This window comes from Leucopleurus acutus (assembly GCF_964270905.1).
Source record: "Leucopleurus acutus genome assembly, chromosome: 6".
Lineage (NCBI taxonomy): Eukaryota > Metazoa > Chordata > Mammalia > Artiodactyla > Delphinidae > Leucopleurus > Leucopleurus acutus.
This window is the reverse complement of record NC_139149.1, coordinates 57,500,313-57,572,401: the sequence shown is the minus strand read 5'-3', so window position 1 is coordinate 57,572,401 and position 72,089 is coordinate 57,500,313. Positions and strand designations below refer to the sequence as shown.

General features: G+C 44.0%; 1 protein-coding gene across 2 annotated transcripts; it reads right to left on the bottom strand.

Moving 5' to 3' along the window:
* Positions 1–31,974: 31,974 nt before the first annotated feature.
* GAD1 (glutamate decarboxylase 1) lies at positions 31,975–69,760 on the bottom strand (the record flags this gene model as incomplete). Of its 2 annotated transcripts, XM_082841408.1 has the most annotated exons (16): positions 31,975–32,148; positions 33,753–33,842; positions 35,535–35,642; positions 37,747–37,896; positions 39,032–39,110; positions 42,542–42,606; positions 43,808–43,924; positions 45,219–45,273; positions 45,498–45,577; positions 45,658–45,773; positions 46,916–47,028; positions 53,853–53,943; positions 58,886–59,128; positions 60,469–60,627; positions 66,248–66,310; positions 69,679–69,760. In XM_082841408.1, the coding sequence occupies 16 exons, from the start codon at positions 69,758–69,760 to the stop codon at positions 31,975–31,977; spliced, it is 1,785 nt and encodes a 594-aa protein (XP_082697534.1). The 2 variants fall into 2 exon arrangements, with proteins under 2 accessions (XP_082697534.1, XP_082697535.1); XM_082841409.1 differs by lacking the exons at positions 31,975–32,148; positions 33,753–33,842; positions 35,535–35,642; ... (6 more) ...; positions 45,658–45,773; positions 46,916–47,028 and adding an exon at positions 48,579–48,615.
* Positions 69,761–72,089: the final 2,329 nt, after the last annotated feature.

Genomic DNA, 72,089 nt, shown 5'->3' with positions numbered 1-72,089 from the left:
CTTCTAATCATGGGCTTGGTCTTTCTGGTAACCAGCCCTCATCCAGGAGCCTACCCAGAGCTGCCTGATTGCGGGGTGGGGGTGGGGGTGGGGGAGGCGGGGCAGAGACCAATATACATAGTTCTACTACACATCACAACCGCACAGGGGCAGAGTCAGAATCTGAACCCAGTGGCAGCTCATTGCTCTTTCTAAAGCGACATGGTATCTCTGAAGGGGGCCTGAGCACACGAGTGTTGCCAGGAGGGCTTGTGTGGCTTGTGTGTCTGTAGGCACAGCCACTCACTGGCTCTCAGTAGATCTTGAAAATGACCCAGACCACAGGCTGCTGAACAGCTGAAAGAAAGCTCTCAGAGCATGAAAAATGCTCCGCCAGTCTGCCTGACAAGCTGTATTTTCCCACTTGGCAGATGAAATCCTCTCCCGAAAAATGCTATATTATAAAGAACTCCTTTCTCTGAGGTGTCAATGACATCTTTCATAAGGAAGGCTCAAAGGTGATAAAGTGGATGGCAAGAATAATTAAGCCAGCCCCTCAGCCAGGAGGAGACTAAATGGACCAGCCTCCATTCAGTGCAGGTTGGATCACATGAACAGATCAGCTAAGATCAATAAAAGAAAAAGTAATTAGAGATTCTTACTGATGTGTGCCGCCCCTGCCATGAGGTTAGTTCTTCAGGTGACATCGAGGGGCCTCACTGATTCAGCTTTGGGATCTGGGTGACACTTTGAATTGATCCCTGCATCTTTACATCTATATAGGGGGCAATTAGCCTACATGTGGTGGAGCTCTTAGGCAGGGCACCCTCCCCTCATCCCTCCACCCAGCCTCCCCCTTCCTGTTACTCCCAGCCCCCTTAGGCTTCCTCCAGGGACTTGGACCAAAAATCCAGTAAGATTTAAAATCATCTTCCTCTGGTCAGGCAAAGAGCCATCTGAACACCTTTGCGCTGGTTAGAGGAATATTTTCAGCTCAATAACGATAAAACCTTCAGTTACTGAGTTGATCTGGCAGCTATATATTTTTCCTGAACTGGTCTTTTGTACTTTTTCCTTGAATTGATCGTTTCTCCTTGCTTTCCAGGGGACCTTGGGCTAGGAGGGCTCAAGGATGTCTGGGGAACTTATCCAAATGGTGAGCCCTGCTTGCATTAGTTTGGGTTAGGTTGGGCTGCATTTACAGAAGAATACACATACCTGCCTTAAATTGACAACAGTTTCTCATCAGCGGTTCTCCGTCCTGGCTGTATCTGAGTGTTACCTGGGGGGCTTAAAACTACGGATGCTCGTGCCTCAGCCACAGATTCTGATTCCATGGGCCCTGGGCACTAGATTAAAAGAAACCACTCTGTTCCATTGCTTTTAACCCTGGTGACACATTAGAATTAGCTGGGGGTGCTTAAAAAAGCAATGCCCTGCTGGGGCTCCACCCTGCGATGCTGATTCAATTGGCCTCTTGAGAGGTCCAAGTGCCGGTAGTTTTAAAGCTATCTCAGGTGACACTTATGTGCAGCCAGGGTTGAAATCCACTGACCTCGATGCTCTAAATTAGCTTGAATGACCTGACTCAGAGGAGTTCCAGAATATTGAAAACACTTGCTAATGAAATCACTGAACTCCATTGATCATCTTTAAGGAACTGTGAAGAATGTGTTGGAAGAATAGTAGGAGTGGTTTTGGAAAGCCTTGAGATGGGCAAATATGATCCCAATTTTCAAAGAGTCAAAAAAAAGAAGGTGCTCTCATCTGTAGCTCTGGCATTTTGGCATTAAGCCTCAGCAATATTTCTTTTTATTAAAATTATGGTTTAACAGCAGGGACCCAGATGTACTTGCACAGGTTCAGTAAGAAAAGGATGCACCAAACTAACTATATTCCTTATTGCAACAGGGTTGCCTGATTTTTAGATAAAGGGTGTGTGTGTATAAGTTCATTAAATTTCAGAAGACATACGGCAAAAGTGTGTATGTGTGTTTGTGTTAAGGTAAGGATCCTAGGTAAGGAAGATCCATGCTTCTCAAGCTTTATTGTGCAGTGAATCCCCTGAGGATCTTGTTAAAATGCAGATTCTGAAGGTCTGGAGTAGGGCCTGAGAGTCTGCATTTTCACAGGCTCCAGGTTGTTGCCCAAGTCCAGACTCCACACTTTGAATAGCAAGGGTGTAGACTGCACAACAGTACAATTCGTAGGTTAGTAAGCAATTAAACAGCTGTATCAAAAGATTGGTTGGAGAGGGTGTGGAGAAAAGGGAACCCTCTTGCACTGCTGGTGGGAATGTAAATTGATACAGCCACTATGGAGAACAGTATGGAGGTTTCTTAAAAAACTAAAAATAGAACCACCATATGACCCAGCAATCCCACTCCTGGGCATATACCCTGAGAAAACCATAATTTAAAAAGAGTCATGTACCACAATGTTCACTGCAGCTCTATTTACAATAGCCAGGACATGGAAACAATCTAAGTGTCCATCGACAGATGAATGGATAAAGAAGATGTGGCACATATATACAATGGAATATTACTCAGCCATAAAAAGAAACAAAATTTGAGTTATTTGTAGTGAGGTGGATGGACCTACAGTCTGTCATACAGAGTGAAGTAAGTCAGAAAGGGAAAAACAAATACTGTATGCTAACACATATATATGGAATCTAAAAAAAAAATGGTTATGAAGAACCTAGGGGCAGGACAGGAATAAAGATGCAGACGTACAGAATGGAGTTGAGGACATGCGGAGGGGGAAGGGTAAGCTGGGATGAAGTGAGAGAGTGGCACGGACATATATACACTACCAAACGTAAAATAGATAGCTAGTGGGAAGCAGCCACATAGCACAGGGAGATCAGCTCGGTGATTTGTGACCACCTAGAGGGGTGGGATAGGGAGGGTGGGAGGGAGACGCAAGAGGGAGGAGATATGGGGATATATGTATATGTATAGCTGATTCACTTTGTTGTACAGCAGAAACTAACACACCATTGTAAAGCAATTATACTCCAATAAAGATGTTAAAAAATAGGATAAAAGAATTTCATTAAAAAATGGGAAAAATGTCATTTTTTAAGGGAGCAGAAAAGAACAAAACAAACTTAATTCAGTGTTTGTAGACCCAAAGGTTAGAAATACAGTGGAAAATCTTGTGTCTGGATTACTATGTAGGTGTCAGGTTTGCTAGAAGAATCAAGAAAGAGCTCTAACACCGAAAAAGGAAAAAAAAAAAAAGATTGGTCAGTGGATCACTGTCATAATGGGGGGAGGTTTCTGTGGTTAGGATCTAGTGTTGTTTAAGAATATTAATAGTAGCTTAGACATTTATAGGATGCTATCAAATTTTCCAATGACATGGAATGGAGGAGAGAGCTAGTGACAGAATCAGCATCCAGGTAGCTTTCAACAGGGTTTTTTTCTCTGACCCAGAAGGATAGATGGCTCATGTCACAGTCTTTTAGAACCTGCTTTCTGATTGGCCATATAACTAACTAGATGAGTGGTCTTAGGCAAATCAGTTACTCTCTTGGACTCCCTGTCTCCTCTGTAAAATGAATGGGATTATTAGTTCGAATTCTGTTAGTTGCATGTGACAGAAAATCCAGCTCCAACTACAGTAGTCCCCCCCTGCTTATCTGTGAGGGACACATTCCAAGAACCCCAATGGATGCCTGAAACCACAGATAGTACTGAATCCTATATATACTATAGTTTTCTCTATATACACATACCTATGATAAAGTTTAATTTATAAATTAGGCACAGAAATGAATAACTATATAAAAAATAGAACAATAATAACATACTGTAATAAAGGCTATGTGAATGTGGTCTCTCTCAAAATATCTTATTGTATAAATTTAATGCCTTTTTCATCTTAACACTTATCACACACTGTGGCCGTAACTTTTGCAGTCTGAGGTGTGACAGCAAAACTTCACAAATTTTTTTTCTCCTTCATGATCTCATAAAGGTTCATTTTTACCTAAGATCTTAGTAACCTTAGCATGTAATTTTTCTTATTAAGTGGAGAACTTGCACCTTTTCACTTAAAGGAGGCACTTTGTAGCATCTCTTTGGCAGATCCGAAATGCTAGCATCACTACTCCTGTGCTTGGGGCCATTAGTAAGTAAAATAAGGGTGACTTGAATACAAGCATAGTGGTAAGGGAGATGGCTAAGTGAGTAAAGGGCAGGATATACTAGACAAAGGGAGGATTCACACCCCAGGCAGGACGGAGCAGGGCAGTGTAAGATTTCATCATGCTACTCAGGAAGGCACACAACTGAAAACTTATGAATTATTTCCTGAATTTTCCATTTAATATTTTCAGACCGAGGTTGACCACAGGTAACTGAAACCACAGAAAGCAAAACCGCAGATAAGGGGGGACTACTGTAGTTTAAGGGGGAAAAAAAGGAATGAATTGGCTTCTTTGGGCACAGTTGGATCCAGTAGGTCAAATTGTATTATTAAGGTTCTCCCTCCCTCTCTCTCTCTCCATCTCTGTGTTCTACAGGACTTTCCTTGTCTTCAGCCTGCCTGCAGGCTTTCTCACGTCATGGGGAAGAGGGCACCTGGCAGCCTCAGGGCTTGTTAGTTTAACAAAACACATCTATCAGAGAAAAGACTAAATGGTCCTATGGGGGTCCCATATCCACCTCTGTACCAATCACTGAGGCCAGGTTAGAACAGATTCAGCCTGGATCATGTGCTCACCACTGAGGATGGAAGGGACAGGACACCATAAGGGACGTTCCAGTCCAGCACACTGGGAAACGGGTGGTTTCCTCGAAGAAATGATGCTGAGTGACTCAATACATTCAGGCAGATATCAGCAAATCCTCACACCTAAACATCACAGAATGATGAGGGCACAATTCTTTGTAATACAATGCTGCTGAGTTGGCACGAGGTAAGTTTGCTATTCCTGGTCTCTAAAGTCCCATTTGGTAAGACCGTAAGCTGTGCTTGTGTAACATCCTCCAGTATCAGTATTTTTTCTGGAGAAAATTCCTTGAATTCCAAAGGTTGACAGAGTAGGTATTTAGGCTGTTGGGTGACCCTCAAATCACACTTTCCCTCCTAAGAGGCAGGTCTTGGTGGAGCAGTGGCATTTAAGGAGGCCTGCCCACACTGCACCCTTCTGGGAGAGTACCTGCCCACAGTCTGCCGAGGACCCTTCTGCCAGCCCCTGATGGCCTCTGACGCCTCCGTGCAGAGGTTAGCCACTGCCCTCGGATAGGCATAGCTTGGCCTGAAAAGATGATATGAATTCTCACAAGCTGTCTTGAAAATTAGAGCTGAAGGATACAGAGGGATACAGAGGATACAGATGTACACTTCATCTACAGTGACCTGTGGGATGAAGTAGGAATGAAGTACAGGGTGGGCTTTGTATAAATTAACAGAGGAAGTTGGTTGAGACTAAAAAAAAAAGGAAGAGTAGATGCACAGAGAGAAAGAGTGAGAGAGGGAGGATGAGACCAGGGGTCCTGGGAAAGGGGAGCAGGGGTACAGAGAGAGAGAAGATGAGGGATAGCTGTGGCTACCTATTCAGCCACATAAGCCATGGGTTTTGCCCAAGAAATGGCTACTCTTCAGGAGGTCACCTGTGTCCTCCTCGGGTTTAGGCCCTGCTTTGTATCCTGGCTCGTTGTGAGGAAAAATCACCTTAGCTGTGGGTGATCCTGGGGATGGGGGTCACTGAAGCTATAAATATTCTAAGAGGTAAATTAGAGACCTGAGATGGGAGTTACTGGGGCAGTTCTACTGGCACCACTGAGTCTGAGAACACGGTGGAGAGTGAGGCCCTTTGGGGAGGCACTGTGTGACCCGGCAGGGGGAGGCTGGAATGAGAGGGACGAGGGAAGAGCGCACTCCTGTGGACCCAGGGAGGACAGCAGGAGAGGGAAAAGCTTCTAGCGCTGAGAGGGCGGGGGTGGGGGGGGTGGCGGAGGAGAGAGAAAGGACATCAGGAACCCCACACCAGGTGCAGTGACAATGAAATCTTTCCAGCACTCTGGGATTAGGGTCAGACCTGCTGCTCTGAAAATGGCTGGAAAGCCAGGTACGCTGAAGCAGTGGGAGGACAGAGGGCTGTCAGAGCTGGCGCTGATTCTCAGTCAGTGGCCAGCCAGCTCATCCAAGGCTTTTTAACGGTTTGGCCTCTTACCGCTAACCCCCTGGGCTTGGGGGCCCTCTTCATTAGGTGAGTATCGACCTGTCCTACAGATACCTTGGAAGAGCTAAAAACACCCTGAAAAGGACATTTGGTTTATTGAAAACAAGGAAATAGAATCTGGGTCCCCTGGCCCAGTGTTCATCTGTTGGGCTATTAGTGAGGACTCCTTAGTCATAGCTAATGGGACCCACTTCATTTACAATATTTATTCCGCAAATACTACTGACAGTCTACTGTGTGCTTGGCCCTGGACTTACAGTGGAAAGACAAATATCAATAAGAAAACCCCAAATCAAATAAATATATAAGTTACAGTAAAATCTATGGAGACAAAAAACAGAATACTGTGAGAGAATGGGGTAGAAGGATAGTTTGGGTAAAGTCTTGGTAAGGTCTCTGGGAAGCACTGTCTTTTAAGCTAAGACCTAAAAGATGAGAAAGTGCTATTTGTGGGAAGAGGACTTCAGGTAATGGAAATATTAGGGTGAAGGCTGCAAGGAGGAAACTATGTAGTTACAGCATAAAAAGCAAGGAGAGCAGGGGTCAGAAATGAGGTTTGAAAGGGAGCCCAGACAGTGTGGGACCTTGAAGTCTGCCGCATACAAGTTACCCAAACTTAGTGGCTTAAGACAATAAACACTTGTTACCCTATGGTGTCTATGGGTGAAGGATTTGGGAGACGCTTAGCTGGATGGCTCTGGCTAGGAATTTAATGAGTTTTTTGTCAAAGTGTTGGCCAAGGCTTGATTGGGGCTGGAAGATCTGCTTTCAAAGTGGCTCACTTACATGGCGGGCAAGAAGAGCTGGTTGATGGTTGGGGGACCTCAGTGCCTTTCAACTTGAGTCTCTCCATAGGCTGCTTGAGTGCCCTCAAGACACAGCTACTGGAGTCTTCCAGAGTGGGCAAGACACAAGAGAGCAAGGTGGATGGCAATGCCCTTTACAACCTGGTTTTGAAGGTCACACACTGTCCATTCTACCCCATTCTCTTTGTTGGAAGTGAGTCACTAAATGCAGCCCACATTTCAGGGGAGGGAGTTTATCCTTCACCATGGGAACGGAGGAATGTCAAAGAATTTGTGGATGTATTTTAAAAGCATCACCTAGGCCATGATAAGAGACCAGTTGAAGCAGAACTTAGGGCTTTGCTATAAGGCTGCAGGGGGAGCTCATGGAACCCTAGGGAAGGCAGAAATGAAGATGAGCGTCAGCCAGGGCTGAGCCCAGGGGCTGGAACGCTCTCAAAACACTGCACCTTTATCTCTAGTTCTCTCCTGTTCACTTCATCCTCCTTTCTCTTCAGATTGGCTTTCTTGCTTCCCCTGTCCACAGGGTGGCAGGTAACATGCACCTCCCACCCCCAGCCCCTGCGCCTGAGATTGCAAAACATACACAGACCAACTAAGTTCTCAGTCTCAATTCCAAATTCCTGGGCCAGAGAACTGGATTAGCCCGACTTTGGTTAAAAGTTTCCCTCAGGTCCAAGCAGCTGTGACCAGGCAGTGGGGACTTGTAGCATAAACATGGCTCCCAGTGCCCAGCTCTGTGGAAGGGGATTCCTGAGAGAGGGAGAGCTGGGCGGCATCCCAGCAGTGTCTAAACGCAGCCTTTCTATCCATCTTGTCAGTCTGTCATTTCATCCCACACAGCCAGCAGATTTTCTACAGGCGGTAGTTCCATCAGTTGGAGCCTTCTAGAAGTAGATGAGTTTGATCACAAGAATTTTGAAAGTGTAGTAGGTCCTGCTCGTTAAAAAGGCCCCTAGAAAGGACACATGAGCATTTTATGGGGTACTTTTGGAGACTGTTAAATAAAATGGTTTAGTCATAAAACAGTTGGAGTTAATCAGTTGAATAAAAATATAAGAGGACTGTTTCAGTGAGTTAGCTAGTGTAAGTCTTATTAAAATTAGAAATGGGAGCCAATACCAGCAGCCAGACAGCACATGAACAAAGATCTTAATAGACATATTAAAGTGGTTCCCAGGGCAACCTCCCAGTGAAAGGCAAGAGCTTTTATTTTGGAATAGCTGCTGCAGAAAATGAGGGCACCAAAGACTCAATCTCAACGTCGTCACTGGGCTGTTTTCAGGCAGGGACTTCTATTCTTTCAGCAGGGAAGTTAGGATGGTGGGCAGTTTCACGGGCTACACACATATTAATAGTTGCAGGAAGGTAACTTGACATCAGATTTCAGAATTTCATGTGACCTCCCCCTGGTTGAAGTACTTTTAGATGGGGAAAGAATCTTTTATTCACTCCCTAGAGGTAAATGTACAGAGCAATTACCACGAATAAAGGTAGCACAGGGCCTGGCACCAGAGACTATTATAAAAGCAAGCCTTGCTCAGATGTGCACTGAACGTATAAAGTTGAGAGGAGGAGAAGGCAGAAAAGGAGTTTAATGGGACTGAAAGCAAACTTTAAATTCCTAACACCTTGGCCTGGGGTCAGTTTTGAATGAGAAGTGTGTTTCCTTGCATTAAAAAAATGTCTGGGGTTAAAATAGGTAAACAACAGGAACCTACTGTATAGCACAGGGAACTATATTCAATATCTTGTAATAACCTATAATGGAAAAGAATCTGAAAAAGAATATATATGTGTATATGTATAACTGAATCACTTTGCTGTATACCTGAAACATTGTAAATCAGCTATACTTCAATAAAAAATGGAAAAATATATACATAATAAAAACGTATGCAAATAAAAAATATCTGGGGAGAGTCTACTACGGCCTAGTTTAAAAGGGAAAAAAGTAGAGAAGAAATATTGTTTTTGAGTACTTAAAAGTTAGAACTCTTTTAATGGGCCTCATCTATAGAAAATATTTTCTGAGATGTGGGCCGTAGTAATACATTCTAGTCTGGGGTCAGACAGCTGAAACGAAATGGTGGTGGTAGGTGTGGGCACCATAGTCAAGGAACTTTGAAGGGAGGACAGGGCCAAGTTTGTTTTGGGTAAGGTAAGGGGAGCTGACTTAGTTTGAGTCATCTTTGTGGCCTCTTGTGCTTTCACACGATAAACACAATCTCAGAACTCTTCCCTTTAATTCCACTGATTGTTCATCTAATGTCATTCACGAGTCAAGGCAATCCATCTAAAGGTAAATGTACTTGTATAGGCAGGTGTTCCCATTAGAGAAATAAAAAACAATGGAAGAGTGTGTTAATTTTCACAGCCAACAATATTGGCCCACATTATTGGACTATTATTATAGTTAGTTTGCTATTTATGTGTTGGTTACTTTTTTTAAAAAATGATAGCATCGAGTATAATTATCAAGTAATCTTCAGGGCATAAAAAGGAGCTTCATCCAACTCCTCAGTAATAACACTCACTACTGTACTCTCTAAAAACAATTGGCTAGCTACTTGCAGCTTCCAAAAAGCTCCCAAATCTGGAAAGCTGCAAATTACATAGTAATGACTATTGAGGTTCTGTGGTAACTTCAGTCATAATTTCAATGTAACTGGTAGAGCACAAATGATTATGAATTATGTGATATATACAACCTATTTACAGGGAACTCACATAGTTATTTGTGGTATGAATAAAGCAAAGCTTAAACTGAGTGTTAATTTTAATAAAAATCACTTTTAAACTTCATTTTCATGGATACCATCTGTTTCAAGGTACTAGCACAGAGCAAAATAAAAATGAACTTCAAAAATACAATTATTTGTTGTTTCCCACCTTCTCAAATCTAATGCTGAAAGCTCATGAATGAAACAAGAGATGTTGATCCAGCATCACTTTCCAGGGCAGGGGATTATCAAAGACATCAATAGGCATTCATTAAGAATATTAGGACAACAAAAAAGCAAACAACCCAATCAAAAAATGGGCAGAAGCCCTTAATAGACATTTCTCCAAAGAAGACATATAGATGGCCAGTAGGCCCATGAAAAGATGCTCAACATCACTAATTATTAGAGAAATGCAAATCAAAACTATGATGAGATACCACCTCACACTGGTCAGAATGGCCATCATCAAAAAGTCAACAAAGAACAAATGCTGGAGAGGGTGTGGAGAAAAGGCAACCCTCCTACACTGTTGGTGGGAATGTAAGCTGGTGCAGCCACTATGGAAAACAGTGTGGAGGTTCCTCAGAAAACTAAAAATAGAATTACCATATGATCCAGCAATTCTACTCCTGGGCATATACCCAGAAAAAACATAATTCAAAAAGATACATGCACCCCTATGTTCACAGCAGCACTATTCACAATAGCCAAGACATGGAAACAACCTAAATGCCCAACGACAGATGAATGCATAAAGAAGATGTGGTACCTATATGCAATGGAATACTACTCAACCATAAAAAAGAACAAAATAATGCCATTTGCAGCAACGTGGATGCAACTAGAGATTATCATACTAAGTGAAGTCAGAAGGAGAAAGACAAATACCATATGATATCACTTATATGTGGAATCTAAAATATGACACAAATGAACTTATCTCTGAAACAGAAACAGCCTTACAGACATAGAGAACACACTGGTGGTTGCCAAGGGGGAGGGGTTCGGGGAGGGGGTCAAGGAAGGTGTGGAGTGAGAAGTTGGGGTTAGCAGATGCAAATGATTATACATGGAATGGATAAACAACAAGGTCCTACTGTATAGCACAGAGAAGTATATTCAGTATCCAATGATAAACCATATGGAAAATATCAATAATATAAAAAAGAATATATATATGTATAACTGAATCACTTTGCTGTACAGCAGAAATTAACACAATATTATAAATCAACTATACTTCAATTTAAAAAATTAGAAAAAAAAGAATATCAGGACTTTTTCCTAAGCTTACTAAGTAAGAAAGCTCTTGAATTCCAGTTTAAGTTTTCAGATTTTCAGTCATTGTTTAGCTTTAGAATCATCTGAGCAAACTCGAGACTGAGGTTTGATCACAAGTAGTTTTCTTGTGAGGCAACTCCAGGAAACACCAGTGAGGGGCATGAGGTCAGGAGGGCAAGGAAGTGGGCAATTGGGGGTTGGTGCCGCTGAGGCATCTGGAGATGACAAGGAAGGAACCTCAAAGTTGTCCCAAACAGGGGGCAAGGAAGTTGGGGTATTTATTCACTAACACCTTATCTGGACGTGTCTAAGGGATGCTTCCAAGGGCTTTAACTCTCCAGGCTTGCCTTGTGTAGAAGAGGACAAGCTGGCGAGATTGCTTCCTCAGACAGAGGATCCCATTCTCCAAAGCACCCCTAAACTGCATGTTGTTCATATGCAGCAGACTTTTTACTAACATTTTGGTGTAACAGAGGGGATTTATACCTAAATGAACATATTTATTCTAAATACACAGAACATTACAGTGAATATTAAATACTGCTATTCTTAAAGGTCCTTGTCATCCGTCCCCAGAGAATTTCTCACCAGCCATCCTTTTCCTTACCATTTGTTATATGTTGAATTGTGTCCCCCCCAAAAAAAAGACATGTTGGTGTCCTAATCCCCAGTACCTCAGAATGTAACCTTACTTGGAGATAATGTCTTTACAGAGTAAATCAAGTTGAGGTCATTGGGGTGGGTCCTAATCCAATATGTCTGGGTGCTTATAAGAAGGGGACATTTGGACACAGAGACAGAGGCACATAGAGAGAAGATGATAAGAAGAGACACAGGCAGAAGATGACCATCTACAAGCTAAGGAGATAAGCCTGGAACGGACCCTTCCCTCAGAGCCCTCAGGAGGGACCAACACTGCCAGTGCCTTGATTTTGGACTTCAAGTCTCTAGAGCTGTGAGACAATAAATTGTTGTTTAAGCCACTCAGTTTATGGTACTTTGTTAAGGCAGCCCTAGGAAACCAACACACCATGGTACCCAGATCCACCCTCTACCAAGACTGTTCTCTTTCTCTCCTATATTCCTGCAACCTTGCTCTTTTGCACAACACAGGAAGATTCTAATTTTCTCTGATTTTACTGTGAAAAGCAACTGAATTCTCTTTAACTAACTCTTTCCCATCTAGGTTAACCTGCAAGGAGCCTACTTGTTCATAACCAATTCCATCCATCAGGCTGTTTTTGTAAAACAAAAGAGTAGTTCTCTTCCTACCAGTCAACTTCTGGCCTACCAGAATAAAGACTTCTCTTTGCACCTAGATTTGGCCATATAACTATGCTCTGCCCAGTGGAATATAGACAGAAGTGTCCTCTGGTAGCTTCCAGGAACTTTTCAAGGAAAATGACAGGAGGTATGAGCCCTCTCCCCTCTTCTTTGTCCTGTCTTCCTTCTTATTAGTTAGATTATAGACTTTGGCTGGACATGGAATTGTCATTGAGGACCAGGAGGAAACCATTCCTTGGGAATGGAGGCCATGCCTTCTAAAACAAGATCGAAGGAGCCTGGATCCCCGAGGACTTTATGGAGCAGAGCCTGGACTGCTCATTTGGGGACTTTTACATATGAGAAATAAACTTTTTTTTTAAGTTGCTATATACCCACCCCCCTCCCCGCCATTCACAACTCAACCCAATCCCAACTGATACATTCCTTTAGCTACAGCTCTATCACAAATTAGAAAATTATTTAGTGTTCGCCAGTTGGAATTTCTTAGAGAAAGATAGATCTGTCTAGCCCCCTCTTTTAATGCTTGCAGCAGAGGTGACTGGCTTCCACCAGAGATTTTGTTCCCTTTCCACTGTGTAGAGTTGTGGTTGGGAAGAAGCTGTACAGTCTGGACTACGTTTCCTAGTCTACCTTGCATGTAAGTGAAGCTGTGTGTGTCACTTATGAACCAAAGCTCTTAGGAAGCACCTGTTCTCACTTCTGCATTCTTTCTTCCCCTGTGAACCAGACAGAAGAGAACTCAGGCCACCGGAGAGGGTAATTAAATGGGAGGAGACTGGTATCCTGAGTTACCATGTAGAAAGCTGCCTGCCAAATATCACATAGAATTGTAATATGTAAGAGAAATAATTAACACAAAATTGCAATCAACAATAAAATTTAAAAAGAAAAAGGAAGAGAAATAAGCATTCTTTGGGTTAAGCAAGTGAAATTGAGAGGTTTATCTGTTACAGCAGTTAGCGTTACCCTACCACAGTGCAAATCTGTACATCAGGGTCCCCCTTCCTGACTATGATTGGCTGCCTGTGGTAGACTATATCACTGTTTAGCAATATCTGGTTTCCTTCCCTAAGGAAGGATTATACTTCCCACCCTCTTGATTCCAGGCTTGGCCATGTGACCTGCTTTGGTCAATGAAATGTGAATAGAACTGATATGCTTAATATCCAGATGGAAACCTTTTTAAGCGTCAAAGCATGATTCATCACCAGAAAAGAAAAGATTAGCAGCTGGCCTGCAACCCATTCTCTTTCTCCTGGGGATACCAACAGGTAGTAGGGGGGATTCAAAGACAGAAACTATTCCTTGTAAATGTGCTAAGCACACCTCCTGATGGCAGATAATGGAGCGTCTTCCCCTATAGAATGTTATTAGCAGGAGGGACTTGGTCTGCTTGGTTGCTTACGGTCAACAAATCTGGAATTTATGCATTCACGGGTCATGGCCCACTGGGAAACTCTCAGTCAGCTATGTCATGACTAGAGTATAAACTGGAGATATTTCCTAGCTGAAAGCCTCCCTTTTTCCAAGTGATGCCCTTCTTAAAACCTAGATTTAGATTTTAAATCTAAACAAGAATATTTTCTAATCCAGAAAGAAAGGGGGAAATGCAGTGACAGTCCCAAATTTCTCCATGTTCACTTGTAACTGCCTATATCTATTTCTTTTTGAATTTTATTTTATTTATTTTTTATACAGCAGCTTCTTATTAGTTACCTATTTTACACATATTAGTGTATATATGTCAATCCCAATCTCCTAGTTCATCACACCACCACACCCCGCACCACTTTCCCCCCTTAGTGTCCATACGTTTGTTCTCTACAACTGTGTCTCAATTTCTACCCTGCAAACTGGTTCATCTGTACCAGTTTTCTAGGTTCCACACATATGTGTTAATATACGATACTTGCTTTTCTCTTTCTGACTTACTTCACTCTGTATGACAGTCTCTAGATCCATCCACATCTCTACAAATGACCCAATTTCATTCCTATTTATGGCTGAGTAATATTCCATTGTATATATATACCACATCTTCTTTATCCATTCATCCGTTGATGGGTATTTAGGTTGCTTCCATGACCTGGCTATTGTAAACAGTGCTGCAATGAACATTGGGGTGCATGTGTCTTTTTGAATTATGGTTTGCGGTACACAGGCCTCTCACTGCTGTGGCCTCTCCCATCGTGGAGCACAGGCTCCAGATGCGCAGGCTCAGTGGCCATGGCTCACGGGCCTAGTCGCTCCGCGGCATGTGGGATCTTCCCGGACCGGGGCACGAACCCATGTCCCCTGCATCGGCAGGCGGACTCTCAACCACTGTGCCACCAGGGAAGCCCTGTTGGAAGATTTTTAATCACAGTTTCTATTTCATTACTTGTGATTAGTCTGTTCATATTTTCTATTTCTTCCTGGTTCAGTCTTGGAAGGTTATACCTTTCTAAGAATTTGTCCATTTCTTCCAGGCTGTCCATTTTATTGGCATAGAGTTGCTTGTAGTAGTCCCTTAGGATGCTTTGTATTTCTGTGGTGTCCGTTGTAACTTCTCCTTTTTCATTTCTAATTTTATTGATTTGAGTCCTCTTCCTCTTTTTCTTGATGAGTCTGGCTAAAGGTTTATCAATTTTGTTTATCTTCTCAAAGAACCAGCTTTTAGTTTTATTGATCTTTGATATTCTTTTCTTTGTTTCTATTTCATTTATTTCTGCTCTGATCTTTATGATTTCTTTCCTTCTACTAACTTTGGGTTTTGTTTGTTCTTCTTTCTCTAGTTTCTTTAGGTGTAAGGTTAGATTGAGATTTTTCTTGTTTCTTGAGGTAGCTTGTATTGCTATAAAGTTCCCTCTTAGAACTGCTTTTGCTGCATCCCATAGGTTTTGGATCATCGTGTTTTCGTTGTAATTTGTCTCTAGGTATTTTTTGATTTCCTCTTTGATTTCTTCAGTGGTCTCTTGGTTATTTAGTAACGTATTGTTTAGCCTCCATGTGTTTGTGTTTTTTGTTTTTTTTCCCTGTAATTGATTTCTAATCTCATACCACTGTGGTTGGAAAAGATGCTTGATATGATTTCAATTTTCTTAAATTTACTGAGGCTTGATTTGTGACTCAAGATGTGATCTATCCTGCAGAATGTTCCGTGTGCACTTGAGAAGAAAGTATAATCTGCTGTTTTCGGATGGAATGTCCTATAAGTATCAACTAAACCTATCTGGCCTATTGTGTCATTTAGAGCTTGTGTATCCCTATTAATTTTCTGTCTGGATGATCTGTCCATTGGTGTAAGTGAGGTGTTAAAGTCCCCCACTATTATTGTGTTACTGTCGACTTCCTCTTTTACAGCTGTTAGCAGTTGCCTTATGTATTCAGGTGCTCCTATGTTGGGTGCATATATATTTATAATTATTATACCTTCTTCTTGGATTGATCCCTTGATCATTATGTAGTGTCCTTCCTTGTCTCTTGTAACATTCTTTATTTTAAAGTCAATTTTATCTGATATGAGTATTGCTACTCCAGCTTTCTTTTGATTTCCATTTGCATGGAATTTCTTTTTCCATCCCCTCACTTTCAGTCTCTGTGTGTACCTAGGTCTGAAGTGGGTCTCTTGTAGACAGCATATATATATGTCTTGTTTTTGTATCCATTCAGCGAGCCTGTGTCTTTTGGTTGGAGCATTTAATCCATTCACGTTTAAGGTAATTATTGATATGTGTGTTCCTATTACCATTTTCTTAATTGTTATGGGGTTTTTTTTGTAGGTCCTTTTCTTCTCTTGTGTTTCCCACTTAGAGAAGTGCCTTTAGCATTTGTTGTAGAGCTGGTTTGGTGGTGCTGAATTCTCTTAGCTTTTGCTTATCTGTAAAGCTTTTGATTTCTCTGTCAAATCTGAATGAGATCCTTGCCTGGTAGAGTAATCTTGGTTGTAGGTTCTTCCCTTTCATCACTTTAAATATATCATGCCACTCCCTTCTGGCTTGTAGAGTTTCTGCTGAGAAATCAGCTGTTAATGTTATGGGAGTTCCCTTGTATGTTATTTTTCCCTTGTTGCTTTCAGTAATTTTTGTCTTTAACTTTTGTCAGTTTGATTACTATGTGTCTCAGCGTGTTTCTCCTTGGGTTTATCCTGCCTGGGACTCTCTGCGTTTCCTGGACTTGGGTGGCTATTTCCTTTCCCATGTTAGGGAAGTTTTCAACTATAATCTCTTCAAATATTTTCTTGGGTCCTTTCTCTCCCTCTTCTCCTTCTGGGAGCCCTATAATACAAATGTTGTTGCGTTTAATGTTGCCCCAGAGGTCTCTTAGACTGTCTTCATTTCTTTTCATTCTTTTTTCTTTATTCTGTTCTGTGGCGGTGAATTCCACCATTCTGTCTTCCAGGTCACTTATCCGGTCTTCTGTCTCAGTTATTCTGCTATTGATTCCTTCTACTGTATTTTTCATTTCAGTTATTGTATTGTTCATCTGTTTGTTTGTTCTTTAATTCTTCTAGTTGTTCATTCTTTAATTCTTCTAGGTCTTTGTTAAACATTTCTTGCATCTTCTCGATCTTTGCCTCCATTCCTTTTCCGAGGTCCTAGATCATCTTCACTATCATTATTCTGAATTCTTTTTCTGGAAGGTTGCCTATCTCCACTTCATTTAGTTGTTTTTCTTGGGTTTTATCTTGTTCCTTCATCTGGTACATTGCCCTCTGCCTTTTCATCTTGTCTTTCTGTGAATGTGATTTTTGTTCCACAGGTTGCAGGATTGTAGTTCTTCTTGCTTCTGCTGTCTACCCTCTGGATGAGGCTATCTAAGCGGCTTGTGTAAGCTTACTGATGGGAGGGACTGGTGGTGCGTAGAGCTGGGTGTTGCTCTGATGGGCAGAGCTCAGTAAGACTTTAATCCGCTTGTCTGCTGATGGGTGGGGCTGGGTTCCCTCCCTGTTGATTGTTTCGCCTGAGGCGACGCAGCACTGGATCCTACCCAGCTCTTTGGTGGGGCTAATGGTGGACTCTGGGAAGGCTCACGCCAGGGAGTACTTCCCAGAACTTCTGCTGCCAGTGTCCTTGCCCCCACGGTGAGTCACAGCCACCCACCGCCTCTGCAGGGGACCCTCCAACACTAGCAGGTAGGCCTGGTTCACTCTCCTATGGGGTCACTGCTCCTTCCCCCTGAGTCCCGATGTGCACACTACTTTGTGTGTGCCCTCCAAGAGTGGAGTCTCTGTTTCCCCCAGTGCTGTCGAAGTCCTACAGTCAAATCTCGCTAGCCTTCAAAGTCTGATTCTCTAAGAATTCCTCCTCCCTTTTCCAGACCCCCAGGTTGGGAAGCCTGATGTGGGGCTCAGAACCTTCACTCCAGTGGGTGGACTTCTGTGGTATAAGTGTTCTCCAGATTGTGAATCACCCACCCAGCAGTTACAGGATTTGATTTTATTGTGATTGCGCCCCTCCTACCATCTCACTGTGGCTTCTCCTTTGTCTTTGGACGTGGGGTATCTTTTTTGTTGAGTTCCAGTGTCTTCCTGTTGATGACTGTTCAGCAGTTAGTTGTGATTCCAGTGCTCTCGCAAGAGGGAGTGAGGGCACGTCCTTCTACTCTGCCATCTTGAACCCATCTTGGAATTACCTATATCTTTTGAATTATTAATACATTTTAGTATCAGGTAGGATCTATAATCCCTGCGTGTTTGGTCTGACATTCAACCCCTTGTATTATCTCAGTCATTTTCTTGTTTTTGTTTTTTTGGTTTTTGTTTTGTAGTGACCAGCAATGCTCCAGTAGGTGGTTGTCCCTTCAACCTCTCCTGGATTGAGGACAATCTGGAGAGGAACCCCCACCTGACATGTTATGGGCAGGGAGTATGATCCGGAAATAAGCCTATATTCTTCTCCCGTCCCATGTTCTTTTAAGCCACTAATAACGTGGGTGTTGTTTCTTAAGGTAGCATAACCTAAACTATCTAGACTGTCCTGGCGTCAAGCACCTGCCCCTGGCCAAGTGCTGGGTTGGAATAACATGCTTAGGCCCATACCTTCATCGAGATTGTCTAGGCAGGACAGTCCCAGAGAAGGGGATGTGGGCAGGTAAGTATAGGTCATGTTTACTGCCTTACTGCCACTTTATTTCTGACCACTGGCACTCTCCAAAGTCTTCTGCAATAGGACTGAGCAGATGTATTAGTCAGAATTTTTTTGATTGTGAGTGTCATAAATTCAATTCAAATGAAACTGGACCACTATCTTACACCACACACAAAAATTAACTCAAAATGGATTAAATACTAATACATTAAATAATGTAAGAAACCATAAAACTCCTGGATGAAAATATGGGTGGTAAGCTCTCTGACATTGGTCTTGATGAGGATTTTTCGTATCTGACACCAAAAGCAAAGGCAACAAAAGCAAACATAAACAAATGGGACTATATCAAACTAAAAAGCTTCTGCACAGCAAAGGAAACCATCAACAAAATGAAAAAGCACCCTACTGAGTGGGAGAAAATATTTGCAAATCGTGTATCTGATAGGGAATTAATATCCAAAGAAGTATAAAGAAGGTGTACAACTCAACAGCAGAAAAGCAAGCAATTTGATTAAAAAATGGACAGAAGATCTGAATAGACATTTTTCCAAAGAAGATACACAGATGACTAACAGACACATGAAAAGATGCTCAACAACACTCTTCGTCAGGGAAATGCAAATCAAAACCACAATGAGATATCACCTCATACCTGTGAGAACAGCTTTCATCAAAAAGATAAGAAGTAACAAGTGTTGGTGAGGATATGGCAAAAAGGGAACCTTTGTGCACTGTTGGTGGAAATGTAAATAGGTGCAGTCACTGTGGAGAGCAGTATGGAGGTTCCTCAAAAATTTAAAAATACAACTACCGTATGATCCAGCAATTCCACTTCTGGGTACTTATCTGAAGAAAAGAAAACTAACTCAGAAAGATAAATACTCCCCCATGTTCACTGCAGCATTACAATAGTCAAGACATGGAAGCAACTTATACGTCCATTGATGGATGAATGGATAAAGAAAATGTGATATATATATGACTATTATTTAGCAATAAAAAGGAAGGAAATCTTTACATTTGCAACAAGGATGGACATTATGCAACATGAGGGCATTATGCTAAGTGAAGTCAGCCAGAGATAAGTCAGAGAAAGACAAATGCCACAGTATCTCACTTATATGTGGAGTCTCAAAAACAAAAACAAAAAAATCCCTAAGCTCATAGATGCAGAGGACAGATTGGGGGTTGCCAGAGCTGGGGGTTGGGGAGTGGGAAAAATGGGGAAAGGAGGTCAAATGTACAAACTTCTAAAATAAATAAGTCATGTGGATGTAATGTACAACATGGCAACTATAGTTAATACTACTGTATTGCCTATTGGCAAGTTGCTAAGAGAGTAGACCTTAAAAGTCCTCATCACAAGAAAAAACATTTTTTTGTAACTACATATGGTGATGCACCTTAACTAAACTTATTGCAGTGATCATTTCACAATATATCCAAATACGGCATTATTACGTTGTACACCTGAAACTAATATGTCAACGATACCTCAGGAAAAAAACACCTCAGTTCACACCAGCTGAAACACTCCTTATACCCACACTCCTATGGGCCCCAGAAGTTTTGGCCAGGCCCAGAATGTGCATGCAGTGTATAAAATACAGAACGGGTCAGAGGACTGATGGTCCCTGGCTAGAATGAATATACTGTATTTCTGCTGGCTGGTGCCACAGCCTTGAATACTAATGACCTTCTAAATGTCAGATCTCTGTCTTGAGGACCAATGAGTTCCAACCTGCCTCATCAGGCACCCCAGATTCCAGACCCTCAGCGTGTTGCTGACCACAGCTACGTGTAAGCCCCCGTCAGCCCGCAGCTTCTCTGGTTCCCAGCTCCTGCCCTGAGTCGGGCAGCCACGGAGTCCCCTTTGTGTACCCCAGCTCTCGCGGCTCTCTGGCTCTCCTGGGCCACTCTCTGCCAGCCCGAATCACCTGCTGCCTCCACCGCAATGTGAGGGGCAGCTTTTGAGAGGCTGAAACACCGTTTACACCCCTGCGCCTGGTAGGTGAAGCAAGGAAATAGGAAATCAAACCTGGGCTGGCCACGGAAGCCGGCTGAGTGTGAGTCCGCCGTTTGCCCACTAGGTGACGTCTATTGAGCCTGAGGATAGAAGGAGAGCTTTTCTGTTAAAACAGCACAAAGGAAGCGTTCTGCTGCTTTTCTTTTTCTTTTCTATTTTTTTCCACCCACCACGATCGCCACCGCCACCACCTCCAACCCTAAAAATAACATGAAAACAAGGCACCTTTCTACTTCTCCCTCCCGGGAGGATTCCAGCTTCTCTGACTGCCCGGACTAAAGTTAAGGCAAGAAGGCTGTTCTTTTCATCAAGTCCGAAACGACAGCCCAGTGAGTTTCGTGTGCTGTTAGGTTGTAATTGGAGCCCGCTGAGAACCTGTAACCCTCACCCCATTCCATTCCTTCCTTTCACCTGATTTTCTCCAAGGCTCACAACTAAGTTTAGCCACAGGTGTTATTTTTCTTTTCTCTCTTCTCTCCTCTCCGCTCCCCTCCCCACCTCCCCTTTCTTCTCGTCCCTTCTCTCCAGGTGTTTTGTATTTTGTTGTTTTCCTTCTAGGAAAGGGTAGGGCAGCTTGCCTACTATCAGGAGAAAAGAAGATTCTTGGTGCTTATTCTGCCATTACTGTAAATTCGTTGTAAAGACTTCTAATAACCCTAACTCTGGGGGGGTAAAACATGAACCTGTTCTATTCGTCTTCCAATCTGTAGCCCCAGATGTTGAAACTTCCTTTCTCACTGTGTAGGGGGTCCCTTGGCAATAGCTTAGATTCCATAACTTACTTTTCACTCTTGATTATTAAAAGACAGTCCAGCTTTTCAAAGCTGTCCACTCCCCCATCCGTACAGGCTGGCGGCTCACCGACCTGACTGGGAGGGGCAGGGCCGCGAACTGCTGGTCCTTCTTCCTTCTGCCCTCACCTCATCAGGGAAGGGCTTGTATCTCCTCTGGGAGGCCGCCCGCCCTTCAACCTCCAGGCTCCAGCTGCTCCAGGGTGTTGGGTCTCAGCTCACAACCCTGACAAATCCCTCCTCTCCCGTCTGGAAAGGTGGTGGGCTTGGAGGGCCGGTCAGCAGCTACGGCTGCTGTTAGAAGGACCAGTTCTACCACCTCCCAGTAAGCTCTGGGCAAGGTGAGCGACCTGGCGGTGGTTTAGCATGTGAAGTACTTACGGCTTTTTCTCTCTCCAGTTGGATCCTAAGTACCAATTTTGGGGCAAAGAGAAAAATCCCACTTGTTAACCTGCCACAAAGTACAGAACCATCGTTCACACCCGCTTCCCTCCCCCTTCCACATGCTACGAGGACCAGCAACACAGGCGGACTCTGAAACAGCTCACCAAGCCACACCCTCCTGCCATTTGTTCACGCCCGCTGGAGTGGCCTGAGTAGCGCAATGATGACCAGGTTGTCCTGGTGTTGGAGCAGAAGCATCCGGAGCCCTGGCAGCAGGATACCTTTGTCCTTTTTCAGCCTTTTCTCGGAGGCCTATGAAATGTACGTATGAGTGCGGAAAGTACCCTCAAAAGTTAACCACTCTGAAGCCATGTCATGGGAGTCTTTGCTCTAGCCAAACTTCACCCAGTAACTTGAGGTCCAGGCAGAAGGCATAGCCCTTCCCACAGAGCCACTGGACTCTAGTCCCCAAACACCCCCATGGGGGTTCCACTCTGCTATGTGGACACAGCTATGCCAGCTTGTGTTCTAAATTTCTCAGTTTGTAGTGAAATGAATTCTTTTCTTACCACCTCCTCTTCACAGATTTCTGGTATCAGTTCTTAGGAATAACGCAAGGTCTCCCTCTCCGAAAAACTAATCTCAGTAAGACATTCCCTGATGAACCTAACAGATTCCTTGTCGCACCAACTCATTGTCCTTGGACCATTAGCTGTCTCTTTTCCTCAGATGAGGATTTTGTCAGGAGGTACCTTGGCCCCAGTGTACATTTAACTCATGGTGGATCTTACCCATAGGCCCCCCCAAATCTTCACATCCTTATCCCTGGAATCTATGAATGTGTTACATGGTTAAAGGGAGTTTACAGGTGTGATTAAGTTATGGATCTTACAATAGGGAGATTCCCTTGGATTTTTTAAGTGGTCCCAATATATTCACAAGGGTCCTTATCATGGAAGGAGGGAGGCAGGTGAGTCAAAGACGGAGATGTGAAGTAGAGTCATGAGCCGAGGAACTCAGACAGCCTCTAGAAACTAGAAAAGGCAAGGGAACAGCTTTTCCCCTAGAGCCCCCAGAAAGAATGCAGCTCTACCTTCAGAACTGCAAAAAAATTAATTTATGTTGTTTTTTAAGTCACTAAATTTGTGTTAATTAATTACAGTACCAATAGGAAACGAATACAGCCCTCCAGACAAGTTCAGCCATTATTAAAGAATCTTGGATAAACCTAGTCTAGGCTTTCAAGATGGGGCCTCTGTTCCATCTGTTGTGTCAAGGCCAAGATTGCTAAGGCTTCTCACATGTTGCTTTGCTCATTAAGTCCTTATTGACTAGGGCTTCATCACCTCACCTGTCAGCCTGTCCAGGGTTAAGAGTTCATCCCTGCAGCCCAGGGGATGGAATACCCTGATTGGCCACACTTGAGTCAGATGACCAGCTCTGGAATCAGAGGGTGGGCTCATTCCTCCAATTACATGGAGCAAGAATGAAGAAAGGATATCCTCTCAAAGGCAAATTAGAGTGTTACGATCAGAAAAAAAGAGAATAGATGTCGGGCAGGCATAACACACAGATGTCCACTATGGAGACTGAGGGAATCAGGAGACGGAGTTCTGAAGTGGTTTTACTGGAATATTAAAGCAACCTTGTATTATGAAAAATTCCATTCTTCAACCAAAATAAAGTGAGATTCCCTTTATTAAACTGCTTTACATCATTTGGTCAGATTAAAGGATTTTAAGATTCTTGCAGGTAAATTTGATGCACGTATCTAGTTTCTTTTATCTGTAAGAGAGAACAGGATCCTCATAAAGCTTAGAAGCAGGGCCCCTTGATGTGACTGGAACATCTTTTCTTTAACAAAGTCTGCCTTACCTAAGAGTTACCTTTTCCAGCTTCAAGGCAGCAAATCGCCTGAATCCCTATGCTTTCAAACCAGCCTCACAAACGATGCCCAGGAAGCAATGTTAGAGAGCCCATCCTCAGAGAGGGGTTATTAATAAGCTTCAATAGAGAAAAGTTCAAACACATGCAGATCAAGGAAAAAGAAAATGACCCAAATGGAAGGTCTGAGATGTAAAAAGGAATCATGCACAAGGGAGTGGTAAATATGTGGGTATATCTAAGCAATAATCAATTGAATAAAACTACTAATAATGTATAAATTATAGGGTTAAAAAAGAGATACCTGAAATACTGGATAACAACGGCGTATATATTGGGAGGAGGATGATCAAAGCAAAAGAATTCTAAGGTTCTTTTGTGATTCATGAGGAGAGTAAAATTAACTTTTGAAATGGTAAAGTATTCACGCTAATATCTTTAGGGTAGACATAAAGGGTATCATTTATCAGCAATTATACCCTCATAAGTTAAAACTGAAAAGCAAGAGAAACAAAACACAAACCTCAATTAATCCAGATCTTTTACAAGAAAGAAGGAAAAAAAGAACAGAAAAGGTGGAACAAATGGATAGCACAAAATAAGATGGTAGAATTAAATCCAAATATATCAGTAATCACAATAAACGAAATTCTTCAGTTAAAATACAAAGATGGTCAGATGGAAAAGATGATAAAATCCAGTTATTTATACGTGACACACCTAAAGCATAAGGATACAGAAACATTATAGTTCAAGGAAGAGAAAATATATATTAGGCAAATTATATTTGCCTGTCAGACAAAATAGACAAGAAGGCAAAAAAAAGTGGGTCACCACATAATGATAAAAGTTTTAGATCACCAGAAAAATATGACAATTATAAGCTTGTTTATACCCAATAAAGAGCAAAAATTAAACTACAAGGAAAAATAGACAAACATCATATTTAGAATTGAATGATAATAAATTATTGTGTGTCAAAACTTGTAATATACAGCTAAAGGAATGCTTGTAGGGAAATATATATCCTTAGATGCTTCCATTAGAAAAGAAGATATGTTCAAAATTAATGACCTAAGCACAGAACTTGAGAAGTTAGAAAAAGGATTAGCAGATAAGCCTCAAAAACTTAGAAGGAAATAATAAACATAGAAGCAGAAATTAATCAGGTAAAAAGCAATCATATGATTGAGACTATTGACCAAGACAAATATTTTCTGAACAGCTTAATGAAACTGACAAACTTCTGCTAAGGTTAATCAATAAAAAAAGAAAGAAGACACAAATTACCTCTATTAGGGGAAAAATGGAGAATATAAGTACAGATGCAACAGATTAAAAAAAAGAATATTGTGGACAACTTCATAATAACCTGAAAACTTCAAAATATGTATACATTCCTGGAAAAATGCAACTTGCAAAAACAGACTCAAGAAGACATGGAAAACTTAAATTGTTTATGTATAATACAACATTAATTAAACATTCATATATTAGAGACACTCTTAGCAAACTAGGAATAAAAGGAAACTTCTTTAACTCAATAAAGTATATCTGCAAAAAAAAAGAAACCCTAAAGGAAACATAAAACTTCATGGTGTCTGGTGAAAACATTCCCTCTAACATCAGAAATAAGGCAAGATGCCTACTACCAACACTTCATTTCCTCATCATACTGGTTATCCTGGCCAGTGCAGTATATCAAGGAAAAGGGGAAAAAAGGTATAAGGAGCACGGAGCAACTAAGCCCGTGCGCCACAACTACTGAGCCCGTGTGCCACAACTACTGAAGCCTGTGGGCCTAGAGCCCGTGCTCCGCAACAAAAGAAGCCACCGCAATGAGAAGCCTGCGCTGTAACGAAGAGTAGCCCCTGCTTGCCTCAACTAGAGAACGCCCGCGTGCAGCAACGAAGACCCAACGCAGCCAAAAATAAATAAATAAATCAAATAAATAAATAAATAATAAAAATAAAGAGTAAAACAGAAAACAAAACACACACACACACACACACAAAGGTATAAGGATCAGAAAGGAATAAACAAAGCTGTCATTATCCATAGACGGTATATTTCTCTATTTGGAAAACACTGAAGAACCGAAATTATTTGAGTTTTAGCAAGTTTTCAGGATACGAAATCATTCCTGAAGGAAGGCAGTTACATTTCTATTTATTAGCAACCATCAGTTAGAAAATTTACTTTAAAAAAGATGTCATTTAAAATAACAACAATATAAAGCACATAGGAATAAGTCTATCAAAAGCTGTGCATGTCCATTATGGAACTTTACTGAAAGACGTTAAAGATGACCCAGTTAAATGGAGATATAAACTTTGTTTAAGGTTATGATATTCAATATTGAAAATGTTAATATTCTTCAGATTGATTCACAGATTCAGTGAAACTCCAACAAAAATTCCAACAGGATCTTTTGGTGGAACTTGATGAGTTAATTCTAAAATTTATATGGAAGACTAAAGGGCTAATAATAGCCCTTTCATTCTTGAAGAAGGACCAAACACAAACATCAATTCCAGGTGGATTAAGGACTTACATGTGAAAGGTATAAAACCATAAAACTTAGAAGCCAATATGAATATGAGAATATATTTATGACTTTGGGATAGGGAAGAATTTCTTAAAGAAGGCACACAAAAAACCAAAAACTGTAAAGAAATATGTTGATAAATTCTATTACATTAAATTTAAGAAATTATATTTTCACAAAAAGACCATTAGTTAAATGTAAAGTCAAGCCCCAAATTAGGAGAAGATATTTATCAAACATACACTCAAAAGGAATTTATACTTGGAATATATAGAGAACTTCTAAAAACTATAAAAAGGCAAACAACTAAGTTTAAAATTGGACAAAGGGTATGAATTAGGTGTTTCAAAGAAGAGAGAAAACAAATGGTTCATAAAATGTGAAAAGATACTCAATCTCATTTGTAATCAGGGAAAGACAAATTAAAACCACAAGGAGATACTCTTTTGTATCCACCAGAGTGGCAAAAATTTGGGGCCAAGTGATGGTGAGGTTATGGAAAACGTGCATTGCTGGTTGATGTGCAACTTGGTTTGACCACTCTGCTTTACTCAGTCAAGTTCAACAAGTACTCTAAGACCCAGCAATTTCACTTCTAAGTATTAAACCTTAGAAAAACTTTTGCACATGAGCACCAGGAAACAAGTGCAAAGAATGCTCATAGTGGAAAACAGTATGGAGGGTCCTCAAAAAACTAAAAATAGAGTTGCCATATGATCTTGCAATCCCACTCCTGGGCATATATATGGAGGAAACTATAATTCAAAAAGATACACACACCCCAATGTTCATAGCAGCACTATTCACAATAGCCAAGACATGGAACCAACCTAAATGTCCATTGATAGATGAATGGATAAAGATGTGGTATATATATATACAATGGAATGCTACTCAGCCACAAAAAGGAATGAAATAATGCCATTTGCAGCAACATGGATGGACCTAGAGATTATCATAGTAAGCAAAGAAAGTCAGACAAACACCATATGATATCACTTATATGTGGGATCTAAAATATGAATGAACTTCAAATATAAACTTCAAATATGAATGACACAAATGAACTTATCTCCGAAACAGAAACAGACTCACAGACGTAGAGAACAGACTTGTGGTTGCCAGGGGGGAGGGGGTTGAGGGAGGGATGGAGTGGGAGTTTGGGGTTAGCAGATGCAAACTATTATATATAGAATGGGTAAATAACAAGGTCCTTCTGTATAGCACAGGGAACTATATTCAATATCCTGTGATTAAACCATAATGAAAAATATGAAAAAGTATGTATATATATGTATAACTGAATCACTTTGCTATACAGTAGAAATTAACACATTGTAAATCAACTATACTTCAATAAATTTTTTAAAAAACCTAAAAAATCAAAAAAAAAAAAGAAAGAAGAATGCTCATAGCAACATTGTCCCTAAAGGCAAAAACTGGGGAAAAAAATCTTATATCCACCTTGATAGAAGGAATAAACCAACTTAAGTATATTCATACAATGAATAGCATCAAAGCCATAAAAATAAATGCATTACAGCATAATCAAAGATGAATCTCAAAAACATGAGGCTGTCACATAAGGCTGTGCCTGCAAGTTATGGGAGTGGGCTCAGTAGGTGCTAGAATCTACTACATGCTCCACATGCCAAGCTGAACACACTGGCACAGGGATGCCTATCCCTGAAGGAAGCGGTGCCTTTAAAAATTTTTTTAACTGTCCAAAGGCTCTTTATGGGTTAGCTCTGGCCCTACAAAATCATAATGTTGAAAGATAAGTCAGAAGTGTATATATTCTGTAATATTCCATGTATACAGAGTGCAAAACCAAATAAAACTAAACCATAATGATTCATATACGTGTGTTAAAACTATATAGAAAAACAAGAGAGTGTTTAACAGAGAATTCAGCATAGTGATCATTTCTTGGGGAAAGGAGAGCAACCAATTACGGAAGAGTTCCTGATGGGGGTGGAGAGCTCTTAAGGTACTGATGATGCTCTATTTCTTTGGCTTAGCAGTGGGTAGTCAAGTATTCTGTTATCGTCATTCTTTATCCTGTACACGTATATTTTAAAAGCCCTCCTTATGTAATCCACATAATTGATTTTAAATAAAAGAGATTCCACCCAGGAGTACTGCCTGAAGAAGGGGTATCAACATAAGGGCTGGATAGGGTATATTGCTAGGGGCCCAGAGCTGAGAGTCTGAGTCCTAAGTGGTCACAGGAGGAGAGACTTTGATGTCTCATGTGCGATGAGGTGGGAGGACTCCAATGGGATCCTTGAAAAGTGCTCCATGAAAAAGCAAATTAAAACCACAGCAAGATACCACTATTAGAGTAAAAACAATACAAAACAAAATGTCAATACAAAAACTTGTACACAAATATTCATAGTAGGTAGTGTTATTTATAATAGTCAAAAAGTGGAAACAACCCCAATGTCCATTAACTGATGAATGGATAAATAAAATGTATATCCATACAATAGAATATTATTCAGCAATAAAAGGAATGAAGTACTGATAAATGCTATATCATGGATGAACCTTGAAAACATCCTAAGTCACATGTGGTTACAAAAGACCACATATTGTGTGATTTCACTTATATGACATGTCTAGAATAGGCAAATCTATAGACAGAAAGCAGAGTAGTGGCTTCCAAAGGCTGGAGAGGATGTGTGTGTGGGAATGAGAAGTGTTTGCTGATGGGTATGAGGTTTCTTTGTGGGATGATTAAAATGTTCTAAAACTGATTGTGGTGATGGCTGTAGAGCTATATGAATAGTCTACAAGCCAGGGAATTGTACACTTAAAATGGATGAATTACATGGCAAGTGAATTATATTTCAATAAAGCTGTAACAACAAAAAGAATGGCTAAAATTTTAAAAAATTGACAATACCAAATGTCAGCAAAAATACAGAACAACTGGAAGATTTGTACATTGCTAGTGAGAATGCAAAATGGTACAGCCACTTCAGAACTAGTTAGTTTCTTATAAAGTTAAACATACTCTTACAATATGATCAAGCAATCTTATACCTAATTACCCAAGTTAAATGATAACCTACATTCACACAAAAATCTGTTCACTAATGTTCATAGTGGCTTTATTTTAATTGCCCCAAACTGCAAACAACCCAAATTTCCTTCTATGAGGGAATGGATAAACAAACTGGTACATTCATACAAATGGAATACTACACAGTAATAAAAGGAACAAACAAATGATACAGACAACAACATGGATAAATTCCAAATGCCCTGTGTTAAGTGAAAGAAGATAGACTCGAAAGGTTACATATTATATGATTCTATTACCAAAATGGGAAAAGCAAAACTCTAGAAACAGACAAATCAGAGGTTGCCAGGTACGGGGGGCTCGGGGAAGGTGCTACACACAAAGGATACGGGGGATTTACTGGTGTGATGGAACTCTTCCAAGTATTGTGGTGGTTACATGACTGAATGGGTTGGTCAAGTACACTATAAAGAGTGACTCTTACTGTACCTTAATTATATCTTAATAAAAAAAATAAACCACTCCCCTCAAAATATTGTCCCATGAGAAGAAAATCTCAGACCAGGGGCGCGGATGTCAGATGCCAATTTAACAGTTACCTAAAATTGTGTCTTTGTTACTTTGACCCCTTCTCCCCCTAGACCTGACCCTAGATGGGAAAATACAGTAGCTAGGGAGTAGAAATGAGGCTGAAAGAGGAAAAAAAGCAGCTGACTTTACCCCACCACCAGCCTGGCACCCGCCCCCCCACCCCTCGCGCCAGGAATTGCAGCCTGAAAGGTACCAGAGGGAGGAAGGGGAGGAACTCTATATTGTATACAAATTTGAGGTCTTGCTTATTACACTGACCTGGACATTTAGTTGCTAAAATGAGACTGTTCTTGTGACTGAGAGGCCAGGAAAGCTGCGGGATCGGCCTGAATTCAAATGGAGGCGTGGAAACAATCAGCCCACAAGGGGATTTGAAGGAACAGTAAGAGAAAGAACAAAGTGACTTTATCATCACCTCCTTATGGAGCCCAGTTTGTTTAATACAATGGTTACTTGTACAATTAGTAGGTTAATTACAAATGACTCATTTAATCCCTACAAGTGCCAGATAGGGAACTACTTGTATTCCAAATGAGTAAGATAGTATTATCATAGCTTAATAGAATATTGTAGAAAATGGACCCTATTTCATAATGATCCAGCACCAAAATATGTTTCCTGAGGAAGTGAACTGGGCCCACTGTACAAGCATAAACAGCAGGAAGGTACAATTCTGTGCTCTCAGACGTATTCAGATACCACAGACATCAAGTGATGGAAGATCCCCACGAGAAGGAAAATTTGTCTGCCATGCACACCTCTGCAACCATACCTAGTGCTAGAATACTGCCTGCTACAGAGGAAGAAAACATTTGTTGAGTAACTGAATGAATGGAACTCCAAGATGCAGATAGGAAAATGAAAAACAGGAATGGCTTTTCTTTTTCCAGGTGTGAACTGCAAATTTTATTTAATTAGAATCCCAATGAGTTTTAGACCAGGGGCTTGGGAACCTAAGACTGTGGGTTGAGTTGCAACTTAATAAAGGTACTGAGCATCACCTAAAGTCAGCTAGTGGAGAGTGAATGGGCTGTGGTGATCCCCGTAACTATAACTGGAAACCTCTCTTTCTGCATGAAACAGATACTAAAAGAAAATTTTTTTCAAATTCTCCATGGAGAATATTTTTATTTGTTTATATTCTTCTTGCATACTCTAAAACGCACAGTGTGAATTTCCTTTCTTCAAAAACAGTTGTGAGCCTGGTCAGTTTATCCGACTTCAGAAGGTCTTCGGAAACATTGCCTTAGGTTTGTGCTAAGCAAGTCACAGAGATTGGTCATGAGCTACTACAAAATTACAGGGGATCTAGTTATTACGCAACAGTTACTAGAAAAGCGTAGAGAACACCAGACATATAGCCAGACAGAGAGGGTAATAGAAGAGCAGATGCTATGTAAGTAACAGGATTTCCATATATATGTTATGTACAGTATCAGAGTTCTCTTACAGACAGTAAACTTATGCTTAAATCATTATTTTAAGGGCACTCTAATATAAATACAAGTCTCACTAATTTTAATCTTTTCTCTTTGGCTCACAAGTACACGAAAATACCATAATCAGTTTTTAGAACTTACTGCATTAATATATAAATAAGATACATTACAAATGGGAAGAAAATACAAGACGCCTCTTTAACATGGTAAATCTCTGAATATAAATAAGCAAATATTTCATATACCTACTATTAAACAGTCAATGGAATCATTACATGTGTTCTTCCACTCCGCCCCGAGGTCAGACAACAGAAATATCCACAATCTATACAACTTAATCTCTAAAAATACAGCAATAGTACACCTGAAACAATCAATGACTCTGCTACTGTTTTCCCCTCACAGGATACTAATGGGAAGGGCGGGACTCTTGTCAGCCAGTGGTGCTTTTTCTCATCCATCATCACTTCAGGCGGGAGAAATACCGACAACGAAGTCAACTCCTGCCAACAGCATTTCCCTTGGTCCCCGACACCTGGCATTTTGAAAAACATCTTTCCTGGGGTTGTTGCGCAAGCTGGTTTGCAGCATGTTTGGCCCTCAGTAATTGCTGAAGGTAAAGTGAATTCTCTTGGAGTGGGAGACATGCTGTGATCTATTACTAAGCCACACTCACTATACAGACATATATTTATAGAGAGAGGTATATATAGCTGTACATATATACTGTGCTCCTAATGTGCAACTTTTGAAAAAGAACATCATTTCCTGCTAAGTCTAACAAGCTTAAGTAAGGTTTTAACAGTATTCTTCAAGATATTATGTTTTCCCTCAATGAAATGGCCTATGTGTTTCAGCAACATATAGAGTTTGTTCTAGAATACCAGAGGGGAAAGGGAAGTCCCAGAAACTCATGTTCTATGGACGGCAATTACAGATCCTGGCCCAGCCTCTCTATTTCCTCAATGAGGAAGTCGATATCAGACTGGGTAGCGGCTGGGTTGGAGACGACCATCCGGAAGAAGTTGGCCTTGTCCCCCTGAGGCTGGTAGCCAACCATGGTCGTGCCAGACTCCATCATCAGGGCTTTGATTTTCGGGGCCACCTTGTGAGGGAAAACACAAAACAAAACTCAAGACTGATATACCATGCTCTTTTTCAAAATGCAACCCACTTCTTAGTTGGAAAAAAGAGCAATTTTCTTTTTATTACTTGTACAAGTTTCTTCCTTGGCTAATGTCTAGTGACTAATTTTTTAAATTGACATGTAGTTGATTTACAACATTGTGATAGTTTCAGATGGACAGCAAAGTGATTCAGTTGTACACATATATATATATTCTTATTCTTAAATATATATATATATTCTTTTTCAGATTCTTTTCCATTATAGGTTATTACAGGATATTGAATGTAGTTCCCTGTGCTATATGGTAAGAACTTGTTGTTTATCTATTTTATATGAAGTAGTCTGTATCTGCTAATCCCAAACTCCTAATTTATCCCTCTCCCATCCCCTTTTCCCCTTTGGTAACCATAAATTTATTTTCTATGTCTGTGAAGTCTGTTTCTGTTTTGTAAGTTCGTTTATATCATTTTTTTAGATTCCACATTCACATTCCATGTGATATTTATCTTTTTCTGTCTGACTGACTTAGTACAATAATCTCTAGGTCCATCCATGTTGCTGCAAATGGCATTATTTCATTCTTTTTTATGGCTGAGTAATATTCCATTGTATATATGTACCACAACTTCTTTATCCATTCCTCTGTCTATGGACATTTAGGTTGTCTCCGTGTCTCGGCTATTGTAAATACTGCTGCTATGAACATTGGGGTGCACATATCTTTTCAAATTAGAATTTTCTCTGGATATATGCTCAGGAGTGGGATTGCTGGATCATATAGTAACCCTATTTTTAGTTTTCTTAAGCAACCTCCACACTGTTCTCCATAGTAGCTGCACCAATTTACATTCCCACAAACAGTGTAGGAAGGTTCCCTTTTGTCCACACCCTCTCCAGCATTTATTATTTGTAGGCTTTTTGATGATGGCCTCTAATGACTATTTAAGTCTACCCAATCACATATTCCTACAGAAAGCACTGCGCAACTGAATTTTGAAAGTCGGACATAGGACAATGATGATAAATTCAAAATCAAAAACAAAAAATTCACATGGGCAACAACACAAATTAGGGCTTCTGTATAATCCAGTGCCTAGGATACTGTCTGGCACATGGACTCTGCTCAACAAATATTTGCTGAATGGTTAGATGAATGAAATATTATATAAATTAAATACAATACAAACAACTATAAGTAATATATAAACTAGATATAGAAACCGACAACTAGAATGAATCAGCATTAGAACAGCCTTGAACTTAGTAAAAGATATTTTAACAGACATAGTTTAATACGAAAGTTCCTAGGAATATGTATATTATTCAACTGCGCTGCATATGACCCCTCTAACGACGAACACCAACCTAAGGCAGGGATGCGTCCTCCAGAGGTTCCCACTGATCTGAGCCACGGTGAGGGGACAATTCAGACCCAAGAAGACTATAACAAGATGTCTCCCTACCACCCCAAGCCTTTAGCTTTTATTTCTCCTCCGTTAGAAAGACACATCAGAGTGAGGATCTTCTGACTAGCCAGAGAAATTGCAGAGGGTTAGATGAGACAAGGAGTGATTCCATACCTTGTGTAGTTTTTCCCGGCGCTCAGGGCTATCCAGAACGCCCCTGAGGCTTTGTGGAATATACCAGAAACAGACATTTGTGTGCTCAGGCTGTGGAGATTTTCACAGACAAGCATGCGTACAAACAAAACAGAAAAATGATGAGAACTTGAGAGAAAGCTGTCCCAAAACCCCTATGGACCCTCGGCGGAAGTCTCTCAGACAAAAAAAAAAAGGATAAAAAAAAGGCTGCATGTTACTTCTATACTTGGGAGAAGAAAGCCTGGTTAATCCCATCATATCTGACAAGAGAACTGTTTCCCATAACCCATTTTCTAGATGACTAAAGGTACCCACCTTTCAACACTGAAATGTTAAAAAAATTACATTTGGGTCATTTTAAAAAAGGGTATTATCCATCTTGCCATTTTGTAGTGCCTCATGTATAGAAGATGCTCAAAACATAGTCAATTTTATTGGTACTGAATATTCTGAGTTTACTCTATCAATACTGAACCTTCTCTGAAGACTCAGGATTATCATAATGAAAATTAAAACCGGTTCTAATCTATAAGACAGGGCGTATTGAGATGCTTAGAACTGTTTAGTGTTCCTGCCCTAAAGACTCAAGCTTTTTAAGTCCTTCTATATTCTTGCTATAGTTTTTCAGTTTCCTTCCTAGTTGCTGTCTGCCATCACTGTGCCTGCCTCTCATGGTCTAGAGACATTACATTTGTTTTAACCTGCTAGTAGAATATTTAAATTAGTGTAAATGATGAGAATGAGGTCCCAGAGGTGAAACGCATGAGCACTGTATGATTGATTTGAACTGCTCAGGGCTCTTTTGCTCAGTTGGTGACTCTCCGGTGTGTTCCTAGTACTTTAGGTGCCTGATAAATAGACTGAATTGAATGCAGGTGTGTTTTATTACACTGAATTATGAGTGGATGTCCTTTTGTTCAGCACTGGCTCCTATTCCAACTTTCTTTTTTTTTTTTTTTTTTTTTTTTTTTTGCGGTACGCGGGCCTCTCACTGTTGTGGCCTCTCCCGTCGCGGAGCACAGGCTCCGGACGCACAGGCTCAGCAGCCATGGCTCACGGGTCCAGCCGCTCTGCGGCATGTGGCATCCTCCCGGACCAGGGCACGAACCCGTGTCCCCTGCATCAGCAGGTGGACTCTCAACCACTGCGCCACCAAGGAAGCCCCCAACTTTCTTTATTCAACTGCAAGCTCCAATAGGGCAGAGACAGTACCTGTTTTGGTCACTACACTATAATCCAGCTCCTGGCCTGGGGCAAGGCACACCGCAGGCACTCAGCCAACACTGGTATGACAAGTACCTTACTGTGTGCAATACGGATCTGAACTCAGGGCAGAGACAACGGTATCTTGCTCTCTTCATAATGAATCTATTGTAAAGTAGAACTTCATTTTAGAACCAGTCTTGGAAGACAAGGATATACCCATCCTATAAGCTTCTTGGAACTGAGGAACACTTTATCATGGAGGTACAACACCATAATAAGACCCCAGAATTATACAGGATTCAGACCTGCCAAGGAAACACCTCTTGCCTACGAAGGGCTGGCTGAGAACTATATCTTTTCTAGAAGAGGTGAAGGGGAAAAGTCATTCCAATGCTACCAGAAGAAACATTCATGGACACAGAGGGAAGTAAATGAAGAGTGCTAGAATGAAAATTCAGAAGCAGCTTCTGGCAATGGGGGACACTACAGCTTCAGGGGCTTCCCTCAAGAGATTTTCCAGAAATGCTATACATCTAGTCCAGGATGATAACTTACCTCACCATCAAAAACCATCTCAAATTCCTCTCTGTTTTTAATCTTGGCATAGAGGTATTCTGCCAGCTCCAAGCATTTGTTGATCTGATTTTCAAAGCCCACTGTGCCCTGTTTTAAAAAAAGGAAAAGTCATGTTTGTTGGTGACAGGCTGAATTTCCCTGTGATGGCATTGAGAGGGCTATGCTGTCTTTGTCTATCGGAAATATATGTAAGAGTATTCTTGGAGATGGTTAGCAAGAACCATCTCACTATATATGTATGGCTTTCTCATAGCTCTGCATGCGATAAAGTGTGCCTCATCTCTTTTGAAGGCACTCTAGTCTCTGGGCAGTTATTCTCAACAGGGCTTTTAGCTTCTTGCTAGTAATTCACAGTCTGAAGCCCATTTCTGGTTTGCTTTAGGATAATGCCACCCAAACTGCTGTCTATGGACTGAGGCCAGTCCACAAAATGTAACCAGTCCATGATAAGATGAGTCCAAAAATTGAGATTAAGTAATAAGGAACTTTTATGGTCACTTGACAGAGTAATTGTATGCCTACTGAACTGCATTTTTAAAACTGGTGTTCATACTTTGTATGGCTTTTTATTTCACCTTTCTAGCAATTCATTTATTGTAGTGTACAATAAATGAATTAAGTGAAGACCAATTTATCGTACTGGTCTATGAGAGGTTAAAAACACCCCAGCTGGTTCTTCACCACAGATAGTTGGAGAAATACTACTTTAGAACCCACCTTCCGCAGCAGGAAGTCCTGGCCAAACACGTCCCCCTCACTCCCAGGCAGGCTACCTTCCATGTAACATGGTATTACCCCTTTCTAGTGAGAGGCAGGCAGGCAGATGGGGAAGCACTGGTCTCAGGATGTGCCCTGAGATGGCAGTAGCTCCATCTATTGACAAACTGATTGAGCATGAGTTTCCAAAGCCAGCATGGCTGATTAGTAACAGCAGCATGGGGGGTGCTGAGTGGGTCGGTGTTAACAAGGAGAGCAGATGCACGAGGCCTGTGGGTTGCTAATGCGTCTGGGCCAAGCCCAACACTGGCAAAGCAGCAGCTGCCGCTGAGCAGTGCTCGGGCCAGTCCACTTTCTTCTTGGGAAGGAAGCCCACACCAGGTCCCACATCGGTAACCAATAAATACTCTTTGAGCTAAACTTCCAGCAGACTGCTCAAGCGGTTATTGTCAGGCAAAACCCAGGCACAAATTACTGAGACAGGCCATGTGGTTATCATATTTCTGAATGATAGGGCTCTTTCTCTTGTTGCGATTTATGACTATTTATATGCGTAAAATACCTATGATTACTTTGTGGGAGAAATCAAATTCAGACTGTTTCTATATTAAGACAAAATAACTTAATGAGGAAAAAAACTAATAATCCATCAAATTCTTCTTACAGAAAAAACATTGGACTGGATGTTTGGCTGGAAACCCTATTTTGTTTTGGTATTAGGTGACCCGATCTTATATATGGAAATTTATTTAAATTACTTTAACAGTAGAAAAATAAAACGATGGCTGCAATATAAAGCTGTGAAATAAAAATTGCCCTTACTTGATTGCATACAAATACTTTTGAAATAAACAGTCCCATGGTATTCCTCTCCCTCACCCCCACTGGGGGAAGTTCCAGTAGTTTGCTTTTTTTTCTAGACACAGAAATGCATCCTGAAAGACTGATGAATGCAGACATAGCATGCCTCAGTCTAGGATTTCTTAGAATAAAGTATGCATTTTCTAGAAGAGAGTATAGAAGTACACATAATGGGAAAGCCATTATTTAAAGAGAACTTAAAACTGTCATATATATCCCATGATTTGAGGCCATATAAAGGAACTCAGGGTTCTGCACAGAATAATGTAGTAATTTTATCTTTATCTCTTTCTCTACATCTGCACTAAACAATTTCAGCATCCCTAAGGACTGCTGTGGAAGTCCTTATCTTGACAAAATTTTTAGTGCTTATAAGAGAAAGTGATAAGAAAAGTCATGCTAATTCAAATTGAGGAGACTGAATGGAAGGAGAGAGAATTTGACATAAGGGATAAAGTGATTTCATTTGCAAAGAAAATACAGTTAACTCAATTATCTAGATATTGATTTCGTACATAATGGATTATCTGGGATATATCTTTGCCTCACTTTTTCCAGCTAGCCTGTGCAAATTACATTTCTGCTCTATTTCCTGTAATGCCCTCCTTCGTACCTTTGCTTTCCACATCAGCCAGAACTTGAAGATGTCCACATGGCGGCCACACTGAATGGCTTTATCCCCAGTGTCGTAGGAGACGTCATACTGCTTGTCTGGCTGGAAGAGGTACCCTGCACACATCTGGTTGCATCCTTGGAGGATACCCTGTAATGGAAATCAAGACAGGCGTGCATCTGTATTCACAGGGCAGAGGTGTGGATGGTTTTGAAACAGGGCAGGCCGGACTTAGGGTCACATACAATCTTTCTTCTAATGTCTCATGAGGCCGTGCAGTTGTTCTGATGTACTTCTCCAAAACCACCCTTGGAAAACCCTTCGCCCCTTCCTCTCTATCACTCTGATTGGAAAACGATCTTTTGTCTCAGATGCCAATAACAAGAGCCCACCCTACTGTCCCTCTAAGGAGCATCTGGAAATGTCCATGGGTGTTTTCGGTTATTTCACAGACTGGAAGTGCTATGGCATTCAGTCAGCAGGGGTTGGAGACATAAACTTCCTGTAGAGGGTGGGACAGTTTCATGTGTAGAAGAATTTTCCTCCGCCAAAGCACCCCCTAAAAAGTGTTCCAATCCTTTCCGGGAGCTCCTATGAAGTTAACAGGCGCTCTACTTAGGAGTGGAGTAAAAAGCTTGTACAGGTACTGGCCCCCACAGGTTGGTGACAGGCTTTTGAGGACGCCTCAGTGTGCAACAGTTTTACTGGAGGAACAAGGCCCTACACGGCAGGGCCCTATTAGATTCTTAGGAAGAGAATATACTACCTATTGTTCTAAGTGCCTTACCGGCATTTTATCAGTGCGGTGACATGGTTAAGAGCTCAAGCTTTGGAGCCAGAGTACCCAAGTCTGAAATCTGGCTGACGGTTGCTAATTTGGGCAAGTTATACAACTATCGTCATTTACAGAAGTTTCTTGGTCAACATTCCTTGTTGCCCTAAGTTGACATTTGTAGTTGTGGTTCCAAATAAGTTGTTTCAGCTCTTGGGACCACAAACTCAAATAATGCCCTCGTAGTTTCTATCACTGGCAGGGCCGTGGGGGCTGAACAAGGAAGAAGGACAGTTCAGAGCAAGGGCCAACAGGATATGCTGGGTTAGCCGGAGGCTAACATGTGCAGGTGGGAAAGAACAGCCATGGCAGGCCCAGTGGGGCTGTCAATCTCGTGAGTTCCTCAGCCAGTACTGTAAAAAAAAAAACAAAAAAAAAACCCCATGCTTTTCTCTTTTTGTGCCTTCTAAAGGGTGTGCAGGCCACCAGCTCATCTTTGGGGGAAGGGCAGACCTTTTCCTTGACCAGGATGGCGGAGCACTGCAACAGCACGCCCATCATCTTGTGAGGATTCCAGGTGACTGAGTTGGCCCTGAAAGAAACACATGATGCTCTGAGGAGGAGGTGCAGGAGTCAGCAAGAGGCAACCGTCCTCTTGAGGAAAACATCACCCACCGCAACTCAAGTCAAGACAAGTTTTCGACACCTCGTCCCCTAAATTGACTAATCAAGTGGTAAACAAATATTTTGCAGGCAGTCTCAGAGCACTAAGTGGCAGACTGCCTCTTCTAAATAACTGTATTAATACTACCTAACATTTACGAACATCATTTATTATGTATCCTATTGTTCTAAGAGTGTTACAGGCATTTTATCAGTGCAGTGTCATGGTTGAGAGCTCAAGCTTTGGAGCCAGAGTACCCAAGTCTGAAACCTGGCTCTGACATTTGCTAGTTTGGGCAAGTTACATAACTCCTTTGAGGCTCAGTTTTCCTGTCCGTAAAGTGGGGAGAACAGTATCTGCCTCAAGGAATTGAATAAAATGAGTTAGTAAATATATAATGCTAATAACCATGCTTGAATACTTAATTCTCACAACAATCCTATCATATAGGGACTATTATCACCCCTATTTTAGATGGAGAGACTGAGGCACAAAAGGGTTCAATACATCACCCGAAGTCACACAGCTGGGAAGCGCTGGAGCCAAGATTCAAGTTCAGGGAGTCTAACTGTCGAGCCAGTGTTCATATCCTCTCCACTAGACTGCCTCCCTCTAGGCTACAGACTCAGCTTCTTTCTGCCTTCCCATTCTTACTAATAAGTTGGACTGGTGACGCTGACCTACCTGCTTATAAGGTAGTATGAAGACTGACACATAAAAGCAAGGATCCGTTGGACAATTCTAGACTTTGGCTACTTAGTAGTGTTGTTTAAATGCTAAATAAACATAATCTTGCCTGTTTAGGCTGCAATGATAGCTTAACAAGCATGGTCTCCTAGCAACCACAACACTCCGTCAGACACAATTAAATGGTTAAGGAGCACACTAGCTAGGACATTAGGGAAACAACTGTAATGTATGATGATTAAAGCTTAGGTAGCTCCTTTCCAATGGCCTAGCCCACAGCTGGGCTCTATGCTTTAATACCTGTGAAGGATGTTTTCCCCAGACATAGCAATTGGCTCGGAATTATACTGCCTCTGCTCTCCCTGAAGCTAAATTCCTGCTGTGAATTTTTAACCTCTTCATCTTGCTTAGGTGCATAAGAGGGAAAATAATTTAGTGTATACATGACCACAGGCGTACGTTGTATCTCAAGGAGAAGAAAGGCCTGATGTACTTTCCCCCATGTGCATAATAAAGAAAACCTTTATGAAAGAGACTGTGAAAAGTTCTAAGAAAAGTTGACTAAATGTTTATTTCATTAAAAAACATCAGTGTCGGACTTCCCTGGTGGCGCAGTGATTAAGAATCTGCCTGCCAGTGCAGGGGACACGAGTTCAGTCCCTGGTCCAGGAAGATCCCACATGCTGCAGAGCAACTAAGCCTGTGTGCCACAACTACTGAGCTTGCGCTCTAGAGCCCGCGAGCCACAACTACTGAAGCCTGCGCGCCTAGAGCCTGTGCTCCACAACAAGAGAAGCCACTGTGATGAGAAGCCCGCGCATGGCAACAAAGACCCAGCACAGCCAAAAATAAATAAATTTATTAAAAAAAAAAATCACTGTCAAGCCTTATTTAGATGGTAGTGAATTTAATCCATTTTCTCATTGCTATCATTCACTGAATCATTAAACAATTACACATAGGGACTTCCCTGGTGGAGCAATGGTTAAGAATCTGCCTGCCAATGCAGGGGACACAGGTTCGAGCCCTGGTCTGGGAAGATTCCACATGCCGCGGAGCAACTAAGCCCATGTGCCACAACTACTGAGTCTGTGGTCTAGAGCCTGCGAGCCACAACTACTGAGCCTGCGTGCCACAGCTACTGAAGCCCGCGCGCTTAGAGTCCGTGCTCCGCAACAAGAGAAGCCACTTCAATGAGAAGCCCGCACACCGCAACGAAGACCCAACGCAGACCAAAACATTAAATAAATAAATAAATAAGTTTTAAAAAACCACTTATACACAGATCTCACAAAATGTCTTAAATGTTTTTTGAATGTCCTAAAGGTCTGAAGTAAATGATTCTTTGGTGCTACAGGTGGAAAGTAATAAGACATGATGTGGATTCAATTTCCTTCAGAAGACATATGTACTTTAAAATGTTAGAAAAGAAAAAGTCTAGTGCAAAATGTTTCAAGTTTTCCTTGACTCAAAGATGTAAAATGGAAATTGCCTGAGAAATCTAAAGTACAGCTGGACTGGCTTATCTACATTTAAGATCCTGTCCTCCAAGTTAAGGGTCATATAACTATGCTTCAACGAGTCAGTCTCACTCGCTTCAATACTGGCCTTTCAAAACTGAAATGCGGGCTTCCCTGGTGGCACAGTGGTTGAGAGTCCGCCTGCCGATGCAGGGGACACGGGTTCGTGCCCCGATCCGAGAAGATCCCACATGCCGCGGAGCGGCTGGGCCCGTGAGCCATGGCCGCTGAGCCTGCGCGTCCGGAGCCTGTGCCCCGCAAAGGGAGAGGCCACAGCAGTGAGAGGCCCGCGTACCGCACACAAAAACAAAAACAAAACAAAAAAGCACAAAAAACTGAAATGCAAGGGAAGAGGCACAGGAGAGGTAACAAACACTGAAGCCACTGGAGTGCTTTCCCTGATGCCTGCTCTCCGTCCACTTCTCCACCCTCGGTCTGCTCTCACTGCTCTCACTTTGCTCCAGCCACAGTGGTCTCGGTGACAGTCCTTCCTCCAACTTGCCAAGAACAGTCCTACCTCAGGGTCTTTGCATTTGCCCTTCCCACTGCCTGGAACACTCTTCCTTGTATTCATGCTTCCTCTCTCCCTTTATCCCAGTATCTGCTGAACCGCCTCCTCCTCAGAAAGGCCTCCAACTACACTGTCTAAAATAGCATGGCTTGGCAGATGAAATATCTTTGTTCATGAGACAAGTTAGGTAAGCTGAGTGTCTTACCCTTTTCCCAGCTTAATGGGAAACGTAAGCTTAGTGAGAATAAAGAATGAAATAAGTCAGCACCCCTTTCTGTGCCCTTGACAAATTCCCATTTAGCCTCCAAATCCCCACACTGGTAAGTCTCTCTTCTCTCCTACCCGGGCACCCTGCAATCACATCTATTGTTGAGCATATCACATGGTGTGGTAACTATCTGCATACTTGTTTTTTTCTCTTTCTAAATCGTGAATTGAGGCGAGAACTCATTTGACTGGGAAATCCATCATCTTTAATTTCCCAGTGCCTGGTATACAGTAAGTGCTCAATAAGTGCCTACTGAACAAAAGTGAGCTTAGAGTGAATAAGACGTTGGGAATCAGGGCAGGGACATTAGGGACTCAGCGGCACAGCGTGTTGCATGGCCTGAACGGAGGGAGGCCCTGTGCTCAGCCCTTACCTTTCTATGCCGCTGAGTTTATGGCGGTGCTTCTGAGACATGAGCAGCCCGCCACCCCAGGCAGCCTGTGAGGACAGAGAAAAAGAGAGGGAGAGGGAGGTGGCGCTGAGGAGTCCACGCCCGGTCACTTCACATCTCTAGCAAAACATGAGCGAGAATGTAAACAGCGAAAAGCGTAAGCTCCTCTGACAAATGGAACCCACGCTGACTGTTCCACCAGGGGCAGTTGTGCTTATTCATCGTTTATCACTTCTTCAAAAGTTCCTCCTGGTTAACGTCAGAGTCGCAGTGCAAGTGATACAGGTAAATAGGGGCTGAGTCTGTGGTGCTGAGACCCAAGGCCCAAAGTGCTCTGGAAAGCCAGGGACACTTGAGGAGACAAGGGGTGGAGCTCCGGGAGCGACACAAAGGACTAGGGACTGCTGTCTGATTCTGCCCAGAGCAGAATTCTAAGGGCTCCTGAAAAACTCACAAGGCAGCAGCCCTGGTGGGCTTGGAGGTCCCACAACCACTCCTGCAATAGCAAGACATTTTTATGCATCCTCTGATGCATGGGGATCGAATATCTTGGGGCACCATGTGACACAAGAACAGCCTTTGTTATCATTTGTCCAATAGGGCAGATCACCCCACTGTCTAGTTGTGAGAAGTTAAACCCATAAGAGAATGGAGAGAGAAAAAGGAAAAAACACATCCAGTCACACATGTGAAAATGTACCTCTTATGTTCCTAGGAAAATTTGGAACTAAATCTCTTAATTGATAACACCTTCCAAAATATGCTGCCTTATTTCTCCTACATGTACCAGATATGCATTTCTTTCTTTCTTCTTTTCTTCCTTTCTCCTTCCTTCCTTTTTTTTTTTTTTTTGGAAGAAAAGTGTCATAGATGGCTGGACTGAAGGCAGATAGCTGAGTGCCCAGATTCAGACTCATGGCCACTTTCTATACGTTGTATCTTACATCTTTTCCCTCTGAAATCAGTTGTCCTTCACTCTTAGACATTCGTTCAGACAAAAGCTTTCCGGGAAAGTGACAGAGATGAAATTCTAGGATGAATCACAGATGACAGCAATTGGCCAGTAAGGACTGGGTGAGCCCCAGAGGATGGACAGACGTGTGGTGTGCACCTGTCATGAATGGCTTGCTAGGGGCCAGAGAAATGTAGTAGGGAGAGAGGCAATGGGAGAAGCTGGAGGCAAATTATAAAGCAGAGCTGCTTCCACCCCCCCGACGGGACCAGGCCACTCTGAGTTACAGCGCTTACATCGACATGCAGCCAGAGGTTGTATTTCTCACATATATCTGCAATCTCCTGTATGGGATCAAAAGCGCCATAAACAGTCGTGCCGGCAGTTGCATTGACATACAGAGGAATGTATCCCTATAAGGTAAGAGGGACAAGCTGATTAGTCTTTCTAACCTCCCTCCTTTCCACATGAAGGAGAAGAATTACTGTAGCATTTATTTCCAGCAGAGATCAGCTAAGCTGGTGTGTTATCAGATACTATATCTGGGACTATTCTCTGTTAGCTCATTCACTCATTCCTTCATTTATTCAACAAATATTTTTGAAGACTTTCATGTGCCAGGCCCTGTTGTGGATGCTGGGAATACAGCAGTGAGCACAAAAGACGAATATTTCTGTCCTTGTGGAGTTTGCATTCTCGTCGGGAGTGACTGACAGTCAACAAAATTAAATAAGCAAAACAAATAGCATGTTTAGTAGTGATAAGTTCTATGGCAAACAATAAAGCAGGAAAGAGTAATAAGTGGAGTGATGGGCAGGTATCTGAGTGTCATCTGGACATTCTACATTTTAGAAGCTGTGCTGTTCTAAGTGTATTGAGGTAATAATAATACTGAAGTAATAATAATAATACTGAAGCATTGTTTGGTTATTGAAAACAGGTCTATACACTGTTTCCCTAAGAGTAGATACAGTAAAATTTTGGTGTGAACAAGAAATAAATGAGAAAGTGAAGTAATAGAGCTCAGACAGGGTTGGGGAAGTCTATGAGTTCTAGGAGTTCCTCCTCTGCCCCTTGCTCAGTCCTAGCGACATTTCTGTCTCCTCTGCTGAGACCCGGCAAACAACCATAGTTAGAGAAGGAGTTACAAGAATGTAACCAAAACAACAATGAGTTGGTAAATGGCCTGACAGCTACTTGGCAGTGCCTCATGCATATATCTGTTCTATGCGATTTTTCTGTTTAAGAGAATTTATTGAGGCTGGATTCACCAAGTATCATGGGCCAACTGCCAGGGCATGCAAGCAGTTTGCTAAATAGAATCCTAACCTTAAATGATACTTGTTAAAATGAGATTATACTTAACAAGTAGCAAGTGAAAACCTCAATTAGGCTGCATCTTCATGAGACGCGGATAGTGGATTTACTGAAGTACATCAAACTAGTCATTTGGCACAGTGAAGACAGAACAAGTGGTTTAATGACTGAATTTTCCACTTTTCAAAAAAAATTGATATTGTGTAGACACAGCTTTAAAGCCATGTCATCACACAAGTTGAAAATAAGCAAACATCTGAGAAAAGAATTTTAGAAACACAATAAAATTATCTCTTATATTATCAAACACTTTTATTGTCTAGGGCAGAAAGAAGGTATTTTAAAAAAATCGATATTCACCAGAGTTTAGATGCACTGTAGAGTACATACCTTTTGCTTGGCTTCAAGAATTTTTGCCTCTAAATCAGCTGGAATTATCTTCCCCCTGTAATTATTGTAAAAGGAGAGAAATTAAAATGAACAATCAGTGAGATTGCACATGGAAAAAAACTTCAACAGCAGCAAAAAGTAATTTAATCAGATATTTTCAACAGACCATTAGCAGCTTGGCACACTGTACTGAGTCAGTCCTTAAGCACAATAAAACAAATTTAACAGATGAGCACATTTAATACATCAAGAACCTAATATTCACTCTCCCCTGCCTACCTTTCATTGCACTTTATCAAAATCACATTGTCGGTTCCAAAGCCAAGTGCAGCCCCAGCTTTCTTTATGGAATAGTGACTCTGCAACAGAGGATGGAGGTTAGATGTTAGACAGTCCCTTGGAAAACACCACAATCCATGTGCAAGAGCACCCAACTCACGTGTTCCGAGGTGAAGAGGACCAGCTTGGGTACGGCTGCCATGCCCTTTGTCTTAACTTCCGGGAAGTACTTGTAGCGAGCCGCCATGATGCTGTACATGTTGGATATGGCTCCCCCTATCGGCAAGCAGACACATTGGGAGCTGTTGGGACTTCCTCATTACTGTTTCTAACAAAAAAGGCTGACGTGGTGTCTCAAGAGACAAGGGAGGTTAGAAAGGGGAAGGACAACATCGTGATAGGTTTTGCTGGCTTCCCTGTTGCCAGGGCTTCCCTCTGGTCCCTTTGCCCTGGAGATACAGATAATCACACTTATTACCAAAGCCATTTAGGCAATTTGGCTGGAGGTGATTCACATACTCTGGTGCCTGTCCCACCTCGAAGCCTAGACAGGAATATAAGGGGTGGCAGAAGCAGCGGCTGCAAAGAGATAGGTGAGTTACAACCCTCCTGCTTCCATTTTCTGCTCAATCTATTTACTGAACAAAGATGAATCTTTTCTCTGAGTCAGAAAGACAGAGGAAGAGAGAGTAATAGAGCCTATGGAAGGAAACAGTGACATTGCCTGGATACTCTCCTCAAAGAACAGCCCAACTGAGTTATTGAGTCATTTAGAAGAACTCCAAGTGTATTAAAATAAAACCAAACTCGTGTTTACTTAAATCAAGATGCAAGGAGAACTGAGGTAACCAGGTACGTCTGGCCAACACAAACAAGTCATGTTTGCATCAGTTACCTGACAAACAGGCAAATTCATGGACTGATTCAATTGCCTGAACAATTGCAATTTTTATTTTTTCTCTTCCCTTTGTACACAGTCACACTGTCTCTGACACCACTCCAAACTCCCTCCTTTCTACAAGATTATCTGTCCTTGTTTTAAAGATTCTTATTGTATCTATATTGAACTAGAGATTTAAAGTAGATATACTATTTTGGCCAAAATTGATCTGTCCACTGATAATCTTGATTCTCTGATTCCCAGCTTAATCAAACTGCTATCGACAGACCAGAATTGTTTAGCATGATTTAGACACAGCCTTTGCCAGTGAGTACAGGTTTAGGCACAGCCTTTGTTGGTTAGTACACATAGAATGTAGCATGCTTGCTAGCCTTCACTCGGACAAAGGTAAGAAGGCAGGACTATTGGAAAAATTGTTATTCTTCTACAAACTCACTTTGTGTTCAGTGTTCTCATGGATCCCAGGATCCATACTGCAAACCTTGAGGAGAGCCGGGGAAAGAGAACAGAAACCTACCAGGAGAAAATATCCCATCACCATCTTTACTTGACCATCCAATTATCTCTCTCATCTTCTTAAGTGTTATTTGCTCCATGAGGACAAACACTGGTGCAATTTCATATGTAAACCTGGAAAGGTGGTGAGAAAAAGAATGAAAATAAAGAAGTCAAACCACTTATTTGGGGAACACAGATAACTGGTTTGGCATTTGGACTTGGGTTCGAATAAAAGATGTTTAAAACCACTAAAACAATTAATTTCCTGGAAATGCACTGTCATCCATCATAAAATGTCAGAAACCAGCCTGGGTTACCGAGAGAGGATGTGGAAGTACCTGCTCTGTGATTCTTCACCAACAAAACAGACTTTCATCTCAACGGAATGTCTTAGGTGTGGTCCACCCAGAGAAATAGAAGGAAAGAAAATGACTTTTCTGGGTCCTTTTCACCTCTAAGATTATAGGATGATGCAAATGCTAATTGAAAAAATGTATTCTAAATTCTATATAAATGGTTTGCAACATTTTAAAAAAAACTGATTGCCCACTTCACACTTGTAGAATTTATAAAACCCAGAGCCAAAGTCTATATTTTAATTTTTTTTGGCCGAGGTAGGTGGCTTGCAGGATCTTAGTTCCCCGACCAGGGATTGAGCCCGCGCCCTCAGCAGTGAAAGCACGGAGTCCTAACCACTGGACCATCAGGGAATTCCCAAAAAGTCTATCTTTTAAAAACAATGTAAATACCTGAAAGCTAACCATGAAGATAATTGGAAGTATTGACCTAGGTTTTAAAGATCTCAATATAATTATCTACATGGTTTTTCTACTGATAATCCCTAAGGACAGCAATGCTTCTATAATTCTCTGAAGTCGATATCTGTCAAGAATAATTGTAAGTGACGATTTTCTAATTATCAATTACAAAAAAACAAGAAGAATGTCAACTGGCATACACAGCTAACTGTGGGCATCAAGATATTCTGGTAGGTTAGCTTTGTCTTCTAATTAACTGACTTAAAAGTAGCAAGCCATGCTCTTCTCAAAGCCATTCAAAACACAGTCTGGTGACTAATCATTGAAACAAAATCATGGTACCAAGGCAAAGGGCTTAAGAGAAATCAAAGAAGGTCCATCCACAGAATATCAAACCAGAAAACAAAAAGGTATTTACTGACTATGAGACTTTGTCTTTCTTCTTTTCGCTTGGCCTTCTTAAGCATTAGAGTTTGTGGGCTCGGCTCAGACAATGCTCGCCGAAGGGAGATTCCTAGATTGACTCAGCCCAGTGATATGGGGAGACTTCATCCCTGGTTAGGGTGTTTAGGCTGAATGCCAATGCTGGGAATTAATGGGAATTTTTGCTGGCTTCATGATTTAGAAAAGCTATTTGCAAGGATGAAATAACAATTGTTGTACAAAGACCCAGGTGAAGGTACTAAATTTTAATCATGGAGAAAAATAATCAAATTAATCACATGGTGGTAAAAGAGGACAAAAAGATCCTGAAGGATCCTCAGGGTATATCTCCTCATAGAAGAATTTTGTTTGCAAAAAGAATATGTCCATTTTCCTTGGGAGGAACCTTGAAATTTAGGAGGAAGACCCTTGGAAATCATGTGTTCAGTTACCATCACCTCTGGAGGTCACAATCATGCTTTGGTTCTGCTCTGAGCCCCATCACCGTAGCAACCAACACTCCCTCATGTCTGATGGCCTGATAAAGGAAGAAGAAGAGAAGGGTTCCTGGTTTAGCCTGTGCTGCTGAGTGTACCAAGGGGCAAACTCATGATGTGGTTCTAACCATTCTTGAACAAATGCGTTATCAACAGTGCCACTGATTGTTGGAAATGTTGGAATGGCAAAAATGTTTGCATGGTGAAGAGGTACTGGTGGCAGTGTGTGTGTTTAAGTCTCACAGCACCAAATGAGAAGGCTCTCTAGGGTAAGGCAAGGAACCAATGGAATCATACACCATAATATCAGAACCTTATCAAGGATTGGATGAAAGCTGGACCAGAGTCAAGTCAGTGCAGGAACCACATGGGGAAGGGAGAAAGGATGGGGTTGAAGGCCAGAGGGTTGGTCCACTTCAGGATTTGAATCAATTTAGGGCCGAGGTTTGCATGAATTAGTCTTCTTACCAGGAATATGGCTATTACTCTCAGGATCAGGAGGAAGAGTCTAGAGAGTTTGATCGTGGGATTATCTGATCTCATCTATCTCAGGTTCCTTACTTATGCCAGGTTCCTGATTCTGAAACCTTTCTTTCAGTTCTGTTCAACAAATATTTAATGAATGACTATTTTCTTCCAAATGGCTTTTTACGTACTGCGGAGACAAAGATGTCATAAGACACAATTCCCAACCTTGAGGAGGAAGCTTACTAGGATGAATCCAGCATCTTGGCCTTAGCTGCATCCTATTTGACAGTCCCTGCCTGGGTCTGAAGGATCAGTTACCCCACAGCTAACACCAAGCTTATTCCGATTCGTGACCTTAGTCCTGACACCCTCTCCTAGAAGCTGGTAGATTGCCCCACGGCTGTTGATCCTCAGCCAGACCTGTCACATGGGCTAACGTTGTGCCCCCATTCCTGACACTTCCTCTGAACTTGCCTTCTCATCCTCGGCCGTGTTTACAAGTGGGAGTCTGCCTGCATCCAGAGCCTTAGAGAAGACCTTGAAGTTCACCCTAGAGCAGTGGTTCTTAACTTAATTGAGATCACAGACACTTTTGGGACTCCTAGGAAAGCTATGGTCCCTCTCTCCAGGAAGAAAATGAGGATATGCACATCATTTTGTATACACTTTTAGGAGAGTCTCCTCTTGCAACTGGGACTCCAGGTTTGGTACCCCTTCCGTAAATGACAGATGAAAGTGGATAAAGGCAAGAGATGAAAGGTCAAATATGGATTCAGAAGAAGCTAGTTTGATGCTAAAGTCATAGTACAAGATGACATTTCAGAATCGGAGGATAAGAAACTAAACCTGCTAAAAGCTCTAGGTTGAAGCATAAGAACATGGGATTGAAAGTAAGGGTTTAAAAACAGTATGATTGTGACATTCAGGGAGTGACACTAAAGGAGAGTTTTTATATTCTGAGTAGGGTAGTGAGTCAGCCCTGTTTTAGTAGTTCAACTCACCTTCCCAGCGGGATTAACGGAGGCAAATTGATTGTTAAGCTGATTTTCTCTGATGGCAGAATCTGCTGGTTGCTAACCAGTATCAAAATTTCCCTTCCTTCATTCAATTTTATTTGGAGTTGCAGTTCATCCAGATCAAAGACTGTATTTTCTAGCCTCCCTAGGTGTGGCCATTGGATTAAGTTCTAGCTAAAGAGATGCTATGAGAAATGTCTTGTGGAGCTTCTGAGAAGGTTTCTTAGAAGGAAAGAGTGTGTTTCCCTTTTGCCCTTCCTCCTTCCCTCTTTTCTTTCTTTCCTTCCTTCCTCCTTCCTCCCTCTGCCTGCATTCCTTCCTGAGATCTGGAACACATAAATGATGGCTGGAACTCCAGCAGCTAGTTTGCACCATGAAGTAACTTTGAAGATGAGAGCCACATGCCTCAGTATGAACCAGGAAGGCACAAGGATCCTGCATCCCTGGTGACTGCCAAACCAGGAACTTCTTTAACGAGAGGAAGAAATAATTTTCTATGTTGATTCTCTAACTTGACACTCCTCTTAGATTTTATCCTCCTTATGGATGTGATGGGTGGCCCATCTCTACCTTAAAAGATAACACACCTGAGGGGGAGCTTAGTGAGCCGCTTTGGTGTCCAGAGAGGATGAGAGACAGAAACAAAAGAGCTGGGAAGTTGAAGGGAGGGGTTGCAAATGGCAACAGTGACCTATGGGTTGGCTGCCTTTCCTGGGTGTGTGCATTGTACCTTGTATACACTGGGCACTTAAGACTGGTGTCTGTTTTAGTCTTCAGAATCACTATGTAAGGTGGATACAATTATTCTTCATTTTTCTGAAGAAGAAACTGGGGTTCAGAGAAATTCAGTGAGTTGTTTCAAGATCTCACATGTAGGATGTTTCCAAGCTGGAATTCCATGTCCTTTACATCACAGTTGCTTTTCTATGACAAATGAGAACTACTTACTGCAGGCTCCTCTGTAACGACCTGCCTACTAGTGTAAAATGACTGATAACCCCCATAGAAAATTTCTCCTGTGTAATTTCTATGAAAATAAAGTGCGAGATACTTGAAATCATAACCTCCTAACAGAGGGCTGTGATAGATCTTGCCACTAGGATTATGTATTACCGTCAGGTGCTTGAGGGTAGGCTGTTGTTTACACCTGCTCGGTGCCCGTGTTTTGGAAGAAAAGAGCTGTACATGCCATGGCCAACTACACATTGGTGACGTTTTCTTTGCATCTTCACTGAGTCCTAGCTTGGAAGAATATATCTCGAAGCTGAATGCACAGGTGGGTGTGAAAGCATGGGCATAAATGTTCCTTCTATTCTAACCATCAGATACCTTACACTTTGCCACTTGGATTAAAATATTGGATAGTTCTTTTAGGGAGAGTATACTGAGGAATGCAGTTATTATTCTCTATTACCAGTGCCATCCAAACTCAATGAAGTACAGGTCCAAAAAATGAGTGTATCACTAATTAAATCCTACTCTGCCAAAAAAGATCCTTTTGCCATTCTTTCCCAGGCCTATTATGAACACTGTTCCCAGCTGGAGAAGGACTTGTCACAAGGGAGCAAATTTCTGCATAACCTCCTGACAGTGCTGCCACAGTTCATGATCTTCCAGGGGAACTGGCTTAGAACAATTTCTAGATAATAGTTATTACTTCTTCAGACAATGCCTTGTCTCTAGAACTGACAGAAACTATTTCAGTATTTTAAATAACCTTTGCTATCGATCTGTTGGAATCGGATCATATTTTATAAATATCCACTGTTCAGTACAGCTGCAATTACTATGTGCCATTTAGTTGGACTGACCTTGACCTCAGATGGTTGGGCAATATTTTAGTGCTTCATATGGCTGAGCTGAGGTAAGGGAAGAGTAAGAGACTTTCATTTTATGAACACATACAAAAAAAAAAAAAAAAAAGGAGAATTTGTGAGATTTCCCTGGTTAAAGAAAAGTCTTTTAGGAGAATATGTGGTCATAAATGATTCAACGGGGTGAATTCCTTTTATTTACCTTGAGACTGAGCTATATATATTAGGAAATCACAGCTGAGAGGCCTACAGAATACACACTTAAAGACACTGGGTGAATTTGGTGCCTATATTAATAAGGGTACTTGGGCCTTAATGGGTATGTACCTTTTACTCTATTTTTCTCATTTATTTTCTAAATAGTTAAGTTTTTTTTTAAAAGCTGTACTTTCTAATTAAAATCATTCCTTAGTGTGAGATGTTTCAGTTAAACATTACTGTCTTTTTTCAAGTTATAATTAATATATTATGTCTGTGCTTGCTGATATATTTTTATCTCACAAACCATAAACATAAAGACTGCAAAGGGGAGTTTTTTTGTTTAGGAGATCATACAGGTGATTGTATCTTTGACCTGAATTCCTCCCAGCCCTTCAGAGCCTCAGTGATCCAACATGAACATTCTGTGAAGTTAACCTTGACTTGCAAGTAGGGAGCAGGAAAACCATTTGACTTCAATCAATTTAATCTTTTATGCCTATTAGTACTAATGGTTTCACTTGTCACATTTGCTTTTTAAATGTTGTTGTTGTTGTTTTAAATTAGCAAACAAAGCAGGAGGCCTTAATTAATAGAAACTTTTCTGAATGTAGTTAAGTATTTTGAGTCACAGCATTAAACATCTTTGGAACACACACAAATCAATATATAAGTTTAAAATGCCCTTTCAGGTTCTGTGGCTGGTAGTAGTTTAAGAAAAATAGAATACCTTGAACTTTAATAACTTACATTCTATCTTGACGTCAAATGGAATTTCTCATTTTAAATAATACCACCCTTTCACCTAAATTCATTTTTCAAATCTACTTTACCATGAACTAAAAAGTGTACGGTTATTTTCCAAATATTTCCACAGTGACTAAAACCCATATAATTTTTATGTAGTTATTTTTAACTTATTGCGATAACCTTGTTTTATTATTTCCCTCTGGACACTTTCATAGAATGTGGTACCACTGTCTGGATACATAGTGGTAAAACATAATCTTAGCGTTGAAAGAAAAGACAGTACTTAGTAGGCTACGATGCCCCTCCATCAACTTGTAACCTGTCCTTGTCTCCAAAGATGGCACGTTGTGTGTAGAAGAAACTGTGGGGTGACTACCAGAAGACTACCCAGGTATTACTTGCACACACAACCCTCCTACCGCCAGGACCTTAGAGACAGTTTCAAATAAATTTACAAGAACTTAGAAACAAACAAAGGCTTTGCCTACTCAAGTATGAAAAAAATTTCACATTCAGAAAAACAGTTATTTTGAAAGGGATATATAATTCCTTTCAAAGGGATATCACTACATGAATTGTTTTAGAAATTTTAGTTGAACAATAGGCTGATCAAATTGGTTTGTGGCTTTATGGCCTCTTTAATTATGAAGAAATATGACCTAAATGATAAGGAGCAATATGCTTGGGTGGGAAAATGGACCAAGATTATATCCCAGAACATGATCTCTTTAAATATATCATTAAGAAATATGGAGTCTTTTAACATGAAGTTTCACACTAAACTTTGAAAGCTAGAGTCATGACTTCTTATGACCATGCTCTTATTAAACTGCATTATTCAATTAAAAAATAGTTTATCAAGTATCTACCTTTAACTCAGAACTGTGATAAACCTAGAAGATTTTAAGAGAAAAGATGACTAGGGCAAACTGTAATAAAATTATTATAGAACCATTGGAATTGGACTTTTAATACAACAAGCCATACTCAGACATCATGTTTGCTTACGTGGAAATAATATGTGGGACTTACATATTGGTATTGGCAGTTGATGTCAGCCATTCGCCAGCTAAACCAATGATATCCAATCCAGTGGAGAGTTGGTTGAAAAATCGAGGATGACCTAAAGAGGTAAGTAACAGACAAGCATCAAGGCAAATCCAGATTTTTCAAGCTGTCTTCAAATCAGAAGGTCCACTCCACTAGGCCACAGTGATGGGACCTCTATCCCAATGGTCTCATAGGGCTGCCCAAGAATACTGAAGGAAGGGCACGTTGACCCACCCTATACCAACCTTTAACATTGAAGATGTCTCCCAAACTTACATGTTTCTAAAGCATAATGCTTTTCAAGTAAAAGAAATCCAATGTCATAAAACAAGTAATCTGTCCAGTATCATTGATTTCCAGATGAGCTCCTCTGTTGTATTTTTTAAAATACAAATCTGGATGTGGTGGTCCTGTTTTTCTCCATAAATATTTCAAATTTTAACTTAACACCTCAAGCTTTTATTCTCCAAATCAAGGTATGCTGAGGGAGGAGGAGAGGCCGCAGGCCTCAGAAGGGGTCAGTGGCTCTGTGAACCGAACCAAGCCCAGGGTGAGTGCCAGCTCTGAGGCTGATGCCGAGGCAGCCATCACTCCCTGGGCCTCTGTGTCAGTCAAATACGACGCCAAGCATTGGTGTGTTTTGCCCACATATAGTCAGGTGACTGTTAAACTAGATGTATTGCTGAGATGACCTGGCATCTGCTCTGTGAACCAGGGGCAGACACAACCTCATTCACTCATTGACTTGTTGATAGAATAAGTTTTATTATTATGTAACTCAAAAGTCCTTTTCAACCTACTCTATGCTTTATCAGGCTTTGTTCTCAGCAAATTCAGGATTATCGCCAAATTTTGGCCAACTTGGCGTTCACAGAAAAACTCAACCCCATACAGCAGGCTTGGCCTGGCTGACACGAAGGCGCCAACGCAATAGATTATCCAGGGGTGTGTGACAGAGAACTGGTGTTAGAAAGATGTGCTGACTGCTGTGTTTCCAGAGGAAATTGCTTTTGCCTCTGAAATAACTGTCAGAGAGCTAATGTTGGAATGTTCCTGGTCTAAGTCCCCTCTCTGAGGAAGTATATCCTTCCCTCCTTGCGATGAGGACTCATTCAGAACATCTAGACTAGGACTTCTTATAGCAGAATATACAGATCCCCGCACCTCAAGAGTCCTTGAAAAATAATACTGATCTTTAGAAAGAATAAAAGAAGCATAAACAGTAAGCTTGGTGTAAATTCAAGCCCAGATTCCAGACATTCATGTAGATTACTCTAAATAGCTTAAAATAGTCCATTTTGCTCTACTTGGCTCAGTGCCAACAAAATCTATGCGATCTCCTACAACGTAACTAATTTTGTTGAAGTCCATTTAAATATAAATATGTATGTACATATATATAAACATACACGTGTGTGTGTATATATATATACACGCACACACACACACAATACCCATTTGAAAACTTTTAACGACAAACATTTCATTTTAAGACAAGATTGAATGATAAATAAATGCAATCACACCATTTGACAATGTATCAAAAGCACATCGCATAGCAGAGACAAAAGGTGGACACGGACAGACAGACAGACTGATACAAATACCCTCAAACAAAAGCGAAACAGTATCTCATGGTCTATTAAAATATAAAAGGACACAAAGTCCGCCCAAACCTTACTTTCCTCTTATGGCTATAGCTTAATGTCCCCAAAATCTCATACCAGAATTTCTATCAAGCAACAAAATGACCTAGTTTAAATTTCAATTTCAACTGTCTATAGTCAACAAAAATACTAACAGATTGGGCTTCCCTGGTGGCGCAGTGGTTGAGAATCTGCCTGCTAATGCAGGGGACACGGGTTCGAGCCCTGGTCTGGGAGGATCCCACATGCCGCAGAGCAACTAGGCCCGTGAGCCACAACTATTGAGCCTGCGCATCTGGAGCCCGTGCTCCGCAACAAGAGAGGCCGCGATAGTGAGAGGCCCGCATACCGTGATGAAGAGTGGCCCTAGCTTGCCACAACTAGAGAAAGCCCTCGCACAGAAACGAAGATGCAACACAGCAAAAATAAATAAATTAATTAATAAACTCCTACCCCCAACATCTTCTAAAAAAAAAAATCCACATATAAAAAAAAAATACTAACAGATGATAGACGTGGTACTGAGCAGCACATGGCTTAGAGTCAGGCTGGAGAGAAAGAAAGAGTAATTTTTTAAAGTAAAATTTTTGAACAAATAAGCTTCAAAAAAAAAAGAGATGCAGGAAGAAATTTATTGATTAAGAGACATATTAAGCAATTGCAATGTGGGGGACTTTTGTGGATCTTGACTCAAACTGTAACAAAATAAAACATTTATGACATTCATGAGACAACTGGAAATTGGAACACTGACTAATATGTGATATTAAAAAATTATAAATTTTTTTGGATGTACCAATGATAATATGTTTTTTTTTGAGTCCTTGAGGATAAAAAATATTTATGAATGAAATAATATTATGCTGGAGATTTGCTTCCATATAGTATAGAAGAGAGGGGAGTGGGTGGGGTGTCAGGTGAAACAACACTGGCAAGAGCTACTAATAGCTGAAGCTGGGTGTTGGGTATACTGGGTTCATGACACTGTTTTATTTTTGTATAAGTTTAAAATTTCCATGATAAAAAGTTCAAAAAAGGAAAACTAAGGAAGTCAGCATGTCTACTGTGACTGAGGGCTGACTAGCGTTTCTCTCAGTTCTTGGAGAATGTATATACATTGGTTCCTTTTTCAGAAGTCTTTGTTAATTTGTAGGGAAATTTCCAAAGGCCATCATCATCCCTCCACAGACGCTTCCCAGATTAGTATGTTTTCATTCTAAAACCCTATTCATTATTCTGGCTGTGCATTAATACTCTTAAGAAATATCTTCCACTTCCATTGCAGAATACCTGTGGGTTTACTCTATTGCTCCAGTAACTACATCTAAACTACAGACCAGCAACTAGGAAATGTGTTTTCCCATGAAAGCAACAGTACACTTTGCCAGGATCAACACCCTGTGATGCAGGTTTCACATTGCCTGAAGACTATGAACACTACAAATGCAAATATCTGCTTCTAGAAGCTGCTCTGAAGAACTGGGATGAATGGCTCCAGGCTAAGTATCTAATTGGATTCACACACTCGACTCTAGTAAGAGACCATGCTTCTCTGACCACGTGATACTTCAGTTTTGTAGGCGATATGAGTTGCTATTATGACAAATCCATGTATTTTTCTTTGAGGGGCAACACTATTCTGAGCTTCATGATAAACGTACATGGTCTTATCTCTCTGATAAAGTGTTTGTGGTGTGAACTGACAAAATAAAAATAGTGGACCAAAGCTAGTCAAGCTAAAACATACACAGAGAACTCTTTTTTTTCCTAGCCAAATAACAACTTCATCTCCACCAGGAACAGATTAGCCATCAGACCAAGGTGAGATGTAACTAAATTGATGAGCATGTTTTTCTTTAAAAATCAAACACAGACTCTATAATATAATTGAGTCTTGTCCATCCTGCAGTTATTCAAGAAAGCTACACCTATACCAGTGGTGTTGGCAGACTTTAAAAGCTGTTTGGGATTCATTATTTAAAAATGCCTCTTTGGCCAGCCTCGTTATTTCATTATAACCCTTGTTTTTGACATCCAATAGCCTTACTCAGTCCTATTACAACACCCTCCCCAGTCATATCTTCAAATGACTAGGAAGAGTGAGCAGGATAATAAAGGAGAGAGAGAGAAAGAAAAAAGAACAAGAGGCTACCAGTCATGGCGTCAGGGGCTCCTGTGTGGGGACAACCATGCTATGGACTGCCAATTCCTGTACATCAGTCTGCCCAAGGGCTCAGGAGAGCCAGGCTGCAGTGGGGAAAGACGGTAGGGAGAAGAAACCACTGCTTGATTCCTAGGCTTAGAAAGAGCCAGACAGAGATCCCAAAAGTCCTTGAACTTGAGGCAACTGGAGAGTAACTACTTGGCCAGGATTGCTGAGTAGAGAGAGTTCCTATAACGTGGAAAGGAGGCAAGAGGGCGTCCTCCGGGGCTCCCTGTTGGAGATAGGATTTGGTGCCTCAGGGTACCTGAACTCCAGAGGATGGAGTAGAATGCAAAGGGTGTGTAAGTGTGTGGCTTTGGGGCCTAGCAAATAGAGGGTGTGGGGGGTTGAACTGTGTCCTGTAAGAGATATGTTCAAGTGTTAACCCCTGATTCCTGTGACTTTATTTGGAAATAGGGTCTTTGTGGATGTAAACAAGTTAAGATGAGGCCATACTGGATTAGGGTAGGCACTAATCCAAAGAGGAGAGAAACCTGGACACAGACTCTTGGAAAATGTCACGTGAAGATGAAGGCAAAGATTGGAGGGATGCATCTACAAGCCAAGGAATGCCCACAACCATCAGAAGCTGGAAGAAGCAAGGATGGCTCCTTCCCAAGAGTCTTCAGAGAGAGCACGGCCCTGCAGACACCTTGATTTTGAACTTTTAGCCTCCAGAACTGTGAGATAATAAATTTCTGTTGTCTTAAGTCACCCAGTTTGTGGTAATCGGTTGTGGCAGCCCTAGGAAACTAGTACAGAAAGAAAAGGAAATGGGCCCAACTGTCCCCAGTTTCAGGGACAGGCAAGGGTCAGATTTATCAGAATGAAGCAGGCATGAAAATGGAAGCGGGAGAAGAAGTAGAGAATGGATCATTCTGCTCTCTTTAGGTTGTGAATAGCCTCAAACCAAGAATTAAAACTCTTTATACAGAACTTGACACAGCACCATGTGTCTGTATCTTTTAAATCTATTTTGACAACAATAAATAATGATGGGATTTTGTCACTGAGTCTGGTGGTTCTGAGGTCATGGAGCGCTTTGCTGCCTTCCTTCACCCGGGTTTGTGTTTCTCCTTCAAAATGACTTTGACATCCCGGCAATTGGCAAAGGTCTGACGCAGGCCGAGGTTGCCACTGCGTGTCCACCTGGCTCTCACCCTTACCTGTGCGGACGCCATATTTCAGGGTGTCTCTGCAGTCAACCAGGATCTGCTCCAGGGACTCAGGGTGGTCAGAGAGTTCCAGGTTGAAGCCCTCCATGCCTTCCAGCAGCTGGTGGGGGTGGTGGAAGTCCAGCACCTTGGTGGAGCGATCGAATGTCTTGCGGACGTAGTTGAGGAGTATGTCTACCACCTCCAGCAGGAACTGCACAGTTTGCTCCTCCCCATTCTTAGCTGGAAGCAGATCTGGTGGGGGGAAGCCCATAAGGGGTTATCACCTGACTCCTATCCGGATTTCCTCAGTCAGCTTAGAAATCCCTAACATCCGTATCTTTAAAGGACTGATTTTCTTCCAGGATATGCATGCATTGACAATCTGACGTACCATCTCCCCAGAACAAGGTACATCGGCGTATACACAGAAGCGCTGTGTATATTCTCTGGGGGTTCACAGAGTTTCTGATAGTTAGGCTGCTCTTAATTGAAACGCTTTGAGAAGTCACGAGCAGCCTCCCCTGCAGTTATCCATTTGGGCACCTGTCAGGCGTGTGATGGACGGGGCATCTGTCTTGCTCCCCTAGTACCAGGTGTGTCTCTGTACATCTGGCTCAGATACTGGGCTTTCGGTATGGTGTTATGATGTGCTTGATCTGTTGCTGGTGGCGGGTGAGGCTTCTGTGGGTAGAGGCTGAGGTCACACCGAAGAGGATGGTTCTTTATGTTGTCCTTGGACAGAAAACTAGAACTGGAAAGTGGGGCTCAGGAAGGTGGGAGAGGGAACTCCTGCCCCTCTCTTGACCTTACCTTTTAGGGCTTGGCCTCTGGGATGCCAGAAGGTGACTCTGGGTTCCGGCCTGTGTTAGGTAGAGTCAGGCTGGGGGGTAGCCAGGGGGGAAAGCTGTAGGGGGCCCCAAATGAAGTTGTCAGCCATAGCTCAAGAACAGACTGGCTGTATATAATGCTCTGTGTCTATTCTTTGGATTCTCTCTCCAAGGTTTAGTGAATCTTGTTTTCTGTTCTGGTTTGGCCTCCATGGCTTGTGGGGAGTTCATGGAAGGGGGAGGGGGGAGGGGGGTGGGTTTACCTTCGAGCTGGTCATGAAAGACTGGGAAAGCAACTCCTGAGACTGTTGTTGTAGGGGCAGCGGTAATGAGTGAAAGATCTTCAAAAGGAAAATGACCTTCAGGACAGCACTTGGTCATGAGGCCCAGCTACACAGCTTCCTACAGGGTGCTTTTGTTGTTGTGGACACCACCCTTGGAGGATAAATGCTATGGAGGGAATCGCTGGATTTTCTTATATGAAAGATTTCTTTGGATTCTGAGATTCTATGACTGTGTATTCGTCCCTGCAAGTATCTTTAGAGTTGGCTGTTTTACAGATTGCCCTCATCCAGCTTTCAAATGATGGAGACCTGGGCAACAGGGAAGGAGGGAGTATATTATATTCAAATGTTGGGAAGGCAGTTTCATGATGGTTCAGAGAGAATGGCTTTTTTTTGTAAAAGAAGCAAGGTTTCAGGAAAAAGTAAAGAAACTCCAATAAGCAACCTACTGGATAGCACTAGGGCTGGGGGTGGGGACTACCTCGAGCAAACAGGTTGGAGAAGTCGGTCTCTGTGCGCTGGAAGCGGCCATCCCTGTCGCTGTTTTCACAGGAAAGCAGATTCTTGGAGGACTGCCTCTCCTTGAAGGCACTCACAAGCCTGCTCTTCTCTTCCAGGCTGTTGGTCCTTTGCAAGAAGCCTGTAGCACAAGAAGCTGGGTCAGAGGAAGGGCACCAAACTCCCAGGCTCGGAGGGTCTGCTGCTGGCCCAGGTCGACTCTCCAAGCAGGGTTCTCACTTTTCCCGAATAGAAGCCGAGTGTCTGTTTTATATGTAAGGGCTCTGGCACTGCTCGCCTCCAGGCGGGGAGGGGGCAGTACCAAGTGTCATCAGTGGCGCAGACCCAGTCATGCAAGAGAGAAAAACAGTAAGTGAAGCCCATTCTCCTCTCTGAACATGACAGTGAATGCAGAATTAAGTCAATTGGACAGCTTCCACTCCAGTAACCAGCCCCAGGATGGGGTTTTAAGGGAAGGGACACAAACGGAGAGGATGCTGCCAGCTCTGGGTTTATGGGCTGTGCAACCAGAGGGAGGAGGGGGTGAGACCAGCACTGAGGATTGGGGAAGATGCTTTCCTTGGGCTCCAGGTAAATGTTACCAGGGTTGAATGTAAGTTTAATTTTTCTCACCCAAAACTGAAGGGCAGCTTTCCCTGTACCACCCCCTCTCCTTAAATAAAGGTATTGGAGAAAGAGACAAGAAAGCCTAAAATCTTATGTGTGGTGACATTTAATTCCATAAATACTTATTGAGCACCTATTGCGGAAAAGGACTTTACTAAGCATTTAGGACCAGGGACAGGTAAAGATAAATGAGACAGAGCCCCTCTTCTCCAGGAGCTTGCAGACTGGCAGATGGTGACCAACAATGTAATAAAGCTAGACAGCCATCCAAGAACTCCACAGAGATGAGCTCTGAGCCCAGGGTGGGAGTCAAAGCACCTCCTCCCTGCCCCTCAGAAGGAGCGGAAATCTCTCCTGCCTGAGGTGAGCAGTGCAAACACTACCAGTGGCAAACCCAGAAGCAGGCTGAGCTGAAAGGGCTGAGGCTCTGCCAACCAGGAGCACACTTCCTCTCTCAGTACCTCCACCTGTCCCTTCTGGGGCTCGGGACCTGCGGACCCACTCCTTCCCTCAGCATCTCCTCCAATTCGGCCTCAATCTTAGTCTGAAATGCAACACCCTGAAAAGAGGAAGGAAGTTCTAAGCTTCTTGGTGACCCCAAAGCTGTATTTGTAGAGACCAAGATCCTTGGGGAGTCACATACGTCACAAGGCAGGCTTGGAGGAAAGTCCCGGGAGGTTCCACGAGAGGCAAGTTAATCTGGGGAATTCAGCTTTACTTCCCCAGGACTGCAATTCAGTGTTGAGGGGTGGAGGAAGGAGGGGTGCAGGGGGAAAGTTGCAGTGATTAGAATCCTCCCACACACAGAAGCAGGGTCTATTTTTGGAGGGAAGAATAGGAAGGCAGAGGCACCAGGCCTTTCATTGTTCTCAGCACCTTTAAAACTTATCACTAAAGCTCTAAAGGACATCAGAAGGGGGAAAATACACTATAATAGAGCTCCACACTTGGATATAAAGATGGGGGGTGCATCCTCCCCTTCACCTCTGCTCCTACTTTCTGAATTCCTCCTCCAAATCCCCAGAGTCCAAAATGAGAAGCTAGCACTCATTTGCCAGAGGGATGCAGTATCACCTGGCTTCTGAGTGAGACCGCCCCCCTCCACCCAAACAGGCAGCAGTGGAATTTGTTTCAGACAGGCTGAAAAGACCAAGTCCACATGCCCTAATGGAGGTGAGGTCTTGCCCAGCTGAACTCCTGCTCTTTAGGTCTCTGACCTCTGGTCGGTTTTGACTCACTCCCTGGGAAAGTCTCTGCCTTGAAACCCCTTAGCAACTCCTTTCCTAGGTGGCAAAGGACCTAGGACCTGCATTTGGGCTTTGGATATTATCTCCAAAGGAGTTCTTCTCACAGGCATTCCCAGAGGTGTCCTGATAGGAATGAAAGATGCCAATTACGACACTTTAAACCTGCATCCCATTCCTGGACCATACTTCCTGGAGTGCACAAGGAATTAGTGTTTTCTATACATCTTATAACTATCCTATGCAAAGCACACTTATATTGCATTATAATTTGCTAATATTAATTTGCTAATATAAACACTTAATGGATATTATTTTTGGAATATCACCTTTCTGGAAGGTAGTTGTTTTCTAAAATATTGGGAGCCTCAAAAATAAGGTCAAGGAGCCAGGCCTCTCTGGGCTCTGAGAGGCTCTGGAAGTTCGTATGCTTCTCCAAGGATAATGAGGCGGTGGATGACATTGAGGTCAGTGCTTTGATGACCTCCCTGGCTAGCAAGGGTTCCTGGAAGCAGAGGTCCCTGAGACTAAAGCAGACTGTACTCCCTTTTGCTCTATACCTCAGCTATAAGGACCTAGTTTAAGGTAACTTAGCTGAACATTCTTAAGAGGCAAAGAGGCAAGCGGAGGGGAACCGAAGCTGCGGTGAGCTTTGGCCCGGTCGTAGCACCCTGGCTAGCTTCCACCTATGAGCCGAGGGGCGATCCTGCGGCTGGTCCTCACAGCTGCCCCCAAACTCAAAGGCCTAATCAGCCCTGTGAGGGGGGGAGGTGTGAGGAACTAGAGCACCTGGTTCAAGCTGGTTGTTTCCAAGTGGGGTTTCAAACTGAGCCTAGCATAAGGGCACCTGGCCAAGGGGGCAAGTGAGGCTTGAAGCCCAACCCCTTTGCTGTCTCTCACCAAGCTGTAGCATGGAGTTGCATCTCCCTAGAGGAAGGGGCTCTTTTCCTGATTTTTCTGGGCTATAAGTACCCTGCCAGATCTCTCCCCCACCTCAAACTGTTTTTTTTAATTTCAAGAGAAGCCATAATAAATGCAGAATATTTGAAATGTATATTTAAAAGTTGGTGACTGACACAAAATTAAACACACACACAAACACACACACTGCATGGGCTAAATAAAACAGCTCAGGGGCTGTAACTGGCAGCCAGTCTGGGACCTCTGAATACAGAAGTGATTGAGGCCCAAGGACACACTGGGAAGTTAGCAGAGCCCAGAGCCAGAACTCAGGGCTCCCTGCATCTCCTTCGATTTAGGTCATGCTATCATGCCTGTAGCCACCCGGCTCTCTACCTCTTGGCAAGACCCTGGGTGTCTTCTGGCTGACTGCTTTCCCACGGGATTCTGCCTCCGGAGCTAAGGGTTACACTGGTGAGACCAGGGGCCTTCCCTGCAGCTTTGTCTTCCTGGGGCGGGGGGAGGATCCAGGAGAGGGGGTAGGAGAGGGGGTGGGGTGGAATCTTGGCAAGGGCAATGGATGGGTCCCCCAGGGCAATGGATCTGGAAGTGAGAAGATGACCATTAGTCCCTCAACTCTCTTAAGGTGAAAGGTCAAACCAACCTGGAGAGTGTCAGGTCAAGAGGGCACCTTTCAAGCCCGTGAAGGTCTGGGATGAAGGGAGTGCGGGAATCTATGTGTGGAGGAGGGGAGGGGTCTGTGGATTCAAGTCAAAACCAAAGACTGCACTTATGCCTCCGGTAACTAGACTAAAATGGAAAGCCAGAGTTGGCGCAAAGTATGAAAAACAAATCCTCCTGTTGTTTTGTTTCCTTTCAGAATCAAACCTATTGTAAATCCTCCTAACCTGTGGCCCCCAAAGCATGTATATTAGCAGAAGGCAATTTCCCCTCAACACACTACCAGCCCTCTCCTGTCACAGGTGTTTCAGCTTTCCTGAAATTAATGTTGGGGAGGTGGGTAAAAACAGAGAAGAAACTCCCTGAGGATGGTATCCCCCAAATACCCAAGAGCTCTCCCTCAGGGGAAGCTGATGCAAACCTCTGTTCCCCAATTCCCGTACCCCTGTGCCTGGACATCTATTCCCGGACCCAGGGATGCTACTGCCCCTTTACCTTTTCGGGTCACTTCGGGTGTGTCACCGAAGCGGCGTTTAGACCTTCTCTTCTCCCCCGACCCTGAGGGTCTGCAGTCGGGGCAGCAGGGGGCACCGCCCAGGGCCGATGCCGGGAAGCGGGGATGGGGATGGATGAAGGCCGCTGGCTAGGCAGGCCTAGGACCGCGAGGAAAGCAGCCCTCACCCCAAGCCTCCCCCCACCCTGTCCTCGACCGTGGCGGGCGCCCAGGGCTCGCTCAGTTCTGCTTGCCCGGCTGCATGACAATGACGGCTGCTGAAGCCGAGCGCCGCGGCCGCCGAAGGGACCTGGCGCGAAACGGGCCATTAAGCCGGGAATGGCGGCTGGGAGAAGGGGGCTATTTATAGAACAAAGCTCGGCTGCCGCCAGCTGCCCCCGCGCGGGGACGCGGCCCAGGCCTCGCCCCGCGGGCCTCGCGTGCTGGGGAGAGGGCCAAACCCCGGGGCCTCCCCGCCGCAGGGCTGGGCTTTCCCTGCAAAACGGCTAGGTCCTGGAGTCGAGCAACCCTTCCTCACCGTAAAGCTGCTTCTGGGATCAAGGGGACAGAGCCCCAGAAACGCAGGGAGGGCGCCGCGCCGCAAGGCGGGGAAGGGAGGGTGACTCCAAAAGCTGCCAAGTAACTCCTCTCGCTCCGGCCACAAACTCTCTTCTCCCTGGGGCCCCGGGATGCAGGGCAGCTGGGAAGATCAGGCCCGGAGGCCACCGGCTCGCCGGCCCACTCTCGGGCGCTCCCGGGGCTGGGCGGGCGTGCCTACGCCTGCGCCGCCACTATCTCCAGCGCGCAGCAGCTGACGGATGGCCTTTTAATAAGCCCCTCGTTAATCTTACCCCGCCTCTCCACCCCCTGACCGGGGACGTCCGTATTTTCTGGCCCGATAAGGCTAGAAATTTTAGACGGTGAAATGTAGCAAGGAAAGCAAGTTCTCATTGTTCAGCCGGAGCCACTCAGCTGTGTCCCTTCGAACAAATCTCCCTTTTTCCTTAAAAAAAAAAAAATTACAGCCCTTGGGCGTTTTCATTTTAGATCCTTACGTCTCCGGAGAGCAGTTCTTTTTCCCGTCCAGCTCCCAGATCTATTTTCCTTCCTCTCTAGCAAATCGTGCCCGATACCCACTTTCCGTCTTGCGGCCCCACGCCCCCTCTGCCCCCTTTCCCTTCCCTCCTCTCCTTCAAGGGCAAGCTCCTCAAACCCTCTAGCTTGCACCGCCCGCACCTCCTCCAGGTAGGCCACCGAGGGCTGCAGGCAATCCATTCTCTTGGCCTCCAAGGCCTCAAAGAACGAAATTTGAATCCGTTTTGACATCTCGGGCAAAAATATCCAGCCGAGGAAGTCACTTTCAACGCGCGATGGTGGAGAGGGAAGGAATACGACGCGCCAGCTACCGTCTAAGGCGGATGTCTCGCCTTGGGCCTGCTCTCCAGTAAACCCGGACCCTTTTTATGCCGCCTTCGCGTCGCGTAGGCAGAGCGCCTGGGTCAGAACAGCCAAAGCGCCGGGCAAGATGAGCGAGGCTGTCGCGCGGGGGCGCTGTGCTCGCGCCCAGCTAGGGGAGCCCCGAGGTCTCAAGTAGCCCAGGGCCCCCCATCGGAAAAGGTCCCTCGGGGGCACGTCAGGAGAGGGCAGAGGAAGGTCAAGCCAGTAGAGGAGCGTCTCTGCCGGGCGTAGGGGCTGTAGACACTAGAAAACAGACCCAAGAGCCAGGATTCCCTTCCGCGTACGTCCCACTCTCCCAAACCCGCAAAGCCCGCTCGCCTCGCAGCCCCTTTGGGGCCCCAGCCGGCCCTTTCACTTACCACAGATCTTCAGCCCCAGTTTTCTGGTGCATCCATGGGCCACGCCGCACCAGGTGTCATACGCTAGAAACCAAGAGACGTGCGATCAGTGAGGCTCGACAGTCCGGCACCCGGTCGAGGGCAAAGGTTTTCTGGGGAGGGTAGGGGCAGGTCTTCGCCAGTGCGCCTCATTAAAAAGCTTTTTCCCGAAAGGAGCTAAGAGCCAGATCTTTGGGCCGACGGGGAGACTCGTGCCCCCCGAGACCCCATCACAGCCCCTTCCTGCTCCGACCTCGGGTACAGAACAGTGTCTCTGAGAGGCCACGCACCCAGCGCCCCACCCGCGGCTCCCAGCGACCACGATGGGGTAGCCGCCAAGGCGGGGTCGGAGTGGAACAGGGCTGACCACAGGTGCAAAGGGCCAGGCCCGGCTCCTCGAGTTGCCCAACACCCACCCGCAGGCCCTGTCCCTTGGTTTCCGTCCCGCAGACTCGAAGGGCGACCACAGCGGCTGGGAAAGGTAACACAGAGACATCTGGGACCAACACATCTCATAATTTCTTGGCGGGTCTCCAGCTGAGTGGCAGCTTAAAATAAACTGGCATGAAATGGGGTCGCGGAAGAGTTCAGGAATTAATTGGGTGAAAAATAGTATTTGACTAGATGGTCGGGCTGGCATGGCCGCTCTTCAGTGGGACCGGGGAGTCGGCAAGACAATAGTGCGCCTCGGGTCTCACCCCCTGCCCCCTCTTCCCAACATGCCCCTCATTAACCCTCCCCTCGGACGTCTCGGATCTGGAGCAGGCGAAGGCGAAGGGAACCAGACACTTTTTCTCCAAGTCTGAATCGCAGATTCAGGCGCTGCCGTGTTCTCAAACTCCTCAGCGTCTATCCTGCCCTCGGGGTTCAACTTCCAGCCAGAAGCACGGCGGTGCCTGCAGAGCCTGTATGCGAGCCGGTGTAGTGGGCCTAGCCTGAAATTCCCCTCGGATTCCTCATAGCAAGGCGCCTCCAATCACTCCCATCCCCCACCCCATCCGGGCCGGTGCCTTCAGCCGGGCGCGAGTGTTTGCTGCGATAAGGAGAGTGACATCCATTAAACCCGAGGCACAACAGAGCCCCAGCGGGGAGAAGAACTAGCCCGACGTCAATGAGAGAGCGTGTCACAGATGGAGTTCCTGCAACAGACAGTAGCAAATCGGGGCGAAAGCTAAACCCTAATAAAAATGCCTGGCAGGTAAAGAGCTATTTTCATCCGACAGAGTGCTTTCATTTTAAACGCCATCTCACCTAATCCTCATAACCCTAGGAAAAAAGAGGAGTGTTAATCTAAGACTCACTTTACAAATAAAAACACTGAAGCTCAGAGAGGCTAGGAGAGTTTTCCAAGGTCACTCAGCTGTGGCGTTGGAGTTCAGACCCATGGCACTGCCTTTTAGAGTTGGGGATTGCAGTGAAAGAAAGGGAAAGAGAGATGGGAAGAGGAAGTGAGAGAGATCCTTTGACGTAGCCAGAGTAGGGAAGACCGAGTGGCTGAGAACAAGGAGGAGGCGTCGCCGGAGCAAGAGGTCGAGTAAGGTTGTGCGAATTGAGCAACGCCACCTCCCAGGAGACCCTGGCGGGGCAGAGAAGCAGAGCCAGCTGGGCGGGCGAGGATGTGTCTGCAAGGGAGGGCAAGGATGGGTGGAGAGCCAGGCGTGCGCGCACAGCCTAGAATGCTCACGGCAGCTGGGCTGTCGGGGCCGACGGCGGCGTTCTCAGGACAGGTGCTGCAGGCTTTTCCTGGGCCCAGCTCTCGGCTATCTTCCCTCCGCCCTGGCAAATTCCGGGCGCGCCCGGCCATGAGCGAACTCGGGTCAGCTCCTCTGCTGGGTCTGGGACCCGCGGTTAGGCACATGGGCTCCGCTGCTGGCTGCCTCTGGGAAGTAGGGGCGCAGTAGGGGTTCAGGACTCGAGGGTGGGTGAACACAACGGCCGCCCACCCCTGCCAGACAGCAAAGAAAGGGGCAGGAAATGTGGAGAGAACTGGAAAAGAAATCCATCAGGGCCAGAGCAACAGACAAAGGCGCGCAGGCCTCCCGTTTCTCTTGGCCTGGTCCGACCAGCTCTGGTAGCCAGTGCCCGGCTCTCGCGCCACCAAGGCTGGCGGCTCTCCTGAGCCCCTCTTTGTTGTGTGGGTAATTGTAGCTTGCCTGGGGGGCTGGGGGAGGGAGCTGCAAAGGGAACTGGAACGCCGCCTAAGAATTTAAGAGAAGGCCTCCAGCCGGGAAGCCAAGGGCAGCACCTAGGGGTTGGATAGAGGGCTTACCTGATAACCCCCCCTGCGCCAACCTTCGTTGATGGGAACAATTGATGTTTTCTCAAGCTTCTAGAAAGTGCTACAAAAGCGAAGCAATGAGCTCTCCTTCTAACCACAATGCCATCCCTAAGCCCTTTTATATAGAAATTCTGGGGCCGTTACTATCCGGAGCTCATGGATTTGGAGGGAGCGCATTTCCATCCAAAGTGGAAAAAGGAAAACAATTCCCTCATCTCCACATCCCTACAAAGATGCTGGAAATCAATCTGAATTAAAGACAGGTTCTGGAAATGGGTTGAGTCGCCGCATGGAGCTAGGGGTGGGGAAGCATACATCTTCCCACCTGCTTTTATCTGGTTCCCCTTTTCTTCCTCTCTCTTCCAGAGGTGTTCATTGCTGACAGGTCTCCTGCCCTGGAGAAAAGAGAGGGCTGCTCTCTCCTACCGCCCTGTCAAACCTTCTGGACTCTTCCTGGTTCCCCACTTCTTGCCACTCAGGATGCTGCCCGCTTTTTTTTTTTTTTTTTTGTCTCTGAAATGTAATTGTCTAAAATGTCGAGGCTTAATCTCAAACCATTTTATGCTCCTTTCTCGCCCCTGGCTTCTTCCTCACTCGTCAATAGCTCGACGCAAATTTGGAGCAATTAGGGACCCCGAGTTTTCTAAAAGCTGCAATTAACGTCGAAATTTCCGCTGATTATAGAGTTCGAGCACAATGCAGGGGTAAAGGAGGGGGGGAGGGGTCAGATCTCGGCTCAACGAAAGCCGAAGACAGAAGACTCTATTCCCGCTGAGACTCCCAGCTCCTCACACCGCCCCTTGCGCTGACCCCCGTCGTCCCACCTAGCAAAGAAACCACACACAACACAACAAAAACAACACTCTCGCCGCGCGTCCTTCCCCCGCACCGAAGCCTCCAAGGATCGCCACCGCTCCGACCCTGCGTGGTTCCCACTGCGTTAGCGCCCTGGAATCGCCTAGCATCCCTGGCAGTCGAACGACCTTTGGTCGGGACCTGGGTCAGGGCCCCACTTCTTTCTAGCCTCCATCATCTCCGCGCTCCCCCTTCCCTTTCTGCCAGCGCAGCCTCCTCACGTCCCAGCGCCCCCATCTTCCCCGCAGTCCATTTGATAGGAAACTGGAGCAGGACCTACTTGTGGGGCGCAGGTTGGTAGTATTGGGGTCCGCTCCCGCGTTCGAGGAGGTTGCGGACGAAGAAGGGGTCGAAGACGCCATCTGCTCGGTTGTCCCCGGTCCTCTGCTGTCCGGGGTCCTCGGCCGGCCGGGCTTAGGAACAGGCTGCAAAGAGAAGCGAGAGCTGCACGGGGAGGGATTCAGGGGTCCGGCGCGCGGGAGGCGATTGAGCGGTCGGGGGCGCGGACGCTCCCGCTTAAGTCCGGGCTCAGGAGAGAGAGGCTAGAGGAACGGCAACCAGCGGGCTGGGTCGGGGTGCGCCGGGCTGGGGACGGGGGGAGGAAGAGACGTGCACGCGAGCTGGGGACTCGGGCGCCCGCAACGTAGCCCGGGGCGGCTCTCCAGTCTGGCGGCGGGGCGACCTGGAGCGCAGCGCTGAGACTAGAGGAGCCCAAGGCCAGTGCAGGTCGCGCGGGTGCGGGGGACTGGGCTAGGAGGGCTAGGGAGGCTCAGTGCGTGGTTTTCCAGCCTAGCCGCGACAAGCACTATTGGGCTCTCAGCAGCCGGCGGGCGGGCGGGCAGGCGGGTGTTGGCGGGGAGGAGGGCGCACGGGGCGGGCACGTCTGGTTCGGTGTCTGGTTCCCCTTGTTGTGTCTGGCTGATTCCCTGGAAAGAAGGAGGCTAACTGCTCCGGGGACCGGGGACTTTGGTGAGACAAGGTGAGAGGGAAAAAAGGTCCATGTCTTTACGTTCTCCCTCGGACTTGGCTGGGGTAGAAATACAGTCACCTTGTAGTCCAGACAGCCAGAAAGCAGCGAGTCGGAACCTCGCTTGTCTCCCTCTTGCCCCACCCGCTTTGAGTCATCTCGAAGCCAAGAACGGGGCTCTATCCTTGTTTCTGTATTTCCTCTCCACCCAACTCTCTGAGGTCCCCGGATTTCTAGCTGTACAGACCCGGAGAGGGTGAGAGAGGCAAGAAAGGGGAACGTCACCGGGGAAACGAACTTGCGCCCAGCGCGCGGGAGGTGGCAGACAAGGATAAGTGCGCGGCGCCCCTGCTCCGCGCTCGGCACTGGTGCGATGGCTTCCGAAGGCCAGGGGACAGAGAGTGCGGGCGAATCTGGGTACATCTAAGAGCCTGCAGAGTAGCGCCCGCCGGCCACGGCCTCCAGACCCTGCATAGGACTCCGCATCTAGCTCCGCGCGCGCACTCGCCCAGCAGAGCAGGCAGCGGGGAGGCCGGGGCTTCTGGGGAAGTAACAGGTTACCGCTCTGAGTCGCGCCTTCGGCTGCTGCTGGCCAGGAGCCCATTGGTGAGACCTGCGCTCGCAGCCGGGAGGCGGAGAGGAAAATCGCTCTCGCTCCACTTCTGCGCGAGCCTCAGCCTCTGTGCGTCCCCGGGGCATGAATCTCGCTGATGGGGATAGGATGATTGCGAAGGCTGAGGTCTCTGCGCCGCGCAGGAACGGAGAGTCAGGACTGGGGCGGGTGGGACGCACTCAGCTCGGGAGGGTAGATGGCAGACACTGGGGTGGGGATTGGTCAAGAAACCGCGGGTGAAGAGGACCCAGCTAACAGTCGCGGCTGGGTACTGGGAGGGTACGGGCGGCCGCGCGCTTACCCACCTAAGCTGGGAGACAGCAAGCCGTGCGCTCCGGTCGCTCTTCTGCGTAGCGCCCAGCAATCCGCCCGGCTCGGCCCGGCTCTGCCACAGGCGTAATCTGCCCGGCGTCACCTCCAGCTGCCGCCTCTGTTTCGCTAGCACCGTCCCGCACGGGAGCTCCAGGAAGAGAAAAGAGCAATCCGAAGAGGCGGCTTCTTGGCTTCGGGGGAGGCGGAGGCGGAGTGGGGAGGCGGGGACCGGCTCAGCAGGGGAATCACGAGGCCGCTGCTTGCGGGGGCAGCTCGGCAGAGCGGTGGGGCTCCTTGCAGGTGCCTGACCGCCTCTGGAGCTTTGTAGGGCGATTATAAATCCAGATCACGGGTTTGCGCCCGGAAAAAAAAAAAAAAAAGGAAGAAAGAGAAAGAAAGCAAGAAAGAAAGAGAAAGAAAGAAAAAGAAAGAGCCCTATGAGTAATCCAGACCGTACTCAACACGCTCTATTTTTTGAAATAGGCAGAGTGTCGGGTAAGGCGAGGCAAGAGAGAATTTCTATGAAGAATTCTGCCTCACTGAGCGCTTCTCCCTCCCTTTCTTCTCCCCCACTACCATATCTTCGAGAAGACAAGAGCAGTATCTTTGCCTCAATTACTCTCCCCGCTGTTCCTCCAGCTGTACGACCCCACGATGCCTCCTTGAGCGAAACTGCGTTCTGGGTCGTGTCCTTGCTGGCTCTCTACTGAGCCAGGATTGTCGTGAAAGCAAAGGAGGCAGAGACGAGGGGGGAACACTCAGACCCTAGAGGATTCCATCTCCTTTTCATTTCAGTTTC